This window comes from Thunnus maccoyii, chromosome 5 (genome assembly GCF_910596095.1).
Source record: "Thunnus maccoyii chromosome 5, fThuMac1.1, whole genome shotgun sequence".
Taxonomy (NCBI): Eukaryota; Metazoa; Chordata; class Actinopteri; order Scombriformes; family Scombridae; genus Thunnus; species Thunnus maccoyii.
In genome coordinates, this window is record NC_056537.1 from 4,583,095 (window position 1) to 4,655,183 (window position 72,089).

The 72,089-nt window shown below is 39.8% G+C and overlaps 4 protein-coding genes across 4 annotated transcripts; 2 read left to right on the forward strand and 2 right to left on the reverse strand.

The window, feature by feature from the left end:
• Positions 1–4,382: 4,382 nt before the first annotated feature.
• fem1b (fem-1 homolog b) lies at positions 4,383–9,801 on the reverse strand. Its single transcript, XM_042411367.1, has 2 exons — positions 9,244–9,801; positions 4,383–7,185 (listed from the first exon to the last, which is right to left on the reverse strand). Exons 1-2 carry the CDS (start codon positions 9,489–9,491, stop codon positions 5,550–5,552), a joined length of 1,884 nt encoding a protein of 627 aa, XP_042267301.1. The 5' UTR covers positions 9,492–9,801; the 3' UTR covers positions 4,383–5,549.
• Positions 9,802–11,228: 1,427 nt separating this feature from the next.
• On the forward strand, positions 11,229–26,130 carry cln6b (CLN6 transmembrane ER protein b). Its single transcript, XM_042411383.1, has 9 exons — positions 11,229–11,929; positions 18,871–18,991; positions 19,574–19,672; positions 19,760–19,948; positions 21,891–21,946; positions 23,420–23,542; positions 24,781–24,909; positions 25,768–25,944; positions 26,043–26,130. The coding sequence occupies exons 1-8, from the start codon at positions 11,784–11,786 to the stop codon at positions 25,913–25,915; spliced, it is 1,011 nt and encodes a 336-aa protein (XP_042267317.1). The 5' UTR covers positions 11,229–11,783; the 3' UTR covers positions 25,916–25,944; positions 26,043–26,130.
• Positions 26,131–30,589: 4,459 nt separating this feature from the next.
• On the forward strand, positions 30,590–40,021 carry calml4b (calmodulin-like 4b). Its single transcript, XM_042411391.1, has 5 exons — positions 30,590–30,679; positions 30,793–30,823; positions 32,276–32,416; positions 37,610–37,798; positions 39,601–40,021. The coding sequence occupies exons 1-5, from the start codon at positions 30,677–30,679 to the stop codon at positions 39,696–39,698; spliced, it is 462 nt and encodes a 153-aa protein (XP_042267325.1). The 5' UTR covers positions 30,590–30,676; the 3' UTR covers positions 39,699–40,021.
• Positions 40,022–51,608: 11,587 nt separating this feature from the next.
• rxfp3.3b (relaxin family peptide receptor 3.3b) lies at positions 51,609–54,729 on the reverse strand. The gene has a single exon (XM_042411375.1). It carries the CDS (start codon positions 54,418–54,420, stop codon positions 53,215–53,217), a length of 1,206 nt encoding a protein of 401 aa, XP_042267309.1. The 5' UTR covers positions 54,421–54,729; the 3' UTR covers positions 51,609–53,214.
• Positions 54,730–72,089: the final 17,360 nt, after the last annotated feature.

Below are 72,089 nucleotides of genomic sequence, written 5' to 3' on the forward strand. Positions count from 1 at the left end.
TAAACAAGAAAATGTCTCATTAAAGTTAAAGTGATTTATGCAGCTCGGAGAATCGATGTGCTCGGCAAACTTTCATTAAAATCTGTGAGAGATTCGTCTTGTGAACGCAGCTGACATTACGTCATGAAGGTGGCGGGACAGTAAAGTTCACAGAGTGAAAAACCAAAGGGGTTCATCCTCTGGAGAGCATAACATACCTCATAAGTCCCCCCCTTGTTGTTTCTGTGATGTTGTTCTCTTCCCTGTGCTGGATGATGTATGTACATTCATCCGCTGAAGGAGGAAAGTTTCTGTGCGCTCACCTTAAATCTCAGTTTAACCCCTGGATGTATCTGCAGGATTTATGACATCATAACTAGTTTGGAGCCAGTCGTGCAACTTACACAAGTGTGATGTGGAAACTTGAAGCCTCTGGTGCACATCATCTATCATCTATTAAGGAGATATTCAAACTTTTCTGTGGAAAAACCACATCAGACATGAATTCGTAGTCAAAGCAGAGTCTTGTCATGTGACTTCAAACATGTCTGAGGGGAACGTTTGCAGGAAAGCTTAGAGGTCACTGAAATAATCAGGATTCATCCTCTGAGGAGCCTGAATATCCACAGCACAATGCAGTTTTTATGAATGGCAGAAATATCTCCACAACTGCAAGATAGATTAACATGAAACCTTGTACAGATATTCATGTTCCCCAGAGGATGAATCACACTGACTCAAGTGATTGTTTGACTTTAACTCTCACATCACCAGTAGATCAAACTATATACTGGTTTCTGTCACTGGTATACACGTCAAGTCAGCACTGGTCTTCTGGCATGATGATCTGCTGCCTGGATCATTGAGGATTTGGATTATATTTTTCTTTTTGTTTCTATCAATTTTGTTTTTATCGTCTACCTGTTCAGAGTTATTTCACCCATTTCTAATCTTTATATTTGGCTTGTTTTGCTTTTTCTTGTTGTATTAATCAATGTGATTTTAAATTGTTTTATTGTTGCTCATATTGTGTGGACCTCAGGAAGACTAGCGACCACTTTATGGAAGAAGGAAGAAAGAAAGTGAACTTATGCAGTGATATTATCTCAACATTTACAGGATGGATCAGCATATAATGTTGTACAGACATTCATGTTCCCCTCAGGCTGAATCCTACTGACTTTGGTGAGCATGCTAACACGCTAAACTAAGATGATGAACATGGTAAACGTTATACCTGCTAAAAATCAGCATGTTAGCATGCCAACGTTAACGTTTATCTCAGCTCCTCTGAGCCGTGTCTGGGCCTATTTTCATCTGGACGTTCAGAGCTGAGCAGGAACCCCAAAAACATCCCGACAACAGCTCAGACCTGCTGTGGCTGAACTCAGTGATTAAATTATCATACAACAACATTTTGATGATAATAAGGATTTTAACAAGGTAACTGAACCATATCAGGCACACATTTTTTGTGTACTGAGTATTTTTATGTTTCTAAAACATGTCTTAAAGGGATAGTTAGCCAAATATATATATATATTCCAGAGTCAGCCTTATAAAATATCACAACTCATGTCATTAAATCAAACCCAAACTATTTATGACCTTTGTACCGTCAGTGGCAGCTACAGCGCTCAGCAGAAGATCTACCAGCTCAGTCCTGTTGTCTCATCAGAGAAAAAATGAGTGAAAACACGAGAGAACATAAAGGACAGGAGAACTCTGTCAAATGCAGATAGAAGACATTTAATTTGACAGCATTCATACTGCAGGAAGTACATCACAGCTGACATCTTTTTAAAGTTTCCCTACACATGAAGAATCTTTGGGTTCTCAGCCTGCGACTCTCAGAACACTGCAAAAAAAAAAAAAAAAAAACACATCCTGCAACTCAAAACTCCCAGCTCTCCATCAGGACATGAAGCATCTCCTACAGTGTTAAATAAAAACTCTAAAATGGCACGCCATCATCATCATCATCATCATCATCACCTCACACCGTTAAAAACTTCCAGGCAGAAATCCCCTCGGACCACCTGTAACGCCCGATCACACTGTTAGTAAAACACTGAGCTCTTGACAGATAATCACCGATTAGACGCTGCGTTCGCACGTTGGCGGGAAAAGTTGGACATCTGTGACTTCAAAAAAAAAAAAAAAGAAAATCAAACCCTGAAAACATACGACGGACAAACGTGGACGTCCTTCGCTTCGCAAAAGCAGGACGCAATGTCATCTGAACGTTTCTTACACCTGATTATTAGACACCAGAGTCGGCTGCAGAACCAGAATTCATTTTGTATCTACAACAAAGAGCTTAAATAAGGTGTTTACAGAGTTTGAAGGTTTCTAGAGACATAAACATCCCGGCTGTTTACTGAGAGACACAATCTGCCTTTACGAAGCTCAGGCGTCCTGCAGCTTAACAAAAAATTACAAAACAGGAAATAAATATAGAAGTGTTTTCATACTGGGGACAGAAAAAAACATACAAACAGGTTACAACAGTTTATGAGGTTAATGAAAACATTTTCTCAGTTTTTCCTGACTTTCCGTCTTTGAGTGACGTTTATGCGAGTGATAAAATCTGCAGCAGCAGCTCATCCTGCTCATTAATTCATCCTCTGCGGACGAGCTGCAGCAGCTTAAAAGCCCCCAAAAACAAACAGATCCAGATGTTTCCCCTCTGGATCTGTGTAAGTAGAGGTGAACCGATATGAACCGGAGCATCACAACAAGCTGTTTAAGACTTCAGCTAATGATTCTTTTCACTATTGTTTCATCTCTCGAGTCACTGAATAATGTATAAATGTATAAAATTAGTGGAGAAAAAAAAAATCACAAGTTCCCAGAGGTCAACGTGACGTCTTCAACTTCTTGTTTTTGTTCAACCAACAGTCCAAAACTCAAAGAGAAAAGCAGCAAATCTTCTTGAACCATAAAAATGTGTCATTAATAAATTAGTTGACAGTAAATTACAATTCTGATAATCAATTCATTGTTCAACACTTCTGTCAGGCACAAAAAAAAACTTCTCAAAAGATTTGCTGATTTTCTTTGTTTTCCGTCATTTAAAATCAAATGTTTTTAGACTGTAGGTCGAACTAAACTACAGACATTTAACACTTTGGGCTGTTGGAACTTTTTTAGGACATTTTTCATCATTTTTCTGACATTCTGCAGGCTAAATTACTGGCAGATTAATCACTAATTAAATGAATTGTTAGTTTCAATACAGAGAATGTTGTGAATGTGAAATATCTGCTTGATTAATGAATTTAGAGCTGCAACAATTAGTTGATAAATAGAGTAGTCGATCAATTAATCATTTAAATCAGTTTTCAAGCAAAAAGTCAAACATTTAAATTTTTTCTTTTTTTTCTTTGTCTTAAAATCTTAATAAATTTTATCTCTTTGTGTCTCAGACGGCTGGTTTGACTGATGATGTCACTTCGGGCTGTAGGAAACTGTAACCGACGTGTTTCAGTTTTCCGAAAGTTTTATTGATGAATTTAAATAAATTGGCAGATTATCAAGAATGAAAAACAACAAACAAGTTGCAGCTCTTCTCAAATAAAACAATATATAAATAATTTAAATTCCTACAACCAGTTAAAATGATAGAAGACCGACAACACTGAGCTTCAGATTTAAACACAAATAAAGAACAGCTGCTTCGTTTCAGAGCTCGGAAGTCAAATCTGTTGTGGAGAAATAATAAGTAAAGGTGTCGGTGCTTCTCTAGTGAAGAGACGCTCGCTCTGCATGTACGGCTCTACAGCAACCTCAACAAACTGCGAACTCACTGAGAACGAAGAGGAAGTCCCGCCCATGCCGACTGACTGACATGTCTTTATATCTTTATATCTTTTGAGTTCTGCAGAAAAGAAACCACAGCCAAGACAGGAAGTTCAGGGCTGCGACTAACAATTATTTTCATTATTGATTAATCTGACGACTGTTTTCTCGATCGTCTGGTCTATAAAATGTCAGTAACGTCAGATGTTTTGTTCAAAACCCCAAAATATTCACTCTGCTACCATGTATGACGAAGAAAAAACAGCTAATTTTCTGCATTTTTGCATAAAATGACTGAGACGATTATTCACTTCATCAAAATAGTTGTCAATTCATTTCCTGACGACTGACTAATTAATGAATGAATGGACTAATCGCTGCAGCTTTAAAAAATAAATAAATAAAAATAACAACGAGCAGATTCCCACTGAACTGTTCAAAGCCTCCAGTTCTATGAAGATGGTTCAAAGCCTCATGAGTCCAAAATCAGGTATCAGACAAACCAGAGACCTTCGGCCACACGACAGGACCATCATTTAACGGCCTTTTTTTTATTAATTAAAAAAAAGAAAAAAAATTAAATAAAAATTCAAAGGGGAATTTCCATGAGGGAGAAATTTTATAGTTCATGTACAGACAATCAATTAAAATGTTGGTTGGTACCATCGTCTGGGGCAATATGGCCAAAAGTATGTGGACAGCCGACCTTTACACACAGATGTGTTTGACAGTGACACATTTCATTAAAGCCCTGGTTTTGAATGCCATCATGTTGAAACAGGAAAGTGTTGCCACACAGTAAGAAAACCAGTGTTGTCTAAAACAGATCACCTCCACCTGGAGATCAACGAGACGGACGAAAAGTAAAACATTATTTCTTCTACACAGAAGGTTATGTTCATTTTTCGGACCGTTCTCTAATAATTTCCTTTTTCTTATAAGAAATATTACCATGTTTTACATTTCAGGCTTCTAAATCTTAATGCTCAGAAAGAAAAAGTCACTTTTTTATGAACCAGTCTTAAATTAAGGGGTCACATGTAGACACAGAAGTATGTGGACAGGGCTGTCTGCATATTTTTGGCCATGTGGTGTCGTTTCAATGAAACAGGCAAAGAAAAAACCCTTTAAAATAAACTCATTTTTTTAAGTTATGAACTAAGTTTCTGTCCAGCAGTTAGATCCTGTGTTGTTATCTCATCGTTGTTGTGAAGAGTAAAAACTAAACCCAGTGAAAAACTATTTTTCATCTCTTATAATCGTGTGTGTGTGTGTGTGTGACGGCTGATGTGTGGGATGAATGCATGGAAATCAGGTGTCTTCTCAACAGGTGTTCATTCATTCATTCATTCATTCATTCATTCATTCATTCATTCTGTCTGTCTGTCTCTGGAGCTTTTTTCTGACCAGCTCTCTCCGCCACGTTCGCTCATTCACACAAACTGTTGAATCACAGTAACGTGGCCGCTCCTTGCGTGGAGGTAAGGCAAAAAAACAAGAAGCGGTGCGGTGATGTCGTCCCTCTGCTGTCAGCTGCGAGCTTCCTCTGAACACATCTGCAGCCGTCAGCCGCAGAAACACAGACGGACATGACGGACTGCCGGCTGCTGGTTCTTAGCAATTAATATTTAAAACTTTTTTTTTTCTTATAAAAATGCTCAAAAACTTTTAGTACTGAACACCTTTATCCTCAGCACCGTTTGGATTTGTTAGAAAATTATAAGAAATTCTTTAAAAAGAAATACGAGTCTGTCCTTGCTGAGTCCGTCTCAGTGAAACTCCACAAACTCCTCCAGCGTTTTGGGGATCTGGTTGCGATACGTGATCTGGTGCCGCCGGACGGCGCGCGCCGCCAGGCACTTGAGACTCATCTTCATCTGCGTCTTCAGCAGGATCTCCGACACGCCGGTGGTGCTCTTATCCAGCGGCGTCTTCTTCTGCTTGTTCGTCATGTCCGTGTGCGCGCCGGCCTCCACCAGGTTGATGATGATGGCGTGCAGCGTGAGGAAGTCGCTTATCGGCCGGTTGTACTGGACGATGACGTGCAGCGGGGTGTTGCCTTCGTGGTCGACGGCGTTGACTTGCGCGCCGCAGTCCAGCAGCAGCTTGGTGACGTGGGCGTTGGGGAAGCTGCAGACGTCGTTGGTGTGGAAGTCGTCGACCGGCGTGGTGGAGCTGATGGCCAGGTGGAGCAGCGAGGAGCCTTCGCGGGACCGCGGGTCCAGCTGGATCAGCTGGTAGATGTGCTTGTTGATGCGTGCGCGTTCCTCGTCGCAGCAGGTGGTCTTGGTGGAGATGCAGGCCAGGTACAGGAAGGTGAAGACGTTGGACTCGTAGTTGTCCATGGCCTGCGGCAGCTCGGATTCAGCCGCCGTCTCTACGCGAGCCATGCTGCGCTGGATCTCCAGCACGCTGCAGCTCAGCACCTGCTCCACAGCCGAGGCCGAGACCTGCTCCTTCAGGTGCACCATCTGGGAGAAGACCTGGGCGAAGCGCAGCAGGTCCTTGTGAGTGTTCCGGTTTCCTTTCTGCCGCAGGCGAAGCGCATGCAGCCACAGCTTGATGCACTGCTCAAACTCCATGTTGTCAGCGTAGACGGCGCCACGGTAGATGATGGGGTGTGATACATCGATATTGTCCGAGCCCAGAATGCGCTCCCGGATCATCAGCCCCTCCATGTGCAGAGCGTCCCGGTCCACCCGGATGGCCTCCAAATCCTGGGGAGCCTGGCACTCGCGGCGCCCCCCGTAGGCCTCGATGGGTGGCAGCAGCTCCTTGGTGATGAGGTTTTCCGGGTCGCGGTATCGCTCCATCATCGCCGTGTGCAGGTACTGATACGTCTTCTGGATGTCGTAGTTCTCCCGATCGTTGGCGAACGAAGCGCCCAGCAGCTCCAGGGCCTCGATGCGGCTGGGCCGGTCGCAGTCGGCGTGCGCCAGCAGCAGCTCCACCACGTCGGCTTTACAGCTCTCTGCAGCGACCTTCAGCGGTGTCATGCCATGTCCGTTCACCACCATGGCCGCCTGACAGCGCACCAGCTCCGTCACAATCTCCAGATGTCCCGCCTCCGCTGCGAAGTGCAGGGCGGTGGCGCCGCAGTGGGCCTTAGCGTTGGGGTCCGCCCCCTGCTCCAGCAGGAACTTCACTACGTCTGCGTGGCCCTTGTAGGCGGCGATCATCAGGCAGGTGTTGTTGTACTTGTTGGTGATGCGGATGTCGGCCTTGTGCTCCACCAGGTAACGGACGATATCCAGGCGTCCATCGAAGCAGGCGGCCCGCAGCGGGGTGGAGTTGGTGATGGTGGTGTGGTTGACGTTGGCGTTGTGACTCACCAGCAGACGCACCACCTCAAAGTGCCCCGCCCCCGCCGCACACCACAGCGCCGTGGCGCCGTCGATGACGTAGCTGCAGGACAGACAGAGACAGCAGGTCAGGACACGACCAGCAGGATCCTGATCTCACAACACATCCAGTCCAGGTCAGACTACTACAACTAAAACCTTCCATTCATAAAATTATTTTGATCCTTACGGTGCCTCCAACAGTTTGTGGGGGCTGAACTTTATTTTTTTAATGTCTTAACTGCATTTCTGTTTTTTTAAATCTGTTTGTTGATGTTTTATTATTAATTTCTCATTCATGCTGCAGGGTGAAACCAGACTAATCTCCTCACTGTTGACAATTAAGTTCCTTAATAACTTAATACTGCAAAACATGAGTCAGCGCTTTGAAAACAGGGCTGCATTGTCGAGCATTTTTCAACATGTTTGCACTTAATCGCACTATTACAGCTGATGTTTTAATTTTTTTTCCCAGCAGACATTTAAAAGAAAAACATAAATACAAATAAATATTTTCTTTGTTGGGGACACGTCTATTCAATAACTTTATAAAAAAAAGCTGCATTATGACTTATGTCAAAGCAGGATATTAGCTTCACAGACTGAGGCAAAACATCTGACGTGACATCACTGAGTGGGCGTGGCCAGCTTGACAAACCAGCTGAGAGTTTCAGCTGGTTGAGCAGAGAGACGTCAGGTTTCTGTTGTCAGACTGAGTCACGTTTCATTATTTTCAATTGCAAGAGCCGAGACCAAATCTGAGTTTCGGTACCAACCAAAACAATACGTTTTTCTTCGGTTTTCTACTGAACATGTTTTTACATAAAACCCTTTTTTCTTTTCTTTTTTGTAAAAACAGATCCTTCTCTTATTAAAATAAAGCCTAAAATACCAGTTTATTCAGGAACTTTCTGAGAAAAACAACACAACGTCAACAGATTTTTGTAGTTCCAGTGAAAACTGTTCTGTGGACGAGGATCTTTTCAATCTAAGCTAGGAAAACTTTCACGTATATTCAACCAACAAGCAATGAGTCTGAAAATGAATCAGCAACTATTTTAATACATAATTAATGATTTCATTCATTTTTTCCAGCAAACATGCCCAAAATTCACTGGTTCCAGCTTCTGAAATGTGAGGATTTTCAGTTTTTCTGTGTCTTATATCCCCATAAACTGAGTATTTTGGTGTTTTGGACTTTTGGTCAGACACAACAAGCAATGTGAAGAAATCAGATTCTGTTGCTTCTGCTGAAAAGCAGTTTTCAATATGTCTGAACATTTCTGTCAGCAGTTTCCAAAAGAACCATTTCTTTAATTAGAAATGTAACAGCGTTCATAGAAAGGTTAACAGATTGGTTTCACAATTTTTCAAGTGTGTCTTAAAACAGCAGTCAGGTGTCCATATGAACAGTGAAAGAGGTTTTCCTCACTGTAATCATTCCTCCTGTTCATACTGGATATTAAAAGATCCTTCAAATGTGCTTTCAATGGAAGTGATGGAGGCCAAAATCCACAGTGTGTCCACACAGTCATTTAAAAGTTGATGTTAAGCTTATATGAGGCTTCATCAGTCTGAGTTAGTCATATCAAGCGGATATCTGACACATTTACAGTCTTTTTAGCATCAAATTCCCTCTTTGTGTTTCCTCGGACAGTGTTTCCCTGTTGAGCTGCAGGTGGAAGAATAGTAACAAAAAGAGGAACTTTGGCACTAAAAAGACTGTAACGTTGAAAGATATCTACTTGATTTGACTCATTTGGACGCTGAAGCTTCATATTAGCTTCACATCAACTTTTCAATACATTTTTGCACAGAAGGAGGACTGTGGATTTTGTCTCCCATCACTTCCATTGCAAGTGTATTATGAAGGGATCTTCTAATGGTCAGTATGAACAGGAGGAATGATTACAGCAAGAAAAAAACAGGTTTGACTGTTCATTTGAGCTCCTGATTGTTGTTTTAAGACACACTTGAAAAATTATGAAACCGTCCTTTACTGGAATAATCGCTGCAGCTGGAGGTTGGGTACCCCTACAGGTGAGAGAGAAAATACATGTTTGTAACCTGAATGAAGCGACAATTTACACAAAAACGAAACTGCGGATGTGTCGGTTCTTACCCGTCAAACCGAACCGTGCCGGTCTGCTCGGTGTCCACTCTGTAGTGGTCCAGGAGCAGCCGGACCACCTTATCGTGTCCGTTCCGGGCTGCGATGATCAGAGGAGTAGACCTCTGCCCGGCGAGCTGGGTCACATAGTTGAGCAGGTAGCGGGTCTCTCCCTCGCAGTGGTTGAGCAGCAGCGCGGCCAGGGTCAGGACTCGGCCCTCGCTGGCTGCCTTGTACACGTACCCGGCCAGAGACTCCATCTGAGCCCGACAGGGAGCCAGGACCTCCGCTTTCTTCGCAGCTGACGCCCGCAGTGTCCACTCCGAAGCAACCCGCCTCCCATTAAAATGTCGAAACGAGCCCAAGTGCTCACATGAAAAAAATGCCTTCTCCGTTATGGCCACGAGAGAAACGTTACGGAGCACGGCTGGAGGAATGCCACAGGTCCGATACCGGGCGTCCAGCTTCTGGATGTCTGTCTCCGGCTGAGCTAGCCGGTTAGCTGCTCGGCTAGTTAACGTTAGCGCGCTGGTCAACGAACTGACAGCTTCTAACTCCACTTTTAATACAAATTAAACGTGTTACTCCCTCGTTATTTACCATAACATTAATCGCCTGGTGGTATTTGTGTCTAAAATTTCAAAAAGCGTCAACATTTTCAAAAATAAACGAAAGCACTTTCACCTTTTGCTATCTAGTCACTTGCCGGAAGTGGTGGTTCAACTTAAAAATACCTCCGACTAGAAGTTTCTCCAGCATATATATGTTCCACTTCTCTGACTTCCTCTTCTTGACTTCCGGGGCGCCATGCCTCTGATTGGCTAGTTGCCTTCGTTGGTTGAGTTGGTTAGGTTAAGGCTTGCGAGTGGAGTGAGATTGGTTAGGGTTATGGTAAGAATATCAGAGTAAGCCAATCAAAAGCATAGCAGGGCGGGTCATGACTTCGCCATCCTAGAAAAAAAAATTCGCTTGTGGGGCAGGCTGAATGCCTCAAGTGGGTCTATTTGCGGACTTGTAGTATCTACAGGTCATACCCACTTTACTACATGACACAGTGTAGTGAGTCAGCGTGTGCATTATATCTGTATGTATTTCTGAATGTTTTTGCTTTGTGTTTTTGTTCTTTTTTTCCTCCTATGCCGATGCAAAGCACATTGGAACCTGTGTTAAAAAAGGTTATAAATAAAGGTTTACTTGCTCACTTACTTAGACCCACTTGGTCAGGTTTAGGCATGAGCAGTGAGATGATTAGGGTTAAGGGTCAGGGGGCGCGTGTCATGTAGTCAAGTGGGTGTTTCGTGTAGATCTGCAAGACCGCAGATAGACCCAATACACCCTTCTCGAATGTCTTGCTCATATGTTCCGCTTCAATTTATTTGCAACAACTTAATCGACATTTAAAGTGAATTAAAGTACATTTATTGCACGTTTTGTGTTTGAAAGGATGGATCAAATTCTGATAGTGAAAAGAGTCATTTTGCAGGGGTTGTGTGACCCTCAAAACAATTCATCCACCATTTTACAGCCACGACAGTAGTAACGGAGATGGCTACAGCGGAGCCTATGACATAAGCACGTGTCAACAGTGTTTTTGAAATTACTCTCACTGCCAGAAGGGGAAGAAAAATGTCCTGCACTCCAGCTTTAATAAACATTGCTGTAAATGCACCAGAGTTAGCCAAGAGTTTATTTTTCATCTGTATTCTCTGGACAGATATCACAGAGTCACCCTAAAAACAGAATTACAAAGTTATTGAGATCATTTATAAGCATGCAGAACAACAACAAAGAATATATTCTTAACAAAGAATGTCAGAGAATAATAAACTTAAAAGTGAACAAAAACAATAAAACTTAGTTTTTGGTTCCATCTGCAGGTTCTTAAAATGCTCTGAACCTCACTTGTTAATCATTTCTATCTTCTGTTACGATGCTCTTTAGCTTAAGAAGGTTTGTAAAATGTATTTATCATTATCTTAACCTTAAAATGCTTTTGGGAAACGGGTTACTTACTTCCATCCAGATTATTACAGATCTGTGTTTCCGACCACATTTCGTCTAAGACGGTTCGTTCATCTCTTTCTTTTGCCTCAGTATTCTCTTGTCAAACGAAAACATGTTTCACAGGTATTACAGATTCTACGGTGAACCCAAGGTGGAGCATAAGCTCCTAACCGTGTTAATCTGAAACCAGTTTAATGCTGTCTAATAAAAAATGGGAGGAGGTTTATACAGATTAGAGGCTTATCTGCTGGCAGATAAACCTGATGGATCACAGTTTAACTCCTGAGCAGAGGCTGCTGCGGGTGTTTTATGATGAAATTATTGGCTTTTCATTCCGAGGAACCATTTTCAAGATACTATGAGGAAGGAAAAGTCAAGAAAACGTCATGAGACCAAAAACAATTCATGTGAGTTTGTTCAATCAACATCAACATCAAGATAATCAACATCAGTGACGAAGGAGTTTTGGAGGCGATAACATCAGGACTTCAGCTACCGTAAACTTAATTGGCTCTAGTGGGACCTTAAATGGGACACAAAATGGGACCATGCTTGCGATGTTGCAGCTGTTTAAGCTTCATTTTAGTTCAATAGTCAGAACTTTAGTGTTACAAACTGACTGGAAAAGAGAGATGCAGCCATCCATCCGGAGGAGACAGACCTCAGCTCAGCATGCAGCAACTTTCATGTGCAGGTTTGTAAAATTAATTTTTCATAATTAGTCCCACCCTTTATCTGATATTCCAGTCGCCTCTAATTAAACCCACAGCTCTGTAACATTTAGAGATGCACTCCCCCAAAACAACATGGTTCCTCCTACAGAAGCTCTGTTGAAAACTCAGCTCGCATCACAAACTGAATTTCTGTCCATTTCTTCACTCTGATGAGTTGAAGCTCCTGAGACGATGCTTTACAGATCAAAACCTGCAAACTGCTTTGATTAGATGGATTTCATTCTATTGTGATGGGTTTTATCAATACAATATGATGAGGATTAGCCAGTCTTGGGGGAAAAAATTGGAGATTTTGAGAATAATGTTACAATATTTAAAGAAAGAAGCCCTAAAGTTATCAGACAAAAGTCTAATATTGCAAGAAAATCTTTTATTGCACTTTAAATTGAAGTTTTTGTGTTTTGTCTTAATGATTTTACCCAAGAGTTTCATTCAGCTGTATGTTCTATAGCTAAACTGACAATAATAAAACTGTAATTTTACAAGAAAAGTTTATTTGAGTAAGAATTTATTTTCATAATATGACTTGTTCTTGGAATTACAACTTTAATCTTGAAATCTCTGATTCTTTAGTTCTTATTTACAAACCGTGTTCATATTAGTCTGTCATACAAATCCCACTGGGTGTAAATGTAACTGGAGTTAGTTAGTTAGAGTTTGAGCTGCATCCCTAAGTATGAAATTTCATTAACTTTTTTGTTGACGTATGAATACAACAAATAGAAACCTGTATTTTGTTTTGTGCTGCTTGTCTCCAACTATAAAGGATACAGCTGACAATTTTCTATATTTTACAAAGATAAACCAACGATGAACTGATCTACTGATGTATCTGACTCCTCTGTGCCGTAGACCTGTAAACACATCAGTGAGTCACACCGCTGCACTGTCAAATTAATGCGACCAAACTCTTCATAATGAAGGAACATGTCACCCAGTGCAGCGGTGTGACTCACTGATGTGTTTTTAATTGTATTTGGACAACAACAGAGGTCTACAGCACAGAGGAATAAAATATATCAGGCTTTGGATACACACACAATACTTGTTAGTAGATCAGCTCATTGTTGGTTTGGCTCCAAACATGAGAAAAATATAGAAAATTGCCAGACTTATCTTTTAAATTTTGTCCTGCTGCTGTATTCTTGGCTGGGTCCTCTCTGAAAAGGAGATTCTGAATGACCTGATTACATAATGTATGCTGAATGAAAATGAAAGTGGCAGGACATTAGCCTATCCTTCTGCTGGATGTGTGACAGATGGACAGATGAGATTAGAGCTGGAGAGAATCCAGTTTTGCAGAGTTTGGGGTTTTGGAAGGAGAACATATGTCAGGTCATGAGCTTCACTGGCTTCAGCGCTGCTCTGCTGAGAGCCAGAATGAAGATGAGAGGGTTGTGGGAAGTATAGATAACATATAAAGTACAGACAAAATTATTGGTAGCTCTGCATTTTATTAAAATAATACACCAGTCGCCCTGAACGGTGTTGAAATTAAAAGATATTTTATGATCATTGCATGTCTGTGTTTGGTTTGCAGTGGAACAAAACAAAAAAAAGATGTGAAAATAACTGAATTCATGCTTTATTCTACAAAGACTTGCTAAAATAGTCTGGACTAAATTATTGGTGCCCTTTAGAAGTTGTAAGAAATAATTGATTTATAGTGATACTTAAAGCAGACTATTGTGTTTTAATTAGCATCACAGGTGTTTTCAATCTTATAATCACTCATGCAGCCAGTTTAAAAGGGAGAAAATTACTCACTCTGCTGTTTTGTGCCGCTGTGTGCATCACATTGAACATGGAAAACAGAAGAAAAGCTAGAGAGAGGTCTGAAGACATTAGAAAAAAAAGGTAATAGACAAGTATGGTCAATGTAAAGGTTACAAGACCGTCTCCAAAGATCCTGTTCCTGTGACCACTGTTGCCAATATTATTAAGAAGTTTAAGGCCCATTGAACTGTAGCCAACATCTCTGGATGTGGTTACAAGAGGAAAATTGGCCAGATTGAACAGAAGGATTTCACGGATGGTTGAGAAAGAATCAAGGAGAACTTCAATATCGATCCAAGCTGATCTTCAATTTCAAGGTACAATAGTTTCAGGTCGACCATCCGTCACTGTCTGAATGAAAATGGGCTCCATGGTAGAAGACCTAGGAAGACCCCACTTCTTAGAAGGAGACTTTGCCAAAATGCATGTTGACAAGCCGCAGTCCTGTTAAATTAAAGCTTTTTGGTAAATCACACCAATCCTATGTTTACAGAAGACAACATGAAGTCTTCAAAGAAAAGAACACCATCCCAAACATGGAGGAGGCTCCGTGATGTTTTGGGGTTGCTTTGCTGCCTCAGGCACTGGGGGCCTTGAATCTGTGCAGGACACAATGAAATCTGAGGACTATCAAGGCATTTTGGAGCAAAACATACAGCCCAGTGTCAGAAAGCTGTGTCTTAGTCGCAGGTCATGGGTCTTCCAGCAGGATAATGACCCCAAACATACATCAAACTTTGACTGTTCTGAAGTGGCCTGCTATGAGTCCTGATCTGAATCCCATTGAACATCTGTGGAAAGAGCTGAAACTTGCAGTTGGGAGACGGCACCCATCAAACCTGAGAGAACTGGAGCAGATTGCTCAAGAAGAGTCTGAACTACCAGTGGAGACGTGTAGAAACCTTAATCAGAGTTACAGAAAGAGCTTGACTGCAGTTATTGTTTCTAAAGGCTGAGCTACAAAATATTAAGTTAAGGGTACCAATATTTTTGGCCTTTTTCATTTGTTTTATTGTATTAAATAATATGTTAAGTTGTAAATCAAAAGCAAAGTTTCAGTCATATTCAATGTGAAATAAAGAATGATGGATACCATCTACTTCTGCCAGTTTCAACTTAATACAGAGAGAATTTAGTTGAGGATGTTGAAGGTGAAAAGGTACCAGTATTTTTGGTCACATCTGTATATATATTTATTTTAAAGACCTCTTCTGTAAGCCTGTTATGTCTGCTGTGTAAAATAAAAGCCAAGTTTACATCCAAATGGAATTTTAACCAAATTTCAAGAAAATATTGTGAATGTTTGTTTCCGTCCGCTGCTGTTGTGTGAATATTAGGAGTTGGTTCATTGAGATAAACAGCTGGTGACATTAATTCTCCAGTCGGTGCCATTAAAGCATTACAGAAGAAGACTCAACGAGATGATATTATTAATCTCAACTCATTAAACTCAACTCAAAGACTCAAACGATGGAAAATCATGTGGAAAACATGTTGGAAATATGACATTTCTGTTTGTTTCATGTATTAATATGAAGAACGTTACCGTCTCCTCATCGCTCCACACAGATCTGATGTTTTCAGCTCTTCAGTAACGTTGCTTCATGTACGTCACCTAAGTCTGTTTACATTTGCTTTTTATCCACACACCAACCTTTAAATCACAGACAACAGGAAACACTTTTTTTTTTTTTTTTTTTTTTTAAATATTTTGACTTTTTTCTAATATCCAGTATTTTCACTCTGGTTTTGTTGTTAAATGGAAAATGCACATAAAAACAAGTGGCTGGAAATGTACTTTGTGTTTCCCAAAGTGTGAAGTATCTTGACATGAATAAGAGACGTCTAGAATAAGCCGGCTACATTCTAAAACGCCGTTTTCAAGTAAAAACGACATGAATCCACAGCAGGAGTTTCAGCTCGTTTCTGCAAATACCTCCATCTTAACTGTAACAAGCTTAGACTCCAATACAAGGTGTAACATGTTTTGAATGCATTTCCTTCCTCATAAAACATTTACAAAACTGAGTTCTTAAAGTATAACTTGCAGTCTTCTTCTTCTCTGTCTTTGTTGGCGCATTGCCGTGTTTCTTGGCGCGCTACAGCCACCTGTAGATCAGTGGAATAATGTGAAACCATTGACAGGACTGTGTATCGCGTACCGCTCCACAGCTCTACAAGAGGTCAAAAACTCCAAAGGGAACCTTTAATAAAAGGTCAGAAACATTACCAGAATGAGCAAGACTACAGTTGTGTCCCAAATCCACACAACACAATGTAAAAGTTTAGTTGAAACAGTTGGTATTCAAACTAAAAAGCTGTTGGCGGACACTATTCTCCCACAATGCAATTCACAAAGGAATTGGAGGAGTGTCCTAATGTAGTGAGTAGAGGTATAAAGTAGCATAAAATGGAAATACTCAAGTAGAGAAAAAGTACCACAAAATACTACTTGTATAAATGTACTTAATTACTTTCCACCACTGTTTCAACCATAATTTAATGTTTACTGAGTTGCTGATGCTCCATGGTGATACAACTGTACATCAGTTAAAGTCTGAAAGTGCACTTTTTTTATTTGATTCATATTTTCATTTTTCTGATTTTGGTGCTTTAATAAATAATTTTGCTCCAGTTCAGCATCGCTACATTTTGACGTCTCTTCTGAGCCACTGGTCTCAGATAAATCCCGTCACTGCATTACAGCATTTAAGCCCCGCTTCACCGCCCAATCAGCAGCAAAGGCAGAAATCACAGTGTGGGTGGGCACAAGACCAATCATACTTAATAGGCTCTGAAACGCATATGTTAACCAAAATAGCCCATTACAACTATACTTGCCTGAATGCACCACAGTTTAATCATACACGCCTTATGTGTCATCAGAGGTAATGTAACAGGCACCGACCATGCATTAACAGCATCACAAAGCCTGGCATGGCAGCCGCATATTCAGCATCAGCATCATTAATAAAGCGTATGAGATTCTATGAGTATAGACGCCCTCTAAGAGCTGTCGCTATTGGGTTTATCCCTGCACAGGTGCCCCTCTCAGGTCCACATCCACGGTATATCATACCAGCATGACCAGAGATCTGCTCCCAAAGAAAACCAGCTTCTTCTTCAGCCAATGATGATGGAGCAATGGGGCCTGGATCTTAGAGGGCTACACCTGTACACATAGAATCTGGGGTTACGGTACATAACTAAAGCTCTATTTCGTATAGGCTTTGCCCTCTGAGAGATGTAGCTATTGGGATAAGGGTGACGCAGATGCGGTCAGTGCCCCACTGTGCCCCCACAGTCCACAAGCATTTAACACACACCAGTTCACAACCCCATAAATGCAGAACACAATAAGATAACATGACGTAAGCTGTGCCATGGTCCTCCTCTGTTCATTACATGATAATTATGCACTGTAAAATTCAAAGATGCAAGCAGAGTAGGTGATGAAAGGGTGAAACAGCTCACTAATCCACGATGGTGTGGGTGGAAGAGGATACCCTGTGGTATCAGGGTCTCCTCCTCCTAGACGTCTCCTCAAGCAGGTGCAGGTGGTTCTGCCGGCATAGGGATGTCCTTCAGGTCAGCTGCCATCAATAATGTTCGGAAGGTCCTGGAAGAGAGTTTGTAGCTGGCAGGACATGGCGAGGTGGTAGATTGCTGCTCCCTTCTGGTCATCAAGCTCCAAGTCTCCCAACAGGGAGAGGGCGAGCCAGGGGGGAGTGCCAGCGATGGAGGGGCAGTCGAAAAAATCCAGAACTTCTTCCTTGAAGCTAGCGTGGTCAGCCCATCTCCATCACCTTCTATCTGCAGTGCTGCGAAGGCATCCATCCACTCACCGCAGTAGCTCCTTAGTGAGCAGACAAGCACAGAAGGTGCATACGGCCCGGGGGTTGAGTGCCATCCTGGTGTACTCGGCACTGAGGCATGTCTAGCAGCGAGGGCGGAGGTCAGAGGGTCAGTCTGACAGACGGGGCACAAACAGACCGCTCCGGCAAGGCGCTGAGTCTTGCTTGAAGACATGACTCATTGATTCCTCTTCGCCACCTCAACAGGTGACTGTATATAAACACTGAAGAAAAAATGGGAGCAGATGTCTGATCACACCGGAATGTGGATATACTGTGGATGTGGACTTGAGAGGGGCAAGTGTCCAGGGCACAATGGCGCAAAAGTAAATCTTCACGACTGCACATGCACGCAGGGATAAACGCAATAGTGACAGCTCTTAGAGAGCAAAGCCTATATGAAATAGAGTGTTTAAAAATGACACCTGAACATAGCCTGGCACGACGGACACATAAACCACTCACATGCACACATGCACACATACACATACCCAACAAAAACTACAGCCAATAAACAATAATATTGAAATAGGCAAAAGGCTACTACAGTCCAAAATTATAAATTAGCTTACTCTTGATAATTATAGCAGGAGACGACAGGGTTTGGTGTTGAACACTGAAACTATTTCATCATGGTCCAACAAGAGCAGGGACAAAGAGTTCAGTCTGTATGTCATCATTGATGCTCTGATGCAAGCTTTTATCCGTCTGATAGTTGAAAAGTTGATAGTTGTTGAGGAGAAACTAGCGCAGGAGTAGATGTCTGAGTTCAGAATGATGGCTGAACTTGAGCCGAATTCTCTTCCTCCTGCTCCTCACGACGTCTTTTTGTGACAAACTTAAGCAAACTGCTTTGTTTCGTCATGATTTTTTATGTAGCAGCAGCGCGGATTGTGAAGAGCTGCTCACAATCTGGCTTTTGTGAAATGCACTGCCACGCAAAAAATCTGACCTATCAACATCATCATGTTGTAAACAAGAAGCAAAATACAAGAATTACTTTATTGTTATTGGTCTCATAGTCAGATAATTGAAACAGTAGTCATTGACTGCTGTTCACTGGATGATCCAGCAAAAGAAGGAAGCCTTCTGATAGGGCCACAGCTACGCACCTGTGCACAGTGTGTCTGGGAGGCAGTCGGTGTGGCTGATTGCACAATGCACTGCTGCTTTAGTAAATTAGATGCCAGTTCAAGAGAATAAAAAGCCTTTGTGATCGTTCATCCGTCTGCCTCCAGTAACCTGTTCTGTCATGTTTCTGTGTTCTGCAGCAGGTCGGACGGTTCTGCAGAGACGGACGAGGTTCGGTCGAAGCCTCGGTTCCACCTGGACCTCTGGCTCAGCTTCACCGTCCAGAGCTGGGTCCTGGATGTGGGCCGTCCTGTTGTTATGGTAACAGGATGATAGTCCCACCAGGACAAATTTCATGTTTTACTCATTAATTGGTTTATGGAGGATAAATTCAGCCAGAAAGGACATAAAAAAGAAAGAACATTTTCAGTTTTTATTAAATTCAAGCTAAATAACCTTTCATTTGAGCACTTCATGATTTTAAATTCAGATTTTACTCCTCTACATGTTTTAGATTTTTCATTAGGTTCTGCTTTATCCTTATAGCAGCACATTTAAAAAGTCTCTTAAACTTTCTTTCTGGGTTAAAATGTCCTTCAAAGATTTATCTCTGACAATCCTGGACCTGTATTTATCAAACTGCTGAAGGTAAAATCTTGGACTTAAGTGAAAAATAAAGGTAAAAACTTTATTTAAATAAATATTTATTAGACGAACAAGAATAATTCTGCATTAATTTTATTTTCAACTTAACAAACCTCCGCAGCTCTCTGACATTAACTGCATTTTACACTCAAAATTACCTTAATAAATAGTTTTTATTCTCAAGTTTATGAATAAAAGTGAAGCAATTTTACATTTATCTTAATAAATTCTGTCCCTGTCGGTTAAATCTTTTTGCAGCTCGTCCTCCCGGCAGACTGGTTTCCTCTGAACCGTCCTGATGCTGCAGAATACCTTCATCTCCTGTACAACATCAGCATGCCGCTCATACTGCTCAAGGTAACACAGACGCAACACGTCATTCATAAACTCATAAACTCTACAGTCCCTCAGAACAAACTCAAACATCTGTTGTCTCGCCATCAGCTGCTTGAACGCAGCCCCAGGACGCTGCCCTGCCCGGCCATCCACCTGGGCATCATCGCCGTCGTCACGGGAACCAGCCTCCACCTGGTGGCTGACTCCATCACGCGACGCCTCCTGCTGATTGGCTACCAGCTACATCTCCCTGTCAGAGAGAATCTGGTCATGAGGAACCTGAAACCCTCCTCCGTGGTAGGAGCTGCGTCAGATATGAGATGTGTTTGCTGATCTTATTTACCCAGCGTCTCAGAGCAGGAAATCGCTCCTAAATGGCCAAAAATTCTCAGAGATGCATTTTTGATCCCACTTTTAGGACTAGGAGTAAAAGCATTTTATTACTCTCATCTCAGTAAATATTGAAGAGCCCCAGAGGAGTCCTAACCTGTTAGGAGCTGCAGGATATGGAGATCAAGCAGAGATATTCACTGGGAATAACTTTATTGAAAGACCAATAAATACATAAATAAATAAAGGAGGAGAACACGTGCTGTCCCTACAGACAGCGATGTCCTGTTACACATGCAGCTTTGCAATCAACAACTCTGGCAGACACAAATCAAACTTTGATCGCACTTCTGCGGGTCATAAAGATAAAGACCATGACAAGACTTATATGAATACAGTCATTTCCTCCTGGCTGCATGTCAGCTGCATAATAAAGATATCTGACCTAAATAGCAACACATAAAGTATTTTTATAGGGTGTAATATCTTTTTTAGTTGAGATATTTCCTTGTTTTACAACATATTGAATCCATGTTTGCAGCTGGTTTAGATAACAGATGTTTTGTGGTTGTACTTATATGAATATAACAACCCTTTGTGCCTCTGACTCTCTCTGTGATCACTCATTTTAATGTTAATACAGTCGATCTCACAGCACAGCTGCTGTCATTAATCTGGATTTTTCTTCATTTTGTCAGATGATGTCCTGAGCATAAAATACTGATTTTATCTGCAGAACTGTGAACTGTGTTCACACTTCTGTTATCTGACAACGGAAGCAGAAAAATATCTACATGAGAACAACTGTATGGTGAATTCAGTTGCATTAAAACACAGTATAGGTGATCACAGAGAGCAGAATAGAGCTTCTTTCTCTTTCTAATCACAAACATAAATGTTTTTACTGTTTACAGCACCAGTCAAAGGTTTGGACATACTTTCTCATTCCAGTGAATGGGAGGGTGTAACAGATGAAGTACATCATTAAAAATGTAAAAGTCAACTGTCAATAAATACAGACATTTATATACATTCACCAGTGAATTTCAAGCACCAGAGATGTGAGTTGGTCCAGAAATAATCACATGATCCCCATCAGCACTTTGAGTATCTTTATATTTTTTTTATTTTAGAGCTGCAATGAAAGAGAATTAATCACCAAATAGTTTGATAATCAGTTAATTATTTAAGTCATTTTTCAAGATGAATCAATAATGATAATATTCATTTGTTGCAGCTTTGTTTCATTTCATTTTTATCTTTTAGCAGCTGTGAGTCTGACTGTTTAAAACTGTTTTCAGCACATTTCCTGCTGACTCACACTGAGACAAACGGAACAAATAAGTGAAAAAGTTAGAAGAAAAATGATGTATAGATACATATATACACGCAACGGCAAACATATCTCTGAAAGTGAAACGTAAAAGTGAAAAAGACAGAATTCAGCAGAAAAATAGCAAAAAAAAAATGTGTACAGAGAGCAGATGAATGTGAAAACAGCCTTCTAGTATCAAACTCTGCAGCTCAAAAAGCAAAACACATTTCTGAGTGGAGGAGACCTTTAAGTATTTCTAATATAATATGGAGTTTATTTTCTCCAAAATTTAGTTAGAAAAAGGATCTTAAACCATAATAATAATGATTATTGAAAGCAGGTTTGCTTAATTTGTCTTGATATTATCCTTATTATTTTCCCTCTACATCCACAAGCACAATCACATTACAATTCATTCACAGTAATTTCAATAAGTGAACCTTCTGTGACGACATATGAACAAATAAGAACAATATACAACAAACCATTGATGCTGATGACAATACAGGAAGATAAAAGCTAAGTTGAATATACTTTGGAAACAAATCACCCTGTGAAGTCTTTAAAAGTGATGAATGTTATTTTATTTTGCAGGTCGACCTGTTTGAGCTTCTGTTTTACTTTGCCGACACTCTGGGTCATCTGATGTGGTAAGAAGACAGTACAGAGTAATAATGTTTAGTACAGTCTAATCAACATATATAAATATATGTTTTAATTTAATTTGTATATTTAGCAGGGACCATACAGATAAACATTGTTGTCTGCAGTCACTTTCCCAAAGTTTCAGATGAATCTAATGTCAGACGTACCGATGAATGTGGCGGCTGATTTATTTATCAGATTGGAAGTGAAGACATTTCCACTGTCAGGATTTCTGTCATTGTAATCAGAAGAAATGTGTCATTTCATACAAATCTGAAACACATGATATTGTAAAAGTGGAATTTTAGCCAGGAAACGTAACGCTAGCACAAAGCTAACAGAGATTAGAAGGTCACCATCAGCCTCATGTAGGCAGATCGCTCCGTCTTTAGCAGTTCCTGGTCGGTTCTTTGTAGGCACAGAATGAAACATGAGGATTTAATGGAGATTTATGGAAGTCAGATAGATTTCATGAAGCAGAGGCTTGTGGTTTTTACTTTGTTTTTTCCAACTTTGTGTTAGATGTTGGAGCAGCTGATAACTGGAACACATTTAGGTGAAAACATTTAACTTTTGTAGATTATAACCAGTATTTTATTGGAATATGATGACTATATTTTTAACATGTAACCACTTTTATGGGATTGCCTGGAAAAAGTTCTCGGCAAAAGCATCCAATCAGTAAAATCTTTAACATACATTACAGTTTTATATACAGGCGCCACTGCAGTAATGTCTTGTTCACATTCACCTACAACATGGATTCATCTGTTGACAAGAACCACAGACTGTATACAATGATGGACGTGACAAGGTGTGATGACGTCACCTGTTGGTTTGCACTGGACCCGGTTTGAAGCCCAGAGTTGCAGCTTATGGTCGTTGCCATCTTTTATGTTTGGAACCAGGAGCTTCCAAATAGTCCCGCTACCTCAGACCCAAGCTAACGTTAACTTACTGGGAGCGCTGCACACTTGGGCTAACGTTAGCTACTTTAGCTAAATTGTGCTAACAGGGCAGGTATCATAATCAAGTAACATTAAACTTAATGAAATATTGTGACAATAGTCCAACTCATTGTGAGCCGGGGAGAGCAGCAGGTGAGCCAACTGTCAATCACAGCTGTCAATCAACACCCCACACGACAGACATCAAAGCTACTATAAGCATTCAAATCTTATTAACAGAACAATAATTTCCAAAATGACCACCAGCACACTTATTAGAGGACCTGACTTTAGAGATTGAGACCATAATGACTTGTTGAAACATGAATGACTTATTATTTCTAGAGAGAGGTTGAGGCTTTTTGAATGTCAGTTGGAGCAGCTAGCGGCCGTCAGTGGTACTTTAAGGTACTTCAGCCTCAAGACGTGGTAGTTGATGCCTGACCAGAAAGAGAAAGGTGGAGCACAGTTTGAAGCATTTGTCTTTCTCAGGTATCAGCAGTGATCATTCCCTCTTCCTCTCCTCTCCAGGTATGTTCCTCTCTTCCTCGTGCTCTTCCTCTTCTTCAGTGGTTGCTTCTGCCACAGGAAGCAGGAGGAGAAAATGCCGACGGCCGCGTGGATGCTACTTGTCCCCAATGCCGCCTACTACTGGTCAGTAGTAACTGAGCGGTCACTAGTTCGAAACCTGCAAGAGAAACCTTTCATATACATCTCACCAGGAGAAAACTCACCAAACAAACAGTCTTTCTAAAGAAACAGACGGAGTCACTGAAGGAAATCTGTGTTTGTTTCGATGATTATGTTAAGATTATCAGGCTGCAGGTGCATAAATCCACATTAAGTTTGTCTTGAGAGCTTTTGGCAAACTGGGAGACGAGGAAACACGGGAGTCTCATTTTTCATTATCCACTTGACGTATGCATTCTCACACGCTCTCTGCCTCGGAGAGAGATTAGACCCCTTCATCAACAAGTTAACACAATCTGACGAGCTCTGGGGGTCGACGGGCAGCAAAAACAGGAAAACAAACAAGGTCATCAAATAAAAGCACAGAGGAGTTCTCATCCATAAGAAGTGAAGCTGGAGGTTAATAATCACATGTATTTTTTTCTCCATAACTGCACGGCTCAAAGCGGATTATCCATCTTATACTACTGACAGTAGCTTTCTTATTAACTTAAAATGCTTTAAAACTGACTGTAACTGTGATGAAGGGATTAAGATTCATTTAGTTCACTAAATTAGAGAAATGTAGTTCATATGTGAGTATGTAATGAGCTGTTTTCTGGCTCTAACTGTGTTGTCAGAGTGGTGACAGCTGAACTGAAACTGTAACTAGTGTGTGATGAACAAACACACCAGCAGCACATTAGGCAGGCGTTAGTAATAATTGATCAGGTAGTTCTCAGGTGTTGCTGACTAATTACTTTACGCATTGAAGACGGCACTTAGGGATGAAAGCAGAATTCAAGAACCGTGCTGGTGGTTTTTCAGCCCTTTAAATACAAACCATGTATCCCTCACATCACTGCTGACTATAATTTCCATAAAAAACTCAATTTTTAAGGCCGACTTTTCTCCTTTCTGGCAGCTGCTGGCTCTCATTAACCTCAGTACACAGTGTCACAGTTTTTTGTGTTTCAAATTCTTATGGGATTAAAACCTCTTTCAAAATCCAATTTCAAAATTGGAAATGTTACAGGGTGCTGAGAGCTCAATGAACTGCAACTGAAGAAAACATATGCAAATAGACAAAACAAGCAAATGAAGAAAACTTCACTAAGTTGACAACACATGAGCAGCATTTAGAAAAAAAAAAAACTTCATACAGAGAAAATAAACAAATATAGAAATGCAGTGCAATAAACCTTCTCTGTTTCCTCTGGCAGGTACCTGATCACTGAGGGTCAGACCTTCATCCTCTTCATCTTCACCTTCTTCGCCATGACCGCCACGGTAATGCACCAGAGGAGGCGATGCATGGTTCCCAACGGCAACGGCCTCTTCATGCTCTACAGGTACACATGAGGAGAGTGAAACGTTTAAATGCATCTAATTGTTTTTAGATATTTTAAATTTCATGTTAAAACTGTCCCTAAATAGCAATGAAAACTAACTTCATGGACTACATTACCCAGAAACCCTGTAGGGTGACGTGTCGGGCTGGAGGAGGTGAAATCAAGCTTTTCCCCTTTTGGATTAAAGTTTGGATCCGTCACTTCCTGTGTTGATGGAATTCTCCGACAGTGAGAAAGAACAAAAACCAGCCTGGTTTCATCAGAGTAGACGTCTTAGTTTAGCATGCTAGCATTTACTAGCAATTCCTGGAATTGTTAACAAAAACTGTCATTATAAATCTTTCAGTAGTACCTTTTGTAGCACCTCTCCCATTCCTGGAAGCATTTCCTGTATTCATCTTTTAAGCCTCCTGCATTTCTTCCTTGGTGGTGAATCTTCTCCCTTTCAGTCTCAATTTGAGTTTCTCTAAACTGTAGGCAGACACCACCTAGCGGCAAATCTTATAACTAAACTCTAATCGTGTGCTATCGATGGCTTCCGGGAATGTTTGGGTTCCCTCTTGTATCTCACTCTGAACCACAAATATCAACCTGCTGGTGGCGCTGGAGGGAAAGTGAGAGGATCACCAAAGTCAGTTGGATTCATCCTGACGGGAATCATGACGATCTGTGTAAAATTTAACAGCAATCCCTTCAGACTGGACCCAAACTAACAGACATTTTCATCCATAGTGCTGTGCATGTACTTCTATAAACATACCAGAAATATGACATTTTTTACAGTGTAAATGTAATTATGGTCAGATGACAGAAATACGATTAGAAGCAGATCAGTAAATTCAGAGCTCTGGTTTGTAGTTTCTCTGCAGCTCTGGTCCTGGTGGCGGTCTGGGTGGCCTGTCTGTGGAACGACGGCGTCCTGAGGAAGAAGCACCCCGGGCTAATCTACGTCCCGCAGCCTCGAGCCGTCTACACGCTCCACCTCCACCAGAACGCACAGACATAACAGAGCCGCTGTCCTCCGACTCGGTGGATGTAGGTGGAACCAGAGATTCTACAGCTATAAGGTTGTTAAGGGATAAACAATCGATTTCTGCTGCTCTGTTAGTGACTTTCAAATGTTATATTGGCAGAAAAGGGGACAACGGCGGTTCAGAATCATCCAGGGAGTGTAATTGAATCCAGGAAAATGTGAAGTGTCGTAGTCACTCTGTACATCAGGAACACAATGCTTTCTCAGGTATCATATTGTTAGAAATGTATCTCTGCATGATGATAAGGGGGGTTACGTAAATCCACTCTGTCTACCTGCATGCAACCTCAGGTCTCACTACAAAACTTAGCTACCAGTCCTCAGATCCAGACTTAAAACTAAAGGAGACCCAAAACTCTGGAACAGTCTTCCTGATGAAACTCGTCTTACAACCTCGCTGACTTACTTTAAATCGCTATTAATCGTTTTTATAAACTTGCTTTTCTGCATTAACTTTATCTTTTTTGTTGTGTGTATTTCTTCTGTTATGGTGTTGGGGGGGGGGGGGGGGGGGGGGGGGGGTATTGTCTGTATTATTTGTGAAGTGTATTGTAACTGTTTTGAAAGGTGCTATATAAATAAAAGTAAAGGGAGGGACCAGCAGCACTAACAGCATATTCAGTGTAATGTTAATGAACCCAAACAGCTCCTGAGACTAAATGACTTTAGATGAAACTGTTATTGGTAAAAACCTTACCTTAACTGAAGAAACCTCTTTAACACGATTACATAGAAAGTAATAACTAGATTATCATTAATCAAAAATGAACAAAATGAATAAAAACTTACAGTCACACCTGATGGAACTAGAACAGCGACAGAAAATTCATCAGTAACTATTTTGATAATCGAAAATCACTTTTTAAGCTAAAATACAAAATATTCTCGTTTTCCAGCTTCATTAATGTGAAGATTTGCTCCTTTGCTCTTTTTTATTTCATTATAAACTGAATATCTTTTAATGTTGGACTGCTGAGCGGACAAAACAAGACATTTGAAGACGTCCCCTGGTGCTCAGGGAAATCATGACACGCATTTTATTTAATTTCCTGACCTTTTATAGACCAAACAATTATCAATTAATCAAGAGAATGATCTCCTAGAACAAAGATTCATTTTTGGGAGATTTTAACCTTTTCTTCTCATGTTCTCGTTAATGTACTTTAAAGCTATAATATGTAATTATTTCATATTAAAATGTCTAAAAACAACTACACCTATGTTTATATATATATATATATAACAATTTTCAAACCCAGAGAAATCTGTAATTTAATCAAAGTAACGGATCGTTTCATTTGGTCACATGTCAATGGCGTCATACCTCCTCTACCAAAGAGTAAATACTCACAAGATGCACACGGCGGCGCTGTGTTTGTCCGCTACAATGGCGTCTACCAAAGAGTAACTTACACACATACAAGATAATACATCGGCGTTGTGGTTGTTCCACACAAACTGTTATAAATTGACTTTTATTCAGTTTTAAGCCACATTTTCATGATAAATTTAGGTCGTTTTTAACTATATCTTTTAGCCGGAAGAAGGATTTTAGTCATTGGACGTCTGGATCTTAAGTTATCAGAGAAATAAACTGGACAAACGTTAGCAGCAGCTCGGCTAACAGCCCCTCCAGGAAGTCCGGTGGTCACCAAACATCGTCGGAGAAATATTGATTTTTTTCGGTGAAACAGCTTTAATTAGTATTTTAACGATTTTAATCTGCGTGTACGTTTGTTCTGGAGAGGAGGAGACCTCTGCGGATAATTCGGCTCCCGGTAAAAACATCCCGAATGATTAACACTGGAGTAATCCTATCCCGGTGAAGCTGGTTATTTAACAATGAAGACAACAACTCCCATGATCCCTTGCTACTTCACACCGTCATCACACTCCGTCTTTTGTTATTGTTTTCATTGAGACCCCTAGCGGCTGAAATGACATATTGTGTGTTTAAATATGTTTCATATGTTCTGTCACTGACTCTAGAGACTCTAGAGAGTCTGACTCTATATTCTTTAGTTGCAATCGTCGTCCAGATGCTCTCAGACTTTTTCTCTTTGTTTTGTGAAGACTGGACCGAGTGAGAAAAGTGTTACTTCTGTAGTTATTTCATGTATATTTTGTTAAACTATGCCCGTCAGTGTGCAGTGTGTTCTGTTCATTTCAAGTAAATAGACAGAGATCTAATATCAGGATATGTGAACTTACCGATTAAGTTTATTTTTTCTCTTCTGGTTTTGTTGTGTCTTTAAAAGATTCTGGCATTATAATTATTTTAGTTGCCTTTACTAGTTAGTGTGTCTTTGTTTTTATTTCAGTCTGTATCAGAGCTTTCTAAGTTATTAATTCCTGGACTCCATCCCAGCTTGTTTTTCCCTCCACACCTGCCCTGCATCAGGCTCAATATCCCTGTCCTGCTCTCAGTGTTTCCTCTCAGCCTATCAGCTCCTTGCTTGTTCTCAGTTTGGTCCCCATTCCCTCATTAATTCAGATTGTATTTTAGTCCCAGTTTTCAGTTCAGTTGTGTTGTATCCTCTGGCTCTGGGTGTTCAGTCTCATTCTGTATTCAGCTCAGCTCAGCCAGCTTTTGTTTTTTTGCCTTCACTACCTCAAAATAAAAAGTTTCTTCAGCCTCAATCAGTCTCTGCATTTGGGTCGACCTGCTCCACCGCTCGTAACATCTTCACCCTCATCTCTGAAAATATACAACATAGTTGAAACAAATTGAACAATGCTGTAGATATAAAATATTGATAATATTCTAACAACAAATCCTCTTGCAGACTTTTACTTGCACCACAACAAGCGTCATTAATACTGCATCAATACAGCAGGTTCAATTTACTTATTAATGTTTCTGGTTTTTACTCAACCTTCAGTAGTCCCACTGCATGCCCACAATGCATCAGTGTTCTGAATAAAATGCAACTAATTAAAATTAAATGAATCCGAGTGTAATGTTCGCTCGTATTTTATTTCCTCTGCGGTTCCTCTCAGCATCACATATTTGTGTTTGCTCTATTTGCCTGATGATCTCTTAATGGTTAATACTTCTTTTTTTTTTGAGGAGGCGTGTGGCGAATTACAGCTGAGTCATTCACATTTTGGAAGGAAAAACATCACCCAAGCAGAACATAAAGCTTTATCTAATTCAGCCGTGTGGTGTTTTTTGATTATTTTACTCCCGACACTTCAGCACACGTCAAGAAATCCATCAGAGAGGCGTTTCGACACCCACAGGAGCGGAAAATAGACCAGAATGTAGAAACGGGTAGAGGGTTTGAGGATCTTACTAAAAGGGAGGATTTGCTATTTCTCAGCTGGCGTTCCAAAGGTGCTCCAAAAAGACAGAATAAAGCACATAAATATATAATATATACAAACACACAAGCAGAATTAAGTTGACAGGAGAATGTGCATTCCTGTACACAAACTCTGGCCCAGGTGTGGGAATATTTTGCAGATGCAGATGGAGAGATAGTGACTTTTCACTTCAAACCTTAATTATTGATCCACTTTATCATAAACATTCAAGCCAGCTGTGTTACATGTATTTGTGCTTGTATTAATAGTCACTCTAGGGGGACATATTCTGAACTTTTACAGCTCTATATTTATATTCTGGGGCTCTTCTGAAATATCTTTGCATGAGTTATGTTAAAAACTCCTTATTTATCTTCTACTGGTCCTTTATGCAGCTCCTTAGTTCAGCCTCTGTCTGAAACAGGCTGTTTTAGCTCCTGTCTCTTTAAGGCCCTGCCTCCAGATGAGCCCACTCTGTTCTGATTGGTCAGCCTGAGGAAACTTCCTCCCGCTCCAGAGGCTACATAAAAAAACAAATGATAGCAGCAGGGTTTCACTCCTTTTTCTTGTTCTTTACTCCAAATATAAACTTCTCAAATACACCCGTACATGTTGAAGCTGAATCAGATCCGAAATATGACAATGGACAACGTGAACAACCTCAGCAACATAGATTACTGTTTTTCAAAAAATTACTGTTCTAATCTAAAAACATAGGCTATGAAGTGAACAAACTGTTGAGAAAGGGTCTGTTCTGAGGCTGGATTTTTAGTTATTAGTGTAATTACAAATGTCGACGCTAAAAAGACTGTAAATGTGTCAGATATCCACTTGATATGACTACCTCAGACTGCTGAAGCCTCATATAAGCTTCACATCAACTTTTAAATGACTGTGTGGACACACTGTGGATTTTGTCCTCCATCACTTCCATTGAAAGCACATTTGAAGGATCTTTTAATATCCAGTATGAACAGGAGGAATGATTACAGCGAGGAAAACCTCTTTCACTGTTCATATGGACACCTGACTGCTGGTTTAAGACACACTTGAAAAATTGTAACTAACAGGAGAAACAATACCTCAACCTTAAGAAAACACAAAATGAAATGAATAAACATAAAAAACAACAAATTCTGAGTATGCTGGCCCATACTAAAGGTCATTAACGTCATTCTCTGTGGGTTTGCAACTGGCATTCTGGGAAATGTAGGAAATATAAAAGTAGAAGAATCAGTTGATGAGTTTGACGCATGGAGAATCTTAAATTTTAGATGGAGGGACGTGTCCTGCGCCTGTCCTGCCTCTCAAAAACAGACACCCAGCCAGGATCTTCCATCCACCTCCATTACGTTCCTCATCTTACAGCAGCCTGGATCAGTTTCCCTGAGCTGAGTAACAGCCAGCAGAGTTCAGAGCGCAGCCACGATGGTGAGATAATTACAGAGTCCTCTTTGACGCTTCACGCTGATTTCACCTGCTACTGTACTTACTCTCTGCTTCGTCTCCCCCTCACTCATGCTGTTTTTCTCTTTTCATCACAGGCGAAGTTCCTGACGCAGGATCAGATTAATGGTAAGACTCTTACACATTTTACGTTAGTGCTGGGCGGAGACAGGAGTTACAGGAGAAGGGACCAAGCGTGTGCACATCCAGGCAAATTATTCAGGTGCAAGACAATGCAACGAATTGCAGCGGAGACAGGAATTAGTCATGACTGCTGTGTGTTGATGGAACAAAAACAGCCACTTTTCAGATGACTGATACATTTGTTTTTGTATAATAGAGTTTATGGCAACACAGGAAACAAATCTAGTAGTTTTTTTTTTATGAGATTATTTTTCCTCCAGCCAGTAGCAGCAGTGTCGGTATTTAATCAGACAGCAGAGTTTTCCGTGTGCCTGCCTCTGCACAAAGCAGCACTTGTTCCTGTTCAAGCTGAGCAGATTCACGCAGTGATCTGTTGGCTGGCTTCCACGACCCGCTAATGTGATTAAACACAATGGCTCGCTATCTGAACACAGTTTTTAGACTAATGAGGAGACACTAAATGGAAATGATTGTCTCTAGTTGAAAGGGGGTGGAAGAGATATTGTGTTCTTCGGCTTTGTGTTTACCTAACAGGACATCCTCGTTTCCCAGAAAACATTGAGACATTGCGTGATGTAACATCCCAGCAAGACGCCTTGTAATGGTTCAAAAATAGTTCCATGATGAGGGTTGTATAAAAAGTTCAATGAAAGTGTCTTCCTGGGTGTTTCTGCAGCGTCAACAGCTATTCTGCTAAAGTTTATATATACAGTGTTTATTCTACAGCTGTATACATCCTGTATGTCTAGATTAACAACATACTTTACTATAATATACTTTCGAAAATGGTCCAACAGAACAGATGTCCTGGTCTGACCTGGTGGAAATTGAAATTAACATGCAATTCACAGAGGATGTTGCAAACATATAAAAGGAAAAACAACACAAGGCACCTGTATTATTGTCTAGTAACACTGAGACAGAATCAGACTGTAAATGTACCACAAAACAAAAACTTGGAGCTAAAAGAGGCTAAAAATCTCTCATATCTGGTGTAAGTTGCGCTTAACTCATTTAACTTTAATTTAAAATATTTCATGAAGGATTATCTAGAAAGTGGATTAGAACTTCCTTGATGCTTTTTTTTGTTAATACTTTATTTAATGCGATGTCACATTTCACCCTGAAGACTCTCGTCAGGCCAAAACTACACTGTACAGTATGTAATGAAGTATTAAGAAAGAAGCTTTAATCCACTGTGTGCTTGTGTGTGTGTGTGTGTGTGTGTGTGTGTGTGTGTGTGTGTGTGTTAATCCTTTCTGAACCTTCATGACTCTTTCATCCAGCATCTCATGTTAATACAGGCTGGATGTGCAAATCTCTGCTGCTCTTTAGTCTAATTTTCTTTACAAAGGTTGGTTGGCTAAACAAATCATCTGTGTGTGTGTGTGTGTGTGTGTGTGTGTGTGTGTGTGTGATCATGTCATGTTGTTACAGAGTTTAAGGAGTGTTTCTCTCTGTACGACCGTCAGCGGAAGGGAAAGATCGAAGCCCGGGAGCTGATCATAGTGATGCGATGCCTCGGGTCAAACCCCACCCCCTCCGAGGTCCAACGACACCTGCTGAGCCACGACATAGGTACACCTGTCACTAATTGTGTGTCCCATCAACCTGTTTTTATGAACATTTTCAACTAAAAAACAGAGTAGAAATGCTGGAAATTAGAAAAAGAGTCAAGTTAATTTAGGACTAAAAATACTCCAACCTCAGAGTCGGACTTAAGACTCATTTATGAAGCTCTGTTTACTTTCAGTAAGGTGACGTCTCTGTTTTAGGACACAAAGCAGAAACTATGATTCTCTTACATAGATATATACGCACCATTCAGCCTTCACGCACTGTAAACAAAGCCACTCACATGGGTTAAAAAATGAATGTAGGCTATTAAGTAAATTGAAATGGTAGGGAGGCGTAATGTGACCCAGCTGTGTGAAATCAGCCTCATTCAACCACATTGTTTTACAATTCTCATAACATTGCAGCATCTTGCACATATTGCACAGCTACATGTTGCAAACTAAGCGATGTGGTCACAACTGTATCTTCTGATATCTTTTCCTCAACTGTCCAGTTCCTCTTCAACTGCAACTCCTGTTAACTTATGTTAAAATATTTCTTTTCTGTAGTATCACACAGTGTTAGGCTGTTCTCACAGTGCATTACCCATCTCTAAAACAGCCTAAAAAAAATACGAGACCTTATAAAAAATATTTGACCTGTTGTAATGAAGTTGAGATTCATCAGCTGATTCAACCAGGGAGACATGATGGTGTTCATAAATGTTTTAGTCGCTTCCACATGCGCAATATCTGTATAAGCACAGTTAAAGACAAGGAAAGTTTCTTTGTAAAGCACATTTCAACAACAAGGCAATTCAAAGTGCTTTACATAGAACATAAAAGGCATCAAGACAGAATATAAAAGCAACACAAGGCAATATAAAAAGACATTTAAATACAATTAAAAAGTGTTAAATTGGAAATAAAAAAATAAGTTAGACTAGAATAAGACATTAAACAGGAGAATGAAAGCTACAGCGCAGTGTAAGATGTTAACTGTCTAATTTGGTTTAATAAAAGGCAGCAACAAACAGAACAGTCTTCAGCCTTGATTTCAAAGAACTGAGAGTTGCAGCAGACCTGCAGTTTTCTGGGAGTTTGTTCCAAATATGTAGAGCATAAAAACTGAACGCTGCCTCAAACGCTGTTTGATTCATTACTGTTGTTAAGCTACGTGTTCCCTGTTACAACTATCTGTTCTTTTTTTGACAAAGAAGTGATTTCCTAAGTTAAGAAAGTTGATAAAATGCTCCTAGTCCTAAAAGGAGGACCAAAAATAATCTCTCTGAGATTTTTCCACCAGTTAGGAATGACTTGATAAATACAGCCCCGGGAATATGTTCACGTATTGATTGACAGCCATGAGCTGACTTGGCCTTCTCTGATTGGATAGAAGGGCGAGGCTCACTTAAAAACATGAGAAGGGAATATCTCTGTCACAGAAGCATATTCCACATAAAAATATAATGTTCATATTGTAGTTTTAATGTTTAATCAATTGTGAAAATTGTTGAGGTTATTTTCTGTCTATTGATCTAACTGATATGGACATATTGCATGTAATGAAATCTATTCACTCTATGCGTTGTCTCTGTGCACCACCTGTTGGCATCTACATCCTATCAGACTCAAACTTAGCTTTATGGCACTTACCGTGTCGTTCTCTCCTGACTAGATCCCTGCTTGTGTTGTATCAGCTCTCAGATGTACGTCGCTTTCGATAAAAGCGCCTGCTAAATGAAATTATAAATTTTTTAAAATTGTAATGCAGCCTGTTAATGCTGGCATTCTGCATTTGAAATAATTGCAGCACATTTCATCACCTTGCATGGCATGACATAAACGGACACAAAGGATTCATGTGGGTCACTGCAGGGATGCTTAACGAGGCAGAATTACAAATAAAGCAAATGGTAATCAAACAAAACACAATGTGACCACGAGATAAGGGACACAGCTGGCGCTGTTTACTCCATTTTAATGATTTCCTCCTGCGAATCGAGATCACAGCTCCCCTCTGATCTTATTTCTACTGTTTTCCATCATCATCAGTGTGTCTGAACACACACTTTCGTCATCCATCCTCATTGTAAGATCACAGGATGAGAATAATCAGTAGAAGCATCAGTCCAAAATAATGAGAGCAGAAACGCAACAACAGAGCGTGTACGTCTGACAAAACTGCACAGTTCTCTAAATTTGTCATTAAAGGTACAGTGTGTAGAATTTAGTGGCATCTAGTGGAAATGGCAGAAATGGATTATAATATTTATAAGTATGTTATAATTAGTATATAATCACCTGAAAATAAGAATTGTTGTGTTTTCGTTACCTTACAATGAGCCCTTTATATCTATATAGGGAGCAGGTCCTCTTCCATGGAGGCCGCCATGTTGCATCGCCATGTTTCTACAGTAGCCCAGAACAGACAAACCAAACACTGGCTCTAGAGAGGGGCTTTTGCATTTTTCACGAGTTGTGCGGCCACTGTAGGTTCTCCTACATGCTTCGAAAGGGAGGGAGAGGGGAGGGGTATTCAGTTGGTTGCAATCTGCAACCTCACCACTAGATGCCACTAAATCCTCCACACTGGTCCTTGAAGTCATTAAGAATTAACATGTGTACAATTAGCATGTTACCATGCTATAAGAACGAGTATTTTAGGATAGGATAAGGCTGGTGCTATTCTCTTTTTTGTTCTATTGTCAATAAATCCCATAAAAAGACCAAAACCAGCATTGTGTTAGTTCATCTCTCAATACTTTCCTCCTTCCGCACTCTGAGTATTGTGGGGGCTTTGTTTTTTTTTAGCTGTCATAAAATGACAGACAAAACATGATTTCTGAGGAACAAAAACTGTAGTTTTAAAGGCAGTTTTAAAGCAGTAAGAAACTCAAACATGTTAACATTAGCATGTTAGCATGCTATGTTAAAGGGGACCTATTATACTCATTTACAGCTCTATATTTTTATTTTTGGACTCCACCAGGGTAGCTTTGCATGATTCACAGTTCAAAAAACTCCTTATTTATCTTATACTGACCCTTTATGCAGCCCCTCAGTCCAGCCTCTGTCTCTAACAGGCAGTTTTAGTTCCTGTCTCTTTAAGGCCCGCCCTCCCGATGAGCCCACTCTGTTCTGATTGGCCAGTTTTCTGGAAACCTGCCGAGGGGCACCTGAATCAGAGTTGTGTTAAGTTACTGCTGATGAAAACACAACATTTCCTGCTTTACAGCTTTATATTAAAAGCTTTTAAATGACTAAACAGGAGACTTTTATTGTGAAGAATTTACAGGAAATTAAACGTGTGTCTCACTGAATTAGCAGAGCTTGTTAGAAATAATGCAAACAGAAACAGCCACAGTGACGATGACGTTTAATGAAGAGCTGCAGACGACCAGCACACCTCCTAACAGGTAAACAACTAATTTTACTTTGCCCTGACGTGTAATGGAAAAACACTCGCAGCGTGCCAGCTCGACTCAAGTCACGGCTCGGTCTGACTACCCACAGAACAATGGAAAAACACCATATAAAGCAGAGCAGATGACCATATAAAGAAATCGTTCATGAGCCAACATTTGGCTCAGGCTGAAAATAGAAAAAAACTGTTGGAAACTGAGCAATCAGTCTGAAGCCAGTGCTTTTCACTCACAGGGATTACTTCTGCCTCATTATTTGACACGTTGGCCACGTTTAATATGAACATCCAACATTATAACATTATATATATATATATGGCTCAAATACGGAAAAGCATAATAGTTCCCATATAACAGAAATCTTAATTAATTTTAGAAGTATCTTGTGTTGGACAAGTGGAAATTCTGACCTTTTGGTGGCACTTGATGAAAAGTTGGAGGATCACCAGAGACTTTCAAGTACCCTCCACTCAAGTGTGTTTTTCTTCTTGTTGCTACCGTTGGATGTTTGAGTGTCATTGCAGAAAGATATATGTGCAGAGTTTGTTTTCACATTCAGCTACTGAAACTGGAAAATTTCTCTGTGCTCACTGAAAGTCTGAAAGTAGGAGACGTCTTGTTCAGGCACATTCATATATTCTGTCATTTTTAAAGAGGGAGAAGGAGTACATGCCATTTTAAGGATTTTAACATGGTAATTACACTTTTTTTTGTGGAAAAACCATATCAGTATTTTTACATGGCTTAATACACGTCTGGAGGGGATCACTAAGATTCATCCTGTGGGAACCATGAATGTCTGTTAAAAATGTCAATAGCTGTTGAGATATTTCACTCTGGACTAAAGTGTCGAACCAAAGACCAACACTGCTCTTTTGATCCACACTAACATGACAAAAATTGCATATATTTGACAATGTGTGTTGTTTTTTTTTTAACATTACAATGCAGTTCAATGTGCTTAACATCAACATAAAAGCAATTGATCATCATGATAAAATCATTTTAAAGCAGTTTAAAAATACAGAAATACAACAAATGAACATCAGCACACACGCATTCACAAAAGTAAAAATAAAAATCAGTAAAAGTAGATGTACAAATATAAATTATATAATAATTCACTTACTGTATCCTCTCTTTTAGATTTCACATTTGATATATGTTGTCTCTCCCGTAAAATTTAACTGATGTTTTGGTGATTTCTACACTTTCACCTCAACTTACTGACAGATACCTGTTTGTCTGATGGTTAAAAAAAATAGATAACCTTTTGGCTTTTAGAACTTATAAGATAAATCCAAAAAACATTTTTTCCTCTCCTTCCTGCAAAGTTCAAGCTTTCAGTTGACAGCAGCAATAGATTAATTCTATTTTTATTACGGTTTTAATATTTCTGTATGTCTACATAAAGGTTACTGATATTTGACTTTCTCTTGTGATGTCTTTGTGTAATAAATATATAAGTAAATGAGGGGAAATTCTGTATGAATCAGCTTTAATTAACTGCTCAAAGTTTCCACCTGCACAGTTTATTTAACATGTTTAAACTGCTACCAGCTTATCTAACAGCTCAGCTCTTTACATTCTGTTTTATTGCTTTACTGTTTGAACGACTTATTTCACATTCACTGTGTGATGTTATATCTCTTTTTCCACACTGAATCTTCTAACTTCTCCAGCGAGCTCATTTCTCCTGCAGCCATCAATAAAAGTCTGAGCTTATCTATTATTCTGGACAGATGAGGACCAGTCCACTAAAAGTAAAGTTGTTGGTTTTCTTCCTTCAGATCGGGCCGGAGAACTGGACTTCTCCACGTTCCTGAGCATCATGCACCGGCAGCTCCAGCAGGAGGCGCCGGAGGAGGAGATCCTGGAGGCCATGAGGATGGCCGACAAGGAGCAGAAAGGCTTCATTCTCGCCTCTGAGCTGCGGGCTAAGCTCACCGGGCTCGGAGAGAAACTGACTGATAAAGAGGGTAAGAGTATGAAGAACATCTGCACATAGATACATTTTAATCTGGCATTTAATTTACAGTAATGTCCTATAATGTTTTAATCCTCTGGATCCCTGTCAGTCTTTTATAGCGCACTTTCATTGTGTTGTTTTGTATTGTTGCCACATATTTTACCTTTGTTCTGCTTTTCTCTGTTCCTTCATTTTATTCCTGTTATGTAGCTCTTAGACTCCACAACATTTATATTTTAAATCCAGACCTGATGAAAACTCATATATAGCTTTTATCCCATTTAAAAAAAAGACAAAGGAAAGAATCATATTATTCCATCATCATCATTAGAGCTGCAATGATTAGTCGATTCACCAATTAGTTGTATTGAAACTATTTTGATAATGAATTAAATGTTTTAAGTCATTTTTTAAGAGAAAAATGTCCAATTTCTCTGATTCCAGCTTGTCAAATGTGAATATTTTCTGGTTTCTATCACAGTAAACTGAATATCTTTTGGGTTGGTGACAAAACAAGACATTTGTGGACGTCACCTTGAGCTTTGGGAAACAGCGATCGACATTTTCTGACTTTTTGTAGACCAAACAATTAATTGAGAACATAATCGACAAATGACTCATCATTAGTTGCAGCCATAATCATCATATTATGATTCTCATTTGTTGTTTTCTATCTCAGTCAGACTTGGAAACACTTCCATCCATGCTTTCAACTAGAACCAAAACATTTAACCATGTAGCTCCACTTCTCCAAAACAGCTCCGCTTTGACTCAAAGGTTTTGCTCCTGATGAAGCACCAGTTAAATCATCAGTAGAAAAGATGAACAACTGCATCAGAGCTGCAACAATCAATCAACTAATTAATCAACCAGCAACTATTTTGAAAATCAAATATTCATTTTAACAATTTTTTAATCAAACATTTGCTGTTTTCAACTCTTCAAATGTGATTTAATGCTTTTCTCCATCATACATGATAGTGAACTGAATATTTTGGGGTTTTGGACTGTTGGTCAATACAAGACATAAGAAGATATCGCCTTTGACTCTGGGAAATTGTAACGGCTATTTTTCACAATTTTCTGACATTTTATAGATGAAACGAATTGTTAGTTGCAGCCCAAAACTGCATTAGAAAACATCTAAAAGTCAAAGGTACAAGACTGTGGACATAAAAACTCCACAGTAGAAGTTAACTAAGACTCCCAAGGTGCGTTTGTGCAAAAAACATTCAATCACTGATCTTAAAATTCGGTCATGTGACACTACAGATTACACTGTTGAGAAAACAATCTGCAATGTAAATTAAGTTCAGTTTCATACTTGAAATAAGCAACTATGTTTACAACCACATTTGTTACAACTTCAACAATGTTTTGAATTCTCTGGATCATTCCTCTGACTGGCTTCTTCTCCATAGAAACGGCAGCCGAGGCTCATGGGTATTGTAGTATTTATAGCGGTCCATGATGCTTAAACGGCAGACAAAACACAGTTTCTCATAAGCAAAGTCAAAATAATTAAAACTGGTGGTCATAACTTGACTGGGACAGTATCTGGGAGAGTCCTGTGTTTCTATGTTCACTAACATTGAGGAGATATTTTAAAGAAAATATTAAAATGTGAATACAGAATGAAGGAAAAACACTTCTGGAACCAACAGCTGATCATAATTACAGAAACTGTGATATTAGTAAATGCAGCATAAGTCTCATCACATATGGCTTCAATATCAATACTTACATAATGTTCAGAGAAACATTTAAATTTAAAGCAACCTTTGATTGACAGGCGTGTCACTCTGTTTCTAGTGGACGAGCTGCTGAAGGAGGCGGGTGTTGGAGCTGACGGGCGGGTTCACTGCGAGCAGTTTGCTAAAGCGGTGACACACTGCTCTACGAAGCGCTGACGTCACAACCATCATACCAGCTGCTGCGGAGACAAAGGGACTCAAAACAGACACACTTCAATTTTTATGAACTGAAGCAAGTCACTTATGTTTTGCTAGTTTACTAATGTAAAATAGTTTGAATCTCCACATTGTTCAATCATAGCTTAGCAACAGTCGGTTTGTTGAATCAATACTCAAAACAAAAACAGAAAAATACTGAACATGAAGAGTTTGGAGGGTCTTGTCTCTTTTTAGGGCTTTATAATATCAAAAATGGAAGAGTGAAATAGTAATGAATGGCTTAAACAGTGTGTCTGAAAATAAAAATCTCATTAATTTTTCCCATAGACAATGTTAGTGACTCACAGTTTGAGCTCTTCTGCGGTTTCAATTGGCATGAATCTCTTGATTAAACCATCAAAAGATACAAAAGATGAACAACTGCATCAGAAAATATCTGAGTCTTTAGTAAAAAGTTGAGTTTTGAATACTGTGCACATAAAAGAATCAGAGTAGACATTAACTACAACTTCCTAGGTGCATTTAAGCAAGAAACAGCCAATCACCAAACTTAACATTCAGTCACATGCACCCTATTAGTGAATTTAGAAAGTGTATTGTTTACAACTTCAGAGACAAAGTGTTTTGAATTCATTACGCTCTGATAGCAACAGCGGCCAAGGCTGATGATATTCTTAGCCGTTCGCCAAAATCACAGACAGAACGTGATTTCTCAGAAACAAAGTGGAAATAATTGAAACTGGTGGTCATAATATAAACCTGTAGGATCGCTACATTATCCAGGAGAGTCCTGAGTTTCTATGTTCAGTAATACTGAGGAGATCGTTTATTGTGATCATGTCTGTCCAGGTCAAATTGATTACTATAAGCGGATAATTATTATAATTGATTTCTACCCACATCCCGCACCTCCGCACAACCCTGCAGAGGTGCGCCACAACACCTGATAATGGTGCCGCACATATCATGTGTGTACTATGGTAATAAGGTTAAAAAAAATATATATATAGTATTACCATAGTTTAAACATTTTTTTCCATGTATGAAAAGACCCAAAATGAACACTGTAAGCAGACTATTTGATTACTATAAGCAAATTATTTAAACAGCATTTGGAATGATTCTGTCCCAAGATTTTTAATCCATATAAGCGGTGGATCACTGTACTGAGGAGATTGTTTGGAGAAAATTTGAAAGAATGGAGTAATACACCAATCAGCCACAACATTAAAACCACCACCACCAGGTGAAGTAAATAATGATTATCTCGTTATAGTGGCACCTGTCAAGGGGGGGAATATATTAGGCAGCAAATGAAGAGTCAGTTCTTGAAGTTAATGTGTTGAAAGCAGGAAAAATGGACAAGCATAAGGATCTGAGTGACTTTGATAGGGATAAAATTATGATGGCTAGATGACTGGGTCAGAGCATCTCTGAAACAGCAGGTCTTGCGTGGTGCTCCTGGTATGCAGTGGTCAGTACCTACCAAAAGTGGTTCAAGGAAGGACAACCAATGAACTGGCAACAGGGTCATGGGCAGCCATGGCTCATTGATGTGCGTGGTGAGCGAAGGCTAACCCATCTGGTCCGATCCCACAGAAGAGCTACTGTAGCACAGACTTCTGAAAAAGTTAATGCTGGCTATGATAGATAGGTGTCAGAACACACTGACCACTGTCCACCGCCGAAAGTGCCTACAATGCATCAGAACTGGACATGGAGCAACGGGGGAAGGTGGCCTGGTGTGATGAATCACGTTTTCTTTTACATCATGTGGACGACTGGGTGCGTGTGCATCATTTACCTGAGGAAGAGATGGCACCAGGATGCACTATGGGAAAAAGGCAAGCCGGCAGATGTAGTGTGATGCTCTGGGCAAAATTCTGCTGGGAAACCTGCTGGCATTCATGTGGATGTTACTTTGACACGTACCACCTACCTAAACATTGTTTCAGACCAAGTACCACCCCTTTCATGGTGACAGTATTCCCTGATGGCAGTGGCCTCTTTCAGCAGGATAATGCGCTCTGCCACACTGCAAAAAATGTTCAGGAATGGTTTGAGGAACATGACAAAGAGTTCAAAGTGTTGCCTTGGCCTCCAAATTCCCCAGAGCTCATTCCGATCGAGCATCTGTGGGGTGTGCTGGAAAAACAAGTCCGATCCATGGAGGCCCCATCTCACAACTTACGAGGGGGACCTACACAATGTTAGGCAGGTGATTTTAATGTTGTGGCTGATTGGTGGTTCATTTCCAGTATATATGCTGGTGGGTTTGGTTTGTTGTTGATTAATGGGTCTGAATAATTCCAGACATGATAAATTTCTTTTTAATCTGATATATGTGCCGTCTGGTCACATGACCTCCTCAAATATGTGGACATGTGTTTCCAACTTTAAGAAATGTATAGCAGGCTGTGTGAACCAATCAGGACCCGGACTTGTATTTACTATATCAGCAATAGCAACCGGAGACCAAACAGGAAATGGAACAAATGAAAAGTGCTCAATAGGAGATAATGATGTCACCATCCTCAGGCCTGCTAGTGTTTCCAAGACGCAACATCCCTCCAAAGTTTCAGATGAGTACCACTTTGCAGACGTCTTTTCTGTCTGTGTGATGACATATTTTCTCTGCAAACACAGTCTGGAACATTTTTTGAAGGGGAAGATTAAGCCGTCCTGTCATCAGCTGTTAGCAGAGCTTCGCACATGGAAAACTCATCAGCCGGGATTTGACTCGGCTGTAGTGAGGAGACAAAACACTGGAACCTTCTTCCAGTACCCTCTTATGGTATATAATCGCTGAAGGAGAACATTGATTTATAAATATATTGCTCTGTCAGATATTTCTGTCCTCTGCAGCTGGGTTGAAGCTCTTCACTCTCCTCTCTACTCTCATGTCTTTTCTCCCTTTGAGCCCTGAGGAGCAGCTGGGTCTGCATCTAGCTGTGAAGAGTGTACTCTGCTGCTGCTTACATTATTATTCACTGTTACATACTTTCCAGGATCAGGCTGAATATCTCTCACCGCTAACAGTCACCTCAGGGCTGCATCAGACTGTTGTCTTTGCCTGCATTAATACTGATTATCAGGCTAAACAGAGTTCATCCAGATGTTACACTCAGCTAGACTGTACACTGCATTTGTCTTTAGGTCACTGGAGGGCACCCTTTTGTAACATTATGTGGATTTACTCACTGAGTCCCACAAATATTATTAGACTGCAGATTATAGAGTTAAAGTAATAATCCACAACTGTTTAATTGCAAACGCTCTGTTTTATATGAAGCCGCCAGGTGGTCACAAAGAAATACAGGTGTGGAAATTTGTACACACAAAATTGCTATTTGTTCAATCTATATTTTAACAGAAATTGTTTTAAGAACAGGTGATGCAAGATGACTTCTCACTGGTTGGAAACCACTGGTTTCATCTTTAACAATGTGATGTATTTTAAAAGCTTGTTATATTATCCATTGTGTCAAATCTTCATCTGAAAAGTAACTAAAGCTGTCAAATAAATGTAGTGGAGTAGAAAGTACAATATTTATAAAGTAGCATATAATGGAAATACTCAAATAAAGTACAAGTACCTCAAAATTTTACTTGAGTAAATGTACTTTCCATGTCTATCTATACTGAAGATCTCTTGTTGACGTGCTGCTGTTTCTCAAGTACAAGCACAAGTAGTGATGATTTATAGGGAACACTTGGAGCACACACACACACACACACACACACACAGGACTCAGCGATTCATCTCTTGAAGTTAAGTGATAAAATCTCACAGCCGTTTTAAACCCTCAGCCGCCTGCTGCTAGAAACACTTAAGAATGAGAGAATGAGCTCAAGTGTGACCAATTTATTTTAGTGATAAACGAGAGCTGCGGGCTTCATACGTCACGTCAGTGTGAGTGATCGCTGGTGTTTGTGGATCAAAAAAACCAGATGGAGGAGCCTCTCCGTGCCACAAGGGTGCGTGAGGTCTTTTTTTTTTTTTACATCATCTTATGAATGTAAAAAAATGCCTCCCGTTGGGTTTTGGATATGTTACAGTTGACGGAGAGTGTTAACAGGCTCGTTGTTCCACCCACAGCGTTTCATATCACATCATTACTTTCAGACGAAACGAGCGCTCATCCAGCCTGCCCACACAACACATTCAGTCATTCCTCTCGCTGTATGAAATCTTGTTAGACAGCTGATATTATGAAATGATGCCCTGGAGGCGTGACCCGATGCCGGCTGTGTTTTTCACTTCCACTTTGAGGCAGAAACAGCAAAGTACAGACATCAAGGGTGGGGCTTCTGTTTGTCTTCTGCTCCCAGAGGAAATAAACACTGACTGTTAAAAGTGCAGGGAGAGAAAAACATGATGGCAAATTCATGATTCTGGCACAAATAGTGCGAATACTGAGGAAGAACATTCACCACCCTCTGGTTTCAGATGTCCATCTTGATTTCGGATGATATTTTTGAGGGTTTTTTGTCTTTACATTTTGAGTTTTATATATTTATCACAAGAAAACAAACAGCACTAGTTTTTAATGTCCATTATCCATAGATAAAATGCAATTAGGAGGTTATATAATTTGTTAATCATCATGATTTAAGATATTAAACACTGCTGTTTCAAGATGGAAACTAATGTCTCATTATCTCGAGGTAACAAGCTTCATGGTCTCTCCAAGTCTGTTTCATCATCCCAGAAGAGAACAGAAAAACAATAATGAGCTGATTTATATCATCACACGTAATGTTTGTTATGACCACCGTTTGTTATCTGAAGATAATGAGATGAATAAATCATAATCACAAGTTTGATACGTTGAGATAACGAGATAACTGTTATCTCAATCGTTATCTTGGACATAAAAGTTAAAATCAGCACCGCACAAATTTGAAATTTAATTACTTTTCTTAGAATAATGAGGAAAATTAAATGATGATGATGATCACAATCATGATGATAATTAAGTCACGATTAATATATCTTGAGACAAGAAGATAATAAAGTCGTTACGTTGGGATAAGAGTTTGAAAAGAAGAGATATAAGTAAGACAAAACATAACAGAAATTAACACTTTGTAACTCAAAGTCATCATGAAAAGGTGATGAGATAATCAAATTATGATTAATAAGTCTGGAGATAATTAGGTAAATGTATATAGTAAATACAAAAACATAACAGTTAAATTATTTTTAAAAGTGCTTTGTTATCAGTATTTGAGAAGGCAACAAAGTCAGAATTAATATATCTCATATCTCAGTTTGTTACCTTGTGATTTAATTAGAATAGGCACAAAAACACAACAAAATATCATGATTTTGCTGAATTTCATAATTAAATTGAGATGAGTTGCTGTGATGAGATTATCAAGTAAGGATTAATGTATAAAATAAGGTAATAAGGATTATTATCTTGGGGTAGTGAAATAACAAAAATGAATATATGTACCACAAAAACATAACAGAAAATGCACATTTTTTGGCCCTATAACCCCAAATATCCATGACTGACTGACTCACTCACTGAGTGATAAAGTTACAAGCCTGCTATTATTATTATTATTAGTCATATTTCTATTGTTATTATTTTTGTTAGTGTTATTATTGTTGTGCTTCTCTGTGTCTCTCTCTCCTCTTTCCCCCTCCCTCCTTCTTTCTCTCTCAACCAAACCAGTCAAGGCAGATGGACCTGGAGTGCACCTGGAGCACTGTTCTGCTTGAGGTTTCTTCCCATTAAAGGGGAGTTTTTCCTCGCCGCCGTCGCTAAGTGCTGCTCATGGGGGAATGTTGGGTCTCTCTAAAATAAAGAGTCCGGTCTTGACCTGCTCTCTGTGAAAAGTGCCCTGAAATAACTTCTGTTATGATTTGGCAATATATTAATAAAACTGACTTGAATTGGTCAGCCGGTCCAGTGTTGGAGTTTCCCCATTGGCCGTTGCTCTTTCAAAATGAATCGGCACAAACAGTTTCTATTACGTCATCGGGGGACGTTTACAGCTGAGCCCTGAGCGCAGCTCATTCTCAGCGGGACTAAGAGTGAGCTCAGTCCTCAAATAAGTTTTAAAAACACACATTTACCAACCAAAGCGTCTCACATGGAGGCTCCGCGACTGACAGACGCACCATACAAAGAGACATGACTGATCCATTTTATCAGCCTACATGGCTAGCAGCTGGTTAGCATGGCTAGCATCATTAGCATAGCCATGCTGTGTGTAGCCTAGGGGTGGGCGGATCAATCCCAAAATATTGACACTAAAGATACTACGTCTGGTTTTTAAAGATCAATTCTAGCGTTAATAGGATTGATACCAGTTTCTCTCTTCTACGTTGTACCTGTTGTATCATCTGGCCCCAGTCCAACACATGCCTGCAGTGGTGGCTGAACGAAGGAGGAGCATCGTGTGGAGCTATTTTACAGCTGCCACTGAAAACGTTGCAGACTACGATGTATCTGGGAAGGCTGTTCACTACTGTGGCAACAACACTGATTTGTTTAAACACATGAAAAACCACGAGAAGAGCTCTGAGCTGCAACAGAAAAGAAGGGAGGAGGAGGGAAATGCCTCAGACAGAGTTCACTGGCAGAGTCTTTTCATAGAGGCAAGAAATATCCAGGTATATATAGCAGCAAAATTAATATTTTATTCAAATTGGATCTTCAGCATTGGTTAATGTTACATTTTCAAACTGTAATTGGTCATTATTAGCTGTTACTTTAGCAGACTGATTAAATATAGACTATATTCAGACATTCAAATGCTTCAGTTGGGAATCAAACCTGCGTCTCACTGGTGTCAGAAATTCTACCGATCACCTTAAAATGATTGCTAACCTTTGGTTAATCATTTAGTGGTCATGAGACTGTATCCAGATTTAGCCTGTTGATGATGCATTCACCTCATAAATTATAACACACTGCTCTCCCCTACATTAAAGTACATAAGCCGCTTTTAATAATAAAAAGTATCAGTATTGATATCAGCGATTCTGGCCCTCTGTTAATTGGTATCAGATTGAAACCAACTTTAAAATATGAACATAAGGTGTAGCTGTGGTGTTTCTGGTTAAACAGCACCGTGCTGGGCAGTTGACAGTGTTTGTGTGCTCTGAAAGATGTCACAGCATAGATATGAAGTCACACAGCTGACGGACTGTTAGCCTAGCATGCTAATCCTAAGTAAACATGGATTAGACCATATGTTTACAGACATCCACAGATAGAAACAAATGAAAGAGCAGGTGGAGTTAACAGATAATTAGAATAGTTATAATTAAAATTTGTTCTCTTTCAAATCAAACATCCCAAGAATTGAGTGGAAAGTATTGTTCTTGCAACTGCATTTATACCCTTTTTTTTAAACTAAAATGTAGCTTAACCGTGTCATGTGATGCTACTTTAGCACATTTTAACAACAAGTATATATTATAGAAAATACAACTGACTGTCCCTGTAACACATAGGCCACAATTTCACACACTGACCATACACGATGCAGACATATATCAGGTTTTGACCTAATTTTATTATTATGAAAAAGTGCTTTATTATGGAGATCTGATGAGATAATCAAGTCAGGATTAATACATTTCAAGATAAAAAAGTAATTAAATTGTTACTTTGGATAACATTTTCAAAAATTAACATACAGTATATGTAATGAATGTCAAAACTACATTATTATAAGGAAAATGTGATGATTATCGAAATGTGATAAGGATAATCAAGTCAGGGTTAATAAATCCTGAGTTAATGAGATCTTAAAAGATAGTGAGGGAATTAAATTGTCACCTCAGGAGAAGACTTTCAAAAATGATATATATTGTATAGTAAAGCAAAAACGGAACAGAAAACAATATTTTATCTGAATTAAATGATAATTAAATTATTTTTAAAAAACTGGATTATCAGGAGATAATCAAGTCAGGATTAATATATCATCTTCAAGTTTTAAATAGTTGATATAAGCACCATAGAAACAACAAAATATGGTTTTGCTAAATTAGATAATTAAATCAAATTATAGCAAAGAGAAGAAGCACTTTGTTATTGATAATACGGGATAATCAAGTCAGGATTAATAAATCTCAAGGAAACAAGAAAATTACCTTGGTATAATACTGAATTTAATGTAATTATCACAAAAGAAGGTAATATTTTGTCATCTTGAATGAGTGAGATAGTCAAGTCATTATAATAAAAGTGTTTTGTTATCTAAATTACGTCTGGTGTCTAAAAAAAAAGTCAGTAACAACAAACCACAAAAACACAAACATATTGATTGACATTTTGTCGCAGTTCTCCGGTGTAACCAGAGTCTTCCTCAAGGACCCTTCAGAGGGTCTGAATCTGTTTTTCAGCCTTGATGCCTTTTCGTAAAAGTGTTTATTTTTCCACTGTGAGCTCTGAGGCCGCGATGTCTGAACGCTGCTGCTTTCATTATTATTCACAGTGAGTCACATACTCACATTTTGAGGGTGGGGATGAATAACTCTTACTGCTACTAGACTATACTAGCACTTCAGCAGCCTGTTGGTTTTTACCCTCATTAATGTTGATTATTGACTGAAGTCCACGAGGCCACTTCACCCCCTAAAAACAGAGTTAATCCAAGCACTTAACTCTGCCCGAGACTGTGCGACACATTTGGCTTCACAGTCAAATCGGTCTGATAAAATCTGTTCCTGGAGGGCCTTATCACATTATCTTTTCTGAGTGAGTGATTAATTATTAATCTGTGTTTCCCCGATAATTTAAGTGGCAATTCCCAAAGTGCTTCATAGAAATAAATGGTATTTTTCCTGCTCAGTTTCATAGTTTCATTCAATCCAGAAAAACATTTACTGACATTTACCCAATACCCATGGATCAAAATATACTGTACATGTGTTATTCAAACCTATATGTACACTTTAAAAAAAATCCAGTCATATTTTTATTCTGGGGTTTAACTGGAATACCTTTGCATGATTTACAGTAAAAAAAACCTCCATACTTATCTCATACTGGCCCTTTATGCAGCCCCTCAGTTCAGCCTCTGTCTAAAACAGGCTGTTTCATTTCCTGTCTCTTTAAGGCCCCGCCTCCTGATGAGCCCACTCTGTTCTGATTGGTCAGCTTCAGGAAACTGACGACTTCCAGCAGCTCAGGAGGCTATGACAACAAATTATGAAACAAACTATAGTCGTAGATTTTTTTTTTTCTTGCTCTTCAACATGTTTGAGCTGAAATCTGATAAGAAATATGAGTGGAAACGTAAACAACACATGGAAAAACCATAGCAACAACCTTAGCAACCAAGGCTACGGAATGGACAGCGCAACGAGCTGACGTCAGCTCGTCGGCAAGGTAGACCAGGCTGTAAACATGTTTATTTCTGCTGCTTCTGGGCATTTTAACATGGAGGTCTATGGGGATTGACTCGCTTTTGGAGCCTCAAGTGGTCATTTGAAGAACTGCAGTTTTTGGCACTTCAGCATTGGCTTCATTTTTCAGCCCTGGAGGTTGCTGCTTGGTTGAAGCCCTGCAAAAGCAAACCCTACATATGTCAAAAACTACATATGTTCAAGTCAAGTTTTGGAACTTTGGCATGTTTAGCATAGATATCCGATATCATAACAGGATGTAAATAAAAGAAAATCACAAAAAGCATAATATGACCCCTTTAAATGACAACAGCAGTACTGTCACCTTACAGAGAGGCACGTCAGATCAGAAATCACATCTATGTGTTGTTCTCAAGGACAATTACATAGCCATGATGTATTTTGGTGCTTAATTTGAACTTGTTGGATTTTTAAAGCGTACAAAAAGTTGTGGAATTCAGCGACACCAGGGTGTTTTTAAAAAATAAAATCAGTGAAACCTTGACCAAAACTTACTCGAGACTTTACTCAAGACATGGAAACTTAAACAGACTCAGAGTCAGAACAGAATACGTGTGGTACAGTAGATATTTCATTACTTGACCAAAATAGAAAATGTCAGTTTTGTTGCAGTGTAGGATATAATGCAACCCTTTATGGTTGTTGTTAGATACTGTATATACAAACCAGAGTCAGCTGTTCTTGGGAAAATTCCCATTTATGCTGTTTGTTCTGTTCACTATTTTTATGAAGTGCAATGAGCATTACAGCCTTGAGGGGTGATACTGGAGCTCTGCGACCTTCAGCTTTGTTTGAGGATTCATCAGTCTAGACAGCAACTTCAAAAGTGTAAAGTTTAGGATTTAAAATGTGAAGAAAAAGTGAAATATCTCATTACACCTGGTTGGATTTTGTTGTGAGCTGTAATGTAGACACGACAGAAGTAAATGGACTTTAACTCCATCTAAGACTTCCTGTCTGCCTCTTTAAGGCTCCTGTTCAGACTCTGTGTATTAAAGCTCAACAGATTTACGACGAAACCACCACAGGCTGCCAGAGAAGCTCTGTTGACCTCATTAAACCGACGGCACTTCACTCTGTGTGTGTGTTTGGGTGTGTGTGTGTGTGTGTGTGTGTGTGTGTGTGTGTGAGATAAAGGGCAGCTGTATTTTCACACACCACTAGTTTCTGGGCTGTTTGTGGCTTGCGGCGTGACATGTGATAAAAGATTCATCGAGCCACTTCTCCGGGTTTGTAAGTGAAGGAGCAAAGTCCACTTCAGTGCTTATAGGCTGAACTGTCTTTAAACAACCTGCAGTGTGTGCTGCTCTTTGCTTTATTCCTGTATTTCTGCTCTATGTGAAGCCCTTTGCAACACTGCATTTGATAAGTGATTAAATAATTACTTATTAATTAAATAAACAGTATGTATGTTTCTGCTGATATGATCCAAAAATGTTTCTCAGTTTTTAAAAATCTGATTAAAATTCAGTTATGGCAGAAGAGGTCATTCAGAGGTCATTCAGAGGTCAAGTCTCAGCCTGGAGTCAAACAGTCATATCAGTTACTTTCTCTTCATTCTCTGATTTTTTTGGGACATGAAGGCCGAGTCTTTTTATCGTACTGATCTTTGATTGGCTGACGGTAGCAGCTCCTCTCATTCAAATGAGCTAAACCTGCAGATTCAAACTGGCCAGACTGGGAAATAAACTGGGTTTGAAAAGAATCATACCAGGTACATAAAAAAAGGAAGAAAATGACTCTCTGAAACCTATTATTGCATATATTCTACCATAAATTGAAGAAAACCACAGATTTCTGATTGGATATTTGGATATTATGAATCATGATATGAAAAACGTTATGCAAAGTGATGTCATTTAGATAAAAGTGATGTTTTGGGACGTGAAGACCAAGTTTATTCATCATACTGAACCCTGATTGGCTGACAGTAGCAGCTCCTGTCATTCAAATGAGGTGAACCTGCAGACTGGGAAAAAGTAGGCCTGGAAAAATCATAACAGTATAAATAAATAAGAAATCAACTCACTAATTTATCTTCATTTGCTGCAAAAGATGTGAAGAAAACACTCTGCAGCCTATTATTCTTTATATTTTTACCATTCAGTTAGATCTCAAGAGAAACTTAACCTTCACCTCCCAAACATGAACTCAACTTAAAACAATGTGGCAGCAGTTTTTTTGCACTAAAACTACAAATCTGATGTAATTAAAACTAGAACCATAATCATACATTTTAAGAGAAACACAGTTGAGTTATTTTATGTTAATTTCCTTCCAAACATGAGGAGAAAATGACTCTGCAGCCTGTTGCTGCATTTCAACCTTTAAGCTTGATCTCAAGAGGAAATTCGTAATTTGTTTGTACAAATTGTACTTTGTTCAGTACAGAAAGTGAAATCATGACCTTTGCATAAGCTTCATCTCAACCAAACATGAACTAAAACTGCAAACAACACACTCACATTTTTGATAAATATAGAAATAGTCATTTTAAACAGGGACAATGGTTTTTGTAGTGTGTTTTAATAGAAAACCAGACATTTCTGATAGAAGATATAACTTTTCATTTGCTTGAAAGCAACAATTCAAACAATCTGTTTTTTAAAGTCATTTTTTAAAGCAAAAACAGCAAACATTTCTTAGTTTCAGCTTCAGCATTGCGAAAATTTTCTGTTTTTCTTCATCTTCTGAGACAGTAAACTGAATACATTTGTGTTTTAGACTGTTGGTCAAACATCAATTTAGCTTTAAGAATATAACCGTCGTCTTTAATCACTTTTAATCAACCAAAAGATTAACTGAGGAAATATATTAAAGCTCATGATATGAACAATAAACAAGAACAACGTTTTCTTGTAACTTTTTGACATGAATTCAAAGACTGAGTCTTTTTACAGCACTGAGCCCTGATTGGCTGACAGGTACGCCTGCTGATTGGATGGTTTCCACTTCAAATGCTGACTGGATGGAGCTCAGCTGTGATGCATTTCTAGAAACTAAGTGCATGAAAAAAAAGAGTATGTTTGTGTTAAAGTACTTTAAAATTCAAACAGAACTGAACATTAAAATGTCTCATTTAAACATCTTTGACCTGTAAAGAAACAGAGGATTTACATTTCCAAAAATAGGCCCCTTTAAGCGCTCTGCTGTGTGTTTCATAAGTGTCTTTAACCGTTTAAAAATAAACATTTACATTCATCTTCTCCAATAAAAGTCTTCTCTGTTAGTATTATCCTTACAGCAGGACTGCAGCCCTGAGACCGCTGGCATGTAAACACCTGACTTCACAACAACCCCTGAACAGCTTCACAGCTTGCTGACACGTTACAGAATCTGCACAAAAAACCTAAAACAGCACTAACACTTGATTTCATGTCAACACAGATGAAATAGTTTATTCTCCAAACAGTTTTAAGGTTAATTTGGCTTTTTTTTTTTTTTTTACATTCATTTACTTAAGCTTGTACATTTTACATACCAGCCACAACAAACGTCAATAATACTCCACAGAATGATGTTTGAAGCAGCAGCAGCAGCAGTAACAGCTGGCTCCTCTCCTGCAGCGCGATGACTGACTCCACACAAGTCTGCACAGAGAGCACTTTAGAGAACGAAGCAGCATTGGATGTGACGCTGAGCCTGCACTCAGTTGATATTCAAGAAAACAAAAAATCAAAGAGTCAGCTTTCCAAAAACATCAGCACGACTTAATCATTTGAGATCCGAGCCGGACTCAGCGCAGTGATGTGAAGCAGCTGGATGGTTTGACTCACCGCGCGTCCTGCGAGGCGCGCAATTTACGCACAAGTGTTATGTCCTTTCCTTTCATGTTTCACGCCTTTAAATTGTGATAAAGTGTTAGAAAAATTCCTTTGATGCAAAGAAAAAACATATTATGGGCCACGTGTGAATGTTTTGTCCTCTCCTTTATTTTATACACTGGCGCTGGTTGGATTTGGCACAGTCTTTATAGTGTTTCTAGATGTTTTAAAAGCTGAAACAAATCACCAACATTCACGAGGGAATCATTTAAAATACCGATTATCAGTCAGAAAAAAAGATGTTTCTCTCCACATACAGAGGCTTTCAGTCTTTTAGTTGACAGTCTGTTTATCTCTGAAGCGCCTCCGTGTCGCAGTGGTCCGTTAGAACAGACAGGCGGCAGTTTTCCGTCTCCACGGTATTCAGCGGGATGACAATCTGCGTGTCGTCCGGCTCCGCTCTCACCGTCCCGGAGAACGGCCTCAGGTGGCAGGTGTTCGTCCCGGTGGGTGAGGAAATCCTCCAGAACAGATCCTTCATCTTCTTCCTGAACTCCCGGCGCATCAGGCAGTACAGCACCGGGTTCAGGCAGCTGTTGGTGTGCGCCAGGCACACGGTCACAGGGTGGACGTAAGTGTGCACCATGTAGTACATTTTATCCCAGTTGACCAGGTTGAACTTCACCAGGACGCCCCAGAAGGTGATGGCGTGGTTGGGCATCCAGCAGATGAAGAAGGAGAGGACGACGATGGTGACCGACCGGGTCACTCTGGACCTCCGCTTCACCTGGTTGTTGTTCATGCTCCGCAGGCGCACGAAGCGCAGCAGCAGCAGGTAGCAGACGGTGACGATCAGCATGGGGAACACGAAAGCCACCATGATCTTCTGGAGGTGATACAGCGCCAGCCAAGACTGACCGTCCGGGAAGCCCAGCAGGCACAGCCTCTCACCGGCCACGCTCTTCACCGTGGAGAAGATAGCGGTGGGCAGAGAGGCCACCGTGGCGGAGACCCAGAGACCAGCGATCACCCAGCGCACCGGGCACATCCGCCGCCGGGTCCGGTCTTTCAGCGCCGAAGCCACAGACCAGTACCGGGTGACGCTCATAGCAGTGAGGAAAAACACGCTGGCGTACATGTTCATAACCGTCACGGAGAGTATGATCTTGCACATGGCGTTCCCAAACGGCCAGCTGAAGTCCAGAGCCGTGTCCACCGCCCAGAACGGCAACGTCAGGACGAACTGGAAGTCCGTCACGGCCAGGTTGAGGATGAACAGGTTGATGCTGGAGCGTTTCTTCCTGCCCCGGCGCACTTTCATCAGGAAGAACACCAGCAGGTTCCCGACCAGCCCGGCAGCGCACACCACGGAGTACACGATGGAGATGAGGATGCGCAGGGTCGGGGAACCGTCCGCCGGTATGTCGATGTCATCCAGGCTGCTGAACCGGTCCTGACCCGTAGCGGACCGGTTCCAAGAGGACGTGGTGTTGTGGCTCCACTGCTCCGCCATCCTCTCCAGTAACAGACCCGACCCGAGTCCCGCAGGGCGCATCACCTCCTGCGCTCCCGGAGAAAAGAGACTTCCAGCGCAGGTAAGTGCGCACAGTTCCCGCAGATCATGTTACACCCGCTGCATGTTTTCTCTTCTCCTCTCACCGGACGCTCACAACACACCTCACCTCTCACCAGCCGCTGGATGGTTCACTGCTGAGCCCGGTGCGCGCGCGGCTCACTTTATGTTCTGCTGGTGCCCGAGGAGGCGCGTGGCCGGCAGGGGACTGGCGTGTCATTTCAAGACAAACTACAGCAAGAGGACAAGAGTCTACTTACTGACAGACAGCAGGGCAACTACGGAGAGTGAAATTCCCGGAGGAGAGCTTCATGTCCTCCACCTGCCCCCCCCCCCCCACAAGCACCCTCCCTCCACCCTCCACCTGCCCCCATGTGTCCCAGAAAACTTATCTGAAAATCACCTTAATAGAGATGTAAAATAAACCTGTAAATCACAACTGTACAGAAGCAGAGAGCGACCGTGCCTGCAATTTTTTTTAATGCAGTTATCTCCAGATTACCAGTTAATTATTTCGTTATCTTGAGAAAACAAATCGTTATTTCCTCTTATGACTTATAATGTTTATCAGAGGTCAGCGGAGTCACGCCAGCGTGCACAGGTGGCGTCTTGACAACTGCAGCAACTGATTTAACCTGAAAATGTCAGATCAAGCAGTATCCATTATTATTATTAACAACACCTCTATAAACGACATCTAGGTCACAGGCAAACGGCAGGTTGATTAAATCCTGGTCATAATATGATGGGATGTTTCATGTAGGAGAAATACCAAACAATACGGTAGAGAGAGGGACAGAGGGAGATTTGAACCTTAAGGGCCACCTGAAGGCTTCTTGGTATAAATAGTTGAGCTGTCCATGTGAGGGAGACATGGAGAGGAGAAGACAGGAATGAACCAATGAGAATGAGCTCCACCTGTGATAAATCTCATAATAAATTAACTTGTTATCTGGAGAAATTGACTTTTTGTTTTCTTGAGATAAATTAACTTGTGATCTCAAGATAACGGCATTAAAAAAAATAATTACAAGCAATGTTCTCCGCTTCCGTACAGTGTTTGAATATCACAATAAATGACTGAACTTGCCTGAGAATGTGTGTTAAATATGATTTAAAGTAGCATAAAATGCACATAAGATAACAGCAACAACATTTACAGTCTTTTTAGCATCAAATTCCCTCTTTGTGTTTCCTCGGACAGTGTTTCCCTGTTGAGCTGCAGGTGGAAGTATAGTAACAAAAAGAGGAACTTTGGCACTAAAAAGACTGTGGATTTTGTCCTCCATCACTTACATTGTAAGGTCATTATGAAGGGATCTTCTAATGGTCAGCATGAACAGGAGAAATCAATATAGCAAGAAACACCTGTTGTTAAAAAGGTCTCACCTGGTATACCCGAGACACACTCCACCCAAACCTACCTCTAAAACAGTTTTCTGTAAAGACTCAATGAACATTGACAATAAACTAAAACACATGATGGAAAAGATTACCAGTTGAGCTGCAAGTCCAAGTTAAGACTCCTGCTTAGATCAGCAGGAAGCCGATGGCCTGTGGTTTCTGCACCTGTCACAGACACTCTACATCCTTGTTAATTAATGTTAAAAATATCTTACACTGTTAGAGTTCAAAGAGTTGTGTTGTGCAACGCAAACAAAAATGATGTTGTGGTTGGTGACCATATATGGGTTTTAAGATGTAGATGCCTCCAGACGAATGATATAAAAGTGGAGGCCAGAGAGGTCTTGGGGCTTTTTCTGCCTTTTTTGCTTTTTGGCCTTTTTTTTGTGCTTTTGGAGGCTTGCTGCTTTAAGGCCTCTTTGACTTTTTGCCTTGACTTCTTTAAATCCCAGAGAGGGTTTTCTTCTTTTTATCTTTTACACTCAAGTTCTTGTAGTTTACTTTTTATATGTTGTATTTTTATACACTCCAACCAAAGTTCCTGACATGTGCTCATGTCTGAGGTCTTCTCGTAGCTCGAAGGTAAGCGAAGACGCCGAGTTCCCTTGACCGTCAGAGTGGTCCTCCTCCAGTGATGACCTGTTAGAAGGCCATCTTGGAGTACTGTCAAACCTCCAACACCTATTTGAACCCACACACTTTCGTTGTGATCTGGCTTTCAGGCATTCTAGACTAAATAGACCAATTAGAGCGGTTCAACGACAGCTGGTGATTACAGAAGCCAGGCTGAACTCTGGTTCCCTGGGCAGACTGAGGAAGTCTTGCGTGTAGATTTCGGGAACCTGTTCGATATCTAGGTCAGAGGTAGAGGAGAGCCGTCTGCCAGTGTTTTATCCACACTGGCAGGGGGTATCGGCTGTCTGTCAGGCAGAAATCATTACACTATTTAAATGTTCATTTGGGTTCCTGACTGTTGTTTTAAGACAGATTTGATAAAAAATTTGAACCCGTCCTTTAAGAGCGAGTGCTGTCTTTACATCAAACGTCCATTATGAACATCATATAAAGTATAGACCTGAAAACGTACAAAAACAATGAAAACTTAAATAAAACATTTAATAAAGTGTTTGGTTCCTCCTGCAAGTAGCAGAGCTTTTTAAGATGCTTTCGGCCTTCTACGGTTATGATGCTTTTGGGACATCAGACATTACAGCATCTGCATTAAACCCCTACATATTAAAACATCTGGATGCTCTTCTGCTTGCATATGTGATTCACTCATGGATATCTGATAATCCTCTGAGTCTGGTTTCAAAGTTTAGGATCCCAAAAGATCAGATTTTATTTGCACCTTTTCATCAGTTGTGTCTAATCTGTATTGTCTGCTGTACCTGCCGGCAGTTTATGTCCACTGACGTGTTTTGACATCAGTGTATTGCTGAAGAGTTTGTTGGGGACACGTTTTGTTTCGTTTTGCTTCTCTGTGCCCGGAGGCATCACTACATCTTAGTCAGCTCCCGGAGCTGTGAGCTGCATTCTGGTCAGCTGAAATGACTTCCCAGTGGAGGCCGTCACTCGACACTTTCTGTCTTTGGTTCCCAGATGGAGAAACTATTCTCTTTCCTGATAGAAGCCTCTGTCTACAGTTTTGACCTAGATGGATCCCCACGATGAAATAAATTTCGCCAGAGAAACATCACAGATGGCATGCTGTGCACCATCCTCCTCAGGTCCTCTCCTCTCTGCCAGCAGCGACCTTTAACTGGTGGAGTGTGTGACAAACAGACTTGAGCCTTTCTGGAGTCATTCATTCAAAACTGAAGACACTTGTAAAATTTAAACTTTAGACCTGAAACAGATATTAACAACAAAATCTGTTGCCTTTACAGATGTTTTTATTTCTAGCTGCTCTGTGAGGCTTTACTTCGGCACAGCGGTGCTTTGAGCTAAATGCTAACATCAGCATGCTAATATTGGCACATTGACGATGTTAGCATGCTAATGCTAAGCTGGTACAATGTTAGCAGGGTTTCTGCAGGTTCACCAAGTTAAATTCACAACTTTTAAAGACCTTTTTAGTATCACATTGAATGCAATTTAATACATTTTTCAGTTCTTCCCTGCTGCATATACCAATAATTCTTAATGATATAATGAATTAAATGAACACAACCTGGACTAAGATAAGTGGCATAAAATGGTTGAATAGATGAACCTATTAAAAATACATAACTCATGTAAGTTTTATCTAAAGTCTTGACTTGTCCATAGTGAGTGGATGAGCTCTGCAATATTTTAGTCTGAATGAAGATGGTGAACCATGACGCTAGCATGGCTAAAAATATCAGAATTATTAAATTCACACAAAAGATACTCTCGAATATGTGATGGTGCATCTCAAAGGGTTTATCCTCAAATTTAAAGATCCCCTCCAGACATGAATGAAGACATAAAAATACTCTGCTTGGAACAATAATGTGTGTGTGATACGGGTAATAACCACTTTAAAATTCTTAAAATAGCATCTACTCCTTCACCGCCAATAAAAAGTCCACATCTATGAATATGCAAATTGTTATGGCCCTCAGCCATATTGTTTGTGTGTGTGTGTGTGTGTGTGTGTGTGTGTGTGTGTGTGTGTGTGTTATACTGAACTGTGCAACGCTGTTCATAAAAGAGCTCTCTCTTTCCTGTGAGGGATCTGTGTTTTCTGTGATCTGTTAATGTTTTGGTGAGATAGTTGTTTATTGTTTTGGCCTTGATTCACCCTGAGGTCCTGTTTTGTTAATTGAAAATTATTTCATGTAATATAATTCATATAATTATTTCATTGCAGAAGTTTAACTGCAGGACACAAGATGTCTCCTACTTCCAATCTCAGTGTTTGTACACTAGTGGCTTCAGGTTTCAACATCACACTTCAATATACAAGTTGAATATTGGACGAGGATTGGCTCCAAACTAGTTGTTATGTCATAAATCATCCTCATAGTCCCACGAATGTGAAAACAAATTCTGCACAGATAAGCCAAAACATGCAAACGTAGGAACAAGAAGAAAGGGGGACTATAATATAAGAGCGTGACCTCAAAGTGCTCACCAACAACATGTCAGTCGTTGGGAAGCCAGTGAGGGATCACTGTCTGAAAGAGACTGACCCCTCCACCCTCACAAAAGTCTGGTTATGCTGCTGCTCCACATCCACTTAATTAATAGTGAGATTGTCTTTTAATGAGGCAGACGCAGCTTATCAACTTAGTTTGTCCTCTTTTTTCTGGGTCAAATATGATGTTACACAATCTGTGAAATCTGGGTGAAAGATAACATTTTACTACGCTCGTTACTATAAGTGCAACAAAACTGAATAAAAAGCCAATAAGTAACATGTAGAAAAGGTATGTTTTACACAACTACAGCACGCTGGTTACGCTAATAACATGAAAGCTGTCTGTATGTAGCATAACTGTTTATCTGCCACATCTTACTTTGTGGCAAATTCTTGTAAACTCAGCTGCTAGCTGAGACAAACCAGCCTCTCCTCTCTACCAGCGGTACCTGCAGCAGTGAGTCACATCAGCAGCAGAGGACAGGAAGAGGAGGAAAGACTTCCTGCTGTGAGAGCAGCTGTGCACACGCTCACACAATCGAGTTGTGGTGACAGATGGGTTGAAATTGTGTGTCATGTGTAGATAGTGTTTCATAGATGATCTCGGTTGACGTCAGGCAAACATACAAAACTTATCGATCGACTTAAGAATAAAGGTCGAGGGCCGTGCAAATTACAGGAGCTGCTCGGGGAGAAACGGGAGCGTTGGCAGGTCTGGTGAAATCACTCAGGGGAAACCTTCCTGTTTATCTCTCAGGTCAGATCAGGAGTCTTTATAAGATGACTTTGATCAAATAATAAAGTGATAAAACAATAAAACGGCCGCCTGTGTCTGATGATTATACGAGCATAAAGAGGTGATTGGATTATAGGTCACGAACTGGCAACATGCGTTCATCCTTTGTTTTGTGTTTGTACGTGACCTGAGATATGAGACTTATGATTACAAACAGGAAGTAAGAAAGATAATACCGGCTCCAACATGAGCAGAGCGCCAGATGAGCGAGCAGCAGGTGCAGGGACAAAGTGAAACAGACAGCAGAAATGACATGTAATACTAAGAAAAAATCAAACATGTAACAACCAGATACATGAAGTAGTGCACAGATGGGACTGCAGTCCGTCCAAAGAGAGTAAACAAGAAACCTCATCTACTGAGAGAAAGAGAGGAAAGACACACAGATGCTCGTTCCATCACTGAGAGGAAGAGAGGAAAGGTCATCATGAAGCTGAATTCACAAAAACATCTTATATCATCACCAGAAGTTCACCTACATGACACAACACACGCTGCTGTGAGCTACTTTCACTTGTTAGCTCGAGTTGGGCACCAACAGAGAGACATAATGAAAAATGATTTTGCAGCTTCTGTTCTAAAAGTAAATAAAACCTCATTTAAAATCCTTCTGACATTTACAAGAATATAAATAATTAAAAATCAAACCTTTCTCAACTATGTGTCTGTTGTTGACTCCATATCTCAATCTCTTTTTTTGTTTTTCCTGCATCTACCAGACCCAATGTGCAATATAATGTGCATTTATATTTTTATTCTCTCTCTCTCTTATCTTTTTTTACAATTGCAAATATTTATTTTGTACTGTAATTGGAACTAGAGCCAAATTTCACTGCCCTCAGCGATGCCAGCTGCTGTGTTGCCATGTATGTGACAATAAAAAGCTCTTGAATCTTAAACTTGCCAGATATATTTACTTGCCTCAAGACTGGATCGTTGAAAGTCTTACTGTTATCTCGGCCCCTTTCAAAGGAAAACCTGACAAACTATGTGGTAACACATTTGTATTAAAGCTGCGTCATAACATCAGAAGCTGTTTGAACTTTTTCTTTCAGCTACAGGGAACACCGGAGAGCTCTTCAACTTCACCCTCCTGTCAAGTTTTCTACTTCCTCTGTCTTTGTATGCAGGTTTTAGTTTTCATGGATGCAGAGGTTTTTCTGGGGGGGATGGGGGGGGGGGGGGGGGGGGTTCCAGGGTTCATATCTTGCTCTTTGCAGGGTGCCATAAATTTCTCACCTTCATGTGGCAGCTCATTTTCTCATCAAACACCAGAACACAGCGGAGGAAACCATCCAGAGGGGTGTTTGAATGATGAGTGAGCCTGAAAAAACACACCTGACCTCCCTGAAAGTAAAACAAGCTTCAAGCTTGGAGGTCATAAAAGTTAATTAATTATTCATTTTTATTAATAAGGACATTGGTTGGTATTTCTCTGAAAGCTTGTTCAAATCTCCTCATTAGTTTTGGTTCAACAAATACGTCCAGATATTCATTCATGTTAATTAAGTGATAACTGATCAGTTTTTTTATTCCCAAGTACCAAATATTCTCTAGTTCAAGTTTCAAGAAAGTGTGAGTGTGTGTGTGAGAGTGTGTGTGTGTGTGTGTGTGTGTGTGTGTGTGTGTGTGTGACTGATGGACGAGATACAAAGATGTGGGATTTACGTTCTGCTTTAATGGAAGTATTAAGTAATATTTCACTTTTACAACAGGAAAGACTTCAAGGATGAAGACTCTCTTCTCCTTGGATTAATAGTATCTCAGGAAAACTTATATTTGGGCTAATTGAAAAAATAAGTCAACAGATTTCTGTTAATCAATACTGATAATAATGATCTGTTTTAGCTCTAATTGTGCTTGTTCGCAGGGTGCTCTGTGTTGTATCTTCACTAAGCTTTGTCCCCATGATCATATACTCAGCTATACAGACAGCTAAACACTCCTAATCAACCTCCGAGCAACAGACCGATGTGTCGAATTTGGCAGTTGAATCAGGTTTAAGTGTGCAAGTGTGAAAATGTTGCATCACTACGCAATATCACTCAAAGCTTAGCTTAATGGCTATCTGACATCTTGCACCACCACATATAATAAGGTATGTTATAGGCTGAGTTCAAGGTAAGTCTGTAAATCCAAAGCAAGACAAACTATCTGATTTAACTGTACTAAATAACAAAGAATAAAGTCAACCATGGCTGACTTAGACAAGGCATGACTAGCTTAACACCATACATTTTCAAACAAATAACGATGCACCTCTGTGACCTTACAGATGATGCCATGTATAAACAATGAAGCAGAGGATGGGATTGGACTGTAGCCAACAGTAACATGTGGATGCATCTGGAAAGATCCTGAGAGGAAGTGAAGCACTTCCTGTTTCTGGAGTTAACAAGAGAAACTAACAAGAAAACAGATCTGGCTCCATCACATTCTGAGCAGACCTCAATAACAAGTGCAGTGGTGACAAACTGCATAGAGAACTTTATCATTCAGACACCTTTGGGGGCGGCTGTGGCTCAGGAGGTACAACAGGTCGTTCACTAATCAGAAGGTCGGTGGTTCGAGCCTCGCTCCTCCAATCTGCATGTCGAAGTGTCCTTGGGCAAGATGCTAAACCCAAATTGTTCCCCAAATTATGAGTGCATGTGTTCAAATGCATAGAAATGCACAGAAACAATGTGGGGCGCTTTGGATACAAAGCACTGTATCCTGATGAGCAGGTTGACACCATGCATGACAGCCTCTGCCATCAGTGAAGGAATGTGTGTGTGAATGTTGGCATTTATTGAAAAGCGCATTAAGTGGTCGATAAGACTAGAGAGGCGCTTTATAAATGCAGCCCATTGACCTCTACGTTTCACTCAATAAGAAAAGGGGTTTGGAAGTTTAATTCCTTCACGGTGAAACCTTCTGACCTTCTCTGAGCTGCGTGTGATTCTGCTTGTACATCGTTCTGTTCTGGATTATGACTTTTTAAAATGTCAGCTTCAGCTGGGAAATAAGTAGTGTGTTTACCAGCGACGCTCATCTGCAGGAAAAGGTGAAGTAATGCACAAACAGCAGAGGCGGATGCTTTATTATTATGAGATGTTCAGCTACATGTGCTGGTGTTTGGCTGCAGTGATATTACAACAAAACAGGAAGGTAATGTATTGTGACAAATAACAGGTTGCTGCATTCCTGCTCTGCTGTCTTGTGTTGTGTTGCTGGGCAGATAAATCACTCTGCAGTCTGTCTTTTAAACCGTCCTAAGTGATGGTTATCCATCATGGCATGCTAAGGTATCCTGAGAAAAGTGACTTATTGACTTTTCTAAACTCTTTTGGGGATATTTTAATAAGGATTCACAGCCCCTTTTAAAGAGCAGCCGAACTGTGTTTCTCCTTATTTACTAAAAACCACACTGAGGTTTTGTGCCGCTAATACGCAAGAAAAGCAACTGCAATAGCTTATTTTTTTTCAGAATGAATTCTCAAGCCGATACTTAAAGTTTGTATAGTTTTATTTTTTTAATACTTCTTTTATAACTTTCAGGGCCAAAAAATTACATCTTGAACATGAACCAAACTGTTTTATTAAAATAAACAATATAAAAACAACTACATAATCTAAGTAAACCAGTGTTTCATCAAATTAATGTCAAAGATGGAAGAAACAAGAGAAAGAGCTCAGACACATTCTACACATTACTGAATGACTACAGTTTTGCATTTTGCCAAATAATTTGAAACTGAACCAAACATGTTTATGTTATAACTCATACGCTGTGCATAAAATCCTGTAGTGACAACATGTGGTTTGTCCGAATGGTGTTTCTGTATCTAGCTATCCAACCACTCGTGCATGTGCGACTCACATCCCTGGTTGACTCAGATTGTGTAGTGACAGTGATGGCAGAGCCAGGCTGAATGCTTTTGAAATTTTAGCTGTAAGACTGTTAACATGTCACTTTATTAAGTTTTAATATTTTTTTCAGGAAAGTAACCATGTAGACTCTCAATATGTGGTCAGTTTATCCAAATTATGCCTATTTGCTATGTGTAAGCGCCTCGATCTGCTCATTGTATCCTGTTGATGAACACTGAAGCATAAAGTTGGGGAAACCCCACAGAGATGTTTTCTAGCGGCTGTGCGGTTTAGCTACCTAAGACTCATGCTAATGCTAAACTAGCATCTTGAATGGCAGCAGCTGCTCGGTTAATGCAGGCTGAGAGCTGAGTGTCAGACATCAGGACTCCAATTACACACTCTTCCAACAAAATCAACACAAAAGTGACTGTAATAACCATAATAGCGACACTCCTCTGCTTTGAGTGTAAATGCATTTTAGCGTCGGCAGTAAATTGATTGTTAAAGTTTGAGTGACAGCAGCGTCTGTTGGAGCTGAGCAGCTGTTTCCAGCAGCTGGACTAACGTTAGCTACAGTGAACACACACACATCACTCCATCATGTAGATCAGGTCTGCAGATTATTTTATATTAAACCAGCCAGACTGGAGTTTTACAGCAGTGCAGTGTGGCATGTTTGCAGCACTGTCTGTTCTCACAGAAATCCAAATGGAAAAGAGAAGCATGTCTAAGGAGCACTGAGGTCAACTACTCGAGCCCACTCTACTCTAAATCAAAAAGAAATCTCTCAGGAGACCAGATATTGCACAGAAGCTGCCTCTGATTCCTCAGGGACAATAAAACACTCCAACGGTCAGTAATAACCAACAGGCGTGATTGTAAGGCACAGCTCTGCCTGGAGACAACACATTAACCGCCGCCGCTGTGACTTAATGGCGGCTTGCAGAAGTCAGACTTGAGTGGCTGTTGCGTTAAGTGCTTCACTCTGCAGTAAGCCGCGGCTCCATCGCTGACAACCGAGGATGGTGTTGTGTACATCAGAGGGACACTTAACTCACAGCCGTCATCCAGCGACAGAGATGAAACGCTGGACAACAGACCAGCTCATAGGAGACCTATTTCTATACGTGTTATTTTCTTACATGCAACATTTGATGGACGTTCAAAACAACAAGCATTAAGGAGCCATTAACCTATAAAACCTCCATCACACATGATAATATATATGATTCTGTACTGTCTTTTTATCTATTGATGTTTGATTACTGTATTTAACATCTATTTTATGATTCTTGCTATTAAGGTGTGTTTTAAAGGGGACAGAAGTTATGATATTATCAATTAAAGCAGATTTAAGCTTAAGGAAAGACTGTGGTTACAGTTAGTATAAATGTAAACATTAACTGCAGGTCTGTGAGGTCTGGTTTCCTGCATAGAGCACACCCACCTCCCCCAGCCTCCACATCCTTACTCTCTGCCTCATGACATAAAGAGCAAAACCTTTTCCTGTGTTCGCACTGGATGTAATTTGAGCGGCTGAACCGTCCAATAGGAATATAACTCCTGTGTTTGGCTTGATAAGAAGATGATGAGTCTCGCTGACTTGCAGCATGTTTGAGGACGGATCGTAATGTTTTTATTTCTTTATAGGGTCATTAAATCTTTGTTAAATAGAAGCGAAAGGACGACTCTTTCCCTTGTTGTGACGGTGACCTCGGCCTGTGCTGATGACTCAGATCATTCACTAAATGAAATGTGGTTTGAAAAACAATCACAGAGTCACAGTATGGACCTGGACCTCGTGATCTCGCTCTCAAGTCATAATTACAGCAGGCTGTAAAGTAGTGTTTTACTGTCCTCTCTGATTTCAGCCTGTTTCACCTCTAACTGTATACTGGAGATCAGCCAAAACATATTTTTCAGTGGATGTTATAGTAAATTACTCCTTATTTTATTGGTTAAATTGGTTAAAAAGCATTTTTTGAGCTAAATTTTGGAAGAAACAACAAAAATCTGAAAGTTTTATCATTGCACAAAATGATGACTTTGGTGAGCAGGAAGTATTATAAACAAGGGTTTAACTACCTGCTTGGTTTGGTAAATTCAGACGTGTTGTACCTTAATCCATAATGTGCATCCTTATCATTTCAATCAGGAGAGACTCAATTTCATGGAGTAAAAGATGTTTATTTGAACAGCATGAAAAGTGAAGTGGAAAAGTCTTTGGCGATTAGACTCCATCGTGATTTCACCGGATATGAAGGGGGGAGGAGAATACAATAGGATAACCCCCCCCCCCCCCGATGGAGTCTAGACACTGGTGGTTGTTTTCACATGCATCACTAGTTAGTTTGGAGCCACTTGTGATCCATTATGCAACTTATACAAGTGTGATGTGGAAACTTGAAGCCTCTAGAGCTCAAAACACTGAGCAGACTTTCCAATGAAGTAGGAGACGTCTTGTGTCCAGCAGGAAAACTTTAGAGATGAACGATATTTACATATTCAGAGATTTTTAAATGAGAGAGAAGGAGATGTGGTGATTTTTTTATTTTTTTATTATGTAACTGGACAGCAGTCTGTTTTTAAAAACTTTTTTGTGATGACTCAAAGCAGTTTGCAAAACTGATCTTACAAATATATCTGCAAAAATGAAACGAAAGAAGATTAAAAAGAGTAAAAGAGAAAATTATTAAAACAAATAAAAAGGTAAGTGAATAACACAACTGAATGTATTTTAATATTTCTTTTCAAATGTCTTCACTCTGAAGGTCATTTTTTCCTTTTCATACACTTATCTTGACCTTTTTTCATAACCAACATAATATTTTTTTATATATTTGGTTTGGTTTATTTACAAGGTAGACACAAGGTATCAGTTATGAAAAAAGGACTTTGGACACGATTGAAAAACAAGGAATTAGTTTTCAGATTGTCCACACGTCAGCGGCGTATTTTTTTTTACAGTGTAAATGTTAAAATGTGTCTGGAGGGGATCTTCAAAGTTGAGTCTTTTACTACCTTTAGACTCTGCACAGCACTTTGCATGTTTTCTGGAAAGTGCTGTGCACAGAAATCCTCTCCATGTTATCCTAATTATTATGTAGTCCACAAATTCTGGGTAATTCTGAATGTGCTGAAGGAGGCCCGGGGGGGAGATAAGAATATGTTTCAGGGATAAAAGGACATTTTGTGCATCAGAAATTGTAGCGAGAAGCATGTCCGAGGTTAATTCTGTGCTTCATAAGCAGCGGAGCAGCTCAGTGGACATAATGTGCCACATCAGAGATGGCATGGCGGCCCTTTAGTGTCTCCGGGTTCTAGAGTTTGATGGGTTGGAAGGAATAAGTAATAAGCAAAATATGTTTCTGTAGTTGGAAGATATTCTTACAGCTAAAAACCCAGAAGGAGCTGATATGAGTGCGAGCAACATGGCAGAGCAGCCGGTTCTGTTGTAAGATGAATGCCTTTAATAAAATTCCAGAGATACAGAGAGACCCTCAGGAGGTAAACAAGGAGTGAGGAGGAGAAATAATTCAACAAATTACAGGCACAGAAACTGTGAGAGCCTCGCGCTCATTTACAAACAGTTACTAAAGATCCAGGATGACTATCTGATCCAGTTTGTATCCATGCAAACACAACAGTGATGGTGAGGAGCCACAGAGGCGTCTTTCTCTACAGGAAACAGTCAAGTCAGCTGTTTGTAGTCCTTTGTCAGTGTTGTGTGTTTTTGCTCCTCATGCTGACGCTGCCTCACTCAGGCTGTTCGTGTCATTTTCCGTCTCACACAGCAGATCTACTGTACATACTGGTGATTCCACTGAGATTTAAATCTCCCCTCCAGACATATTTTAAGACACACAAAAATACTTTGAAGAATAATATGTGTCTGATATAGTCTTTCCACAGAAAAAAAGGTTCAATTATGTCGTTAAAATCCTTAAAAAGGACATCTCCTCCTCCTATGTCATTGAAAAATGAAGAACCTATGAATATGTGAACACTTTTCATCATAAAAGTTGAACTGCTGGACACAAGATATCTCTTAAAAGTCTCCAAACTACTTGTGATGTCACAAATCCTGCTTGTAGGCCTTTAAGTCCTCCTCCGCTCAAAAATGTTGGATGTTGTCTTCTTCTCTGTGCAGATTTTTTTTAATCAGATTCAAACTGCTGCTTGTGGTCTGACCCGGACGCTTAAACAACGTGTCAGATGGTGACGTCATGTGTCTCCAGCCAAATGTGGCCCGGGTCAGATGACAAAAACTGCAACATGCACATGAATATCATAAAGATCAAGTCAAATTGCTTTTACGTGAACATGTGCACATATTTGGAATACAGATATTCATGTGTAAGTGTCAATATCTCTTTCTAATGAATATTAAATTTGGTTATGAGCAGAAGTCCCACCTAGACCTGACTTCAAAAACCCTGACAATACTTCTCAAAGTTTCGCTGGGCAACAAATCTCAGCATGTTTTGTTTATTTTTCATACAAAAACATTTAATTTATTGTTTAACCGGATGAGAGCAGACGTCCTAAAGAGACGTCCTCTCCACACAGAACAAACATCTGGGCATTACAGGTTTAGCAATGATGTGAGCTTTATCTATGTGAATAGGAATTATGAAAGATTTATTGAGTCACGTCTTCATTCATGTTTAATACGAGTGAAGCATCGATCTGTCTCAAGAGAATACACGAGAGCTGAGAGCTGTAAATGTGTAGAGGTGCAGTAATAATACTGTTGTATACGTTGTTTTGTTAGTGTGTGTTCTTGTAATGCTGCTGTTGATGAAAAGTTCACTGATTTAAAGTCTCTGTTTACCTCACAGAGATCAGACGGGGCATGCATTAGCATTAGCATTAGCATTAGCCTGCTGCAGCAGCTCAATGGAAACTGGAGCAAAGTGCATCGGATGGAATTAAAAAAAGAATTAAGAATTCAAATTGTTAGATAATCTACAAGAAGCTGTATTACTGATGATCATCTTTTTCTGCTTTGTTTAATAAAATATAATTACAGGTGAGTATTGACTGTGTTTTCTGTAAAATAGTTCAGAGTTTTGTATAAACTAAGATACTGTGCTACTTGCTGTGTCTTTGGACACTTCAGCATCAGCGTTTAAAGAAAATGAGGGCGTATATCAGGCTCTGTTGGCTCGACAAGCTCTGAAATCTTTTTTAGACAGATATTATTTTAAGACTGTGACTAATGATTCCAGTCTGACAGGTCCTGGTCCTGCAGTCACATGCGTTGCCCTCACACATCATTATACCATACAGTAATACAGAGGTGTCTGACCAGTTCTGTAAGATGTGCTGTCATTTATTTGTTATAACACAAGAGGTGCTGGCTGCACAATGCTGTGAGTGAGGAGACGAAATGGTAAAAGATTTTAATGATGTCTTCTTGTGCAGCGGTGGTGGAAACATCTGTGTAGAGGTATGCTGGGGGGGCTGGAGGGACTGGAAACAGAATTCATACAGAAATGGGAGGATGGTGACAAGATCCAAAATAAACAAATCAAACAAACACCTGGTGATCATTAAACCAAACTTTATGGGAAATTACTTGCCGCTGCATTACCAAACATAAGGAGACAACTGCCCCGGGACCCCAGACGTTCAGGCGCCCCAGAGGCCCCCCGGGGTCACTGTGCAGTAACTGAGTTAAGTGCACCTTTGTTTGGTTACATGCAAACTGATAAAACAAGGCATATAAAATGACAAAACAACTGAACCCACAGCAGTTCTGAGCTAAAATATTAATAGCTAGTGTTACACGGACTGAGTGACTAACAACATGTAAGGGTCCCACATTGGCAGGATTGACAACTGTAGCCATGACAACAGGCAGTTAGTGAGTTACCCAACATGTGAATATGTCCCACTAACGTTACGATCCACATCATCACACACGTGGAAAATACAGTCTGATGGCTGCTAGTATTAAACTTTCCCTGTCAATAACGATGTAAGTTACATATTGGTGAGCTAACAAGCTAACGTTATTCACTGATGTGCTGATAAATACAGGTAAACAACTACTAACAGTAAATATGGTCACTATTAGTGGTAATGTTATGACAAAAATAAGCCTGGTTATAACAAACGCCAATGTTAGCTTACTTAGCAGTTACCCCGCTAATGATACCGTTAGGCTATTGAATCACAGCAACAAACAGTGGTAACAGAAAATACTAGCTCATCTGCCACTTCAACATAGTAACCGTTAATAGTTTCATATTGATGGGAAAATTAATCTAAAAACACACAAAAAATATTTTCCCCCAGCAGGAGTGCAACCTTTATAGTTTTGATGTGATTCTGAGATCTTCACTGTAATGAATACATTTCAAATAACATTTAAGTTAAATTCACTCAAGTTTTCATTACACATTACTAAGTATTTCAAGCAAAAGTTTTAATTATCCTAAGACACTTATTTCTTCTTCTTTCAGAGTGTGTAATATATTAGTTTTGGACATTATTAGTTAATGTAATTTTTCAATGTGTTGCCAACTTTGGGTACTTTATACACTACTGTTAGTTCAATAGCCTAGTAAAGCACTGCATCATATTTTATAAGATCATCATACAGTATGTTTTGTCAATTTAATCTTAATTTGAGAAGTAATCAGTAACTAAAACTGTCAGATAAATATGATGCTGTAAAAAGTATATTTCCCTATGAAATATAAAGTAGCAGAAAATGAAAATACTCCAGTAAAATAAATGTATCTCAAAATTGTACTTAAGTACTGAGTAAATGTCGGCCTACACAGATACATTCCTTCACTACCAAGTAGCTTTAAAAGACAGAATAAATAGGGCCTGTTTTGTGGAATATAGAATATTTGATCTGATTTTCATTTCTCAGACAAGCATTAAGCTACGATGCTGTTTAGGCCTACTGCTTTATATAATAATGGTTGAATGTGTTCAGTAAGTTTTCATTTTAACATCTTAACAGAGGATTTATTTGTTGGTTTTAACATGCAAAAAAAACTTTAATTCAAATGAAAATGTATTCAATTAAAGTCATGCAACTAAAATAATTATTGATATGTCATCAATTTAAAAATGAACCTATTCAACAAGGTGCTAATACATACAATGAATTACTTTTGGTTTATTATTTCTATTTAATTCAGACGAATTTGTATATATCAATTTTCAAATGATGACAAGAAAGTATTTTAGGCTCATCACTTCCAAATAACTTAATGAAAGAGAATATTTCTCAGACATAAAAAGGGAGGAGGATTGAATGCCCTTCTTCTAATCTATTTTTTAAAGACCGGAGAACAATCTGAGCAGCAAAACTGAAAACTGTAATAATAAAACTGACGAGACAGAAAAGTCTGACAACGACTGCTTTATTTCAAGCAATTTGATTATATAACCTCAGAATCTGTGTTTAACAGCAGACTTGCTTGATGTGTAGAAAAACACAGAAGACTAATTACTGTTAGATGATGAATGACACAAGCTGTGTCTCAATTCAGAGGCCGCATCCATAGAAGGCTGCATTTGAAGACTGAATGCGTCACAGCGGCACGACCAAGGCTGTCTTATTTTGAAGGCTCCTTCAAATGCGGCTGACAAATGCAGCCTTCTTCTCCTGAATTTGGAGGATCTGATGGCTGGGTCCTTCATGGCCCAACATATCCCAGAATGCATTTTGGTCTGGTTGGATTGTTTTCCAGAGAAAATGGTGTTGACAACCGCAGATGACTACAGTTTTAAATGTTTAAATGGTTTCAACTCACTTGAATAGCTAATGTGAATGTAAAAAATAAGGCCTTAAAACCTTAAATTGTCCTTAAAATAGTGATGTTAACTGATGTTATCTACTGCACTTACTGCAGCTCAGCTACCTGCATCCGACCAAAGTTACAACCTTTGAAAGTAAAGACTTCAAGGTTCAAGGATGACTTATGTCTTACTGAGATTGTGGCGTTTTCATACATAATTTATGCTTCATATTATGTACATAAATGAACCAAAGTGAACACATTTAGACAGGTTGTGAACCCTGCTTGGTTTTCAGACAGTTGAATATCACTTTCAAAGTCCAGCACAAATGTAGGGATTGATTACATGGCTAACATTAACCCGAAGTTGGTTATTATTGCTACTTACGCTGCTGTTTGATGGTGTGAAGTAAAACATACTGTAACATTTCATTTAGTTTAGGTCGTGAGGAGCAAGGAGCATACTGCTCAATTCATCAAACTGAAAAGACGACCTCTTTACTGGGGCCAAAAACTCGGCCAGTGTAGCATGGAGGTAAGGCAACAATATCCATTTGTAATATCTCCATTTTATCTTGTGCTGATGGTTATTGTTAAATTAGCCCTCGTCCCATACAAAGCCCATAATAATAAGACAACCAGTAGATGGGGCAACACTCTTTTCTTTGTTATATTTATTGTAGCGCCGTCACAGGGATGCAAGCTGTGACCTTTTTTTCTGTAA

Bases quoted from the DNA above. Each gene is read 5' to 3' on its own strand.
- fem1b (XM_042411367.1), bottom strand. From the start codon at position 9,491: ATGGAGTCTCTGGCCGGGTACGTGTACAAGGCAGCCAGCGAGGGCCGA. The intron at 7,186-9,243 runs GTAAGAACCGAC...TCTGTCCTGCAG, and splicing joins GGCACGGTTCGGTTTGACGG to CTACGTCATCGACGGCGCCA.
- cln6b (XM_042411383.1), top strand. From the start codon at position 11,784: ATGCTTGCGATGTTGCAGCTGTTTAAGCTTCATTTTAGTTCAATAGTC. The intron at 18,992-19,573 runs GTAACAGGATGA...ATCTTTTTGCAG, and splicing joins TGGGCCGTCCTGTTGTTATG to CTCGTCCTCCCGGCAGACTG. The intron at 23,543-24,780 runs GTCAGTAGTAAC...TTCCTCTGGCAG, and splicing joins CCCAATGCCGCCTACTACTG to GTACCTGATCACTGAGGGTC.
- calml4b (XM_042411391.1), top strand. The intron at 30,824-32,275 runs GTAAGACTCTTA...ATGTTGTTACAG, and splicing joins GACGCAGGATCAGATTAATG to AGTTTAAGGAGTGTTTCTCT. The intron at 37,799-39,600 runs GTAAGAGTATGA...CTCTGTTTCTAG, and splicing joins GAAACTGACTGATAAAGAGG to TGGACGAGCTGCTGAAGGAG.
- rxfp3.3b (XM_042411375.1), bottom strand. From the start codon at position 54,420: ATGCGCCCTGCGGGACTCGGGTCGGGTCTGTTACTGGAGAGGATGGCG.